We start from the raw sequence: 72,089 nt of genomic DNA, 5'->3' as shown, positions 1-72,089 counted from the left end.
ATTCTGTTTTAAACATACATATTTTTATTTTCCATGCAACTTGATGCAAGATTACATGATGTGGTGGTGGGTCTCTAAATTGGATGATTAGGCCTACGAAATTGTCATGGCTTCCCGATTGTTGTGCCATAATTCTATATCTATAATAATAATAATAATACAAGACATAAGCACATAGTATGTTTTATTCAGTTTTTATTCAACCGTCCATCATTTATTAACATCTCACTCACACACTGAAGCTGTATTTGCAATCCTTAAAACAGGAACAACAAGAATTATATAGTGGCTATAATTGGAGGATGACAAAATATATATTGTATACACAGTCTCATCATGGGGATATGTCTCTATATATTTTGCCCACAAAATATGTGCCTCGGATTCCATGTCTGACAAGTCCACCATTTCCCTCTGTGCTTTTAAGCACCTTTGGGAGCCACTAGCTGCTCGAAGTGCCACTGTTGTCGGGAGTGATGGCTGCAGGACCGTAGGAAGAGGCCTGTCTCCGTCTTGGTGCTGTTACCTCCCCTACCCTGGCCTCTCTCACCCTGTGGAGCCCCTTCCTTCTTCACAGCCTCCAGACACAACTGGGACTGTAGATGCACTAGCTGTCCACTCAGCTGGAAGGAGGGGGGGAAAAAGAACATTTAGGCAAACACCTACCATTTCTGTCAGCAAAAGTTTGAGTTACACCACACATGAATCTGCTTCGCCCAAATAATCTGCAGAATTTCACTCTAAGAATGATGCTTTGGGTTATGTACACCATAGGGAAGTGAGTCTGTCCAAGGTTATATCATAAACCTCGACCCTTGTTCCCCAGGCTGACCTTTATGACCGTCCATTGGAGTGTGCTGATGTTTGGCTGCGGGGTAGTGCACGGGGACAGGACCACCCTGTCTCCTCTGGCGTTGAAACACAGAATACCGGCAGGACCCCATCTCACCTCTCCCAAGGAGTTCAGCTCACAGTGCTGCAACACGATGAAAGAGATATATTTTTGGGGTCTCCATTCTCGGATTCTTAACGCGGACCGTGAATCTTGATTTAATATAATGTAAAATAGGTTTTTACCGCCTATTAATGTGTAGAGACATATGTTTTCCATTTTTATTCCTTTTATGCATGATTTGATTTAAAAATACATTGCGTCAAATCTTAAGCACTTTCTAACCTGTACTTTTATGTGAGTGCTATTTTGTCATCATCTTTGTCATGATCAATGGTTACCTGGTTGCCAGTGCCACTGCAGGGAGCTATGTTCATGCTTCCCCCCTGCAGACCTTGTCCTCGAGGGTAGTCTGCACAGTAGCTGGTGCCAACGTTGTAGAGCTGCAAACATGCAAGCATGTTAGACGATACAGCTACTCCTGTCTACTAGAACTATATTTGTGCAGTATTTAGCCCATGTGATTCAGTGTGATTGTGTGCAAAGACGGTTAGGAGGAAAAGTGAACATGCATGCATGCAACCTGTGTGTGTGTGTATACACGTACCTCTCCTGACAGTGCAGTTCTGTCCTGGGGTATGTAGAGTTCTGGGTAGACGGTAGTCAGGAACCAGTGGAAGGTACGACAGCCCAGCCTTCTCTTCAGTCTCACACGCTCTGTAATATTGGGGCTCTCGGACTGCTCAGGGACATAAAGAATTCACTGTAGATCTCCCTATATGTATACACATGTATGCGTGGTGCGTGTACGCGCACAAAGAGACACACACAAACACACACCTGCCTAATGAAGTGAGCCAGCGTGTCTCTCCTATAGTAGATCTTGCTGTAGGCGTCCATCCAGGTGTCTGCGATGCGGATCCTGTTCTTTTGAAGCAGCTCCTGGTCGGGCAGGGGGATAGGCAGGTGATGGTGGTGCAGGTGGGCCACCCGTGAGCAGGGTACCACCTCCATAGAGCCCCCACACAACCACACCTAGGATTATATCAAAGGCCAAGACAAGATTATGTGTGCTTATTATACTGTACTACACAGATAAATGAACACTGAGGATTTTACTAAGAATCGTGTTCCTCTCCCTTACTGTAAAGCACTTTAAAACAATACTTTGAAAGCACTTTGAGTATATTTGTATTAAATGGTAAATGGTGCATTTATATAGAGCCTTTATCCAAAGCTCTTTACAATGTGCATTACATTCACACACTGACGTGACAGCGGAGGAAACCATGCAAAGCACCAACCTGCTCATCAGGAGCAGTTAGAGGTTAAAATGTCTTGCTCAAGGACACTTTGACACTACTGTAAACCTGTCTGCCTGTCTGTCTGTCTGTGTCCCTTTTATGCCCATGTATGGAGATCCCTTATGTCCCTTATGACGTCATAGTACTGACATCATAGGCTGGCCTCCAAGTACTATGATAACAGGTACTGCTGTAAGTACCCTAACAATGGGTACTCTGAGAGCAGGCACAACGGGTATTGCATAACTGGGTAGGGCATGCAATCTCAACTTGCATCATCCCCTACAGTACATAATGTAATGTTGTGTTACTTTATGTGATCCAAATAATAATCATTATTATTATTATATCCTAGGGTGGCCGGCCAATGTGACCAGCGATATGTTTATTTAACGGTCTATTAAGATTTGAATTGATCAATGACGGCATATACTGACAGAGATATACATAAGTCACAAAATGGGAAAAGACAATTGCAGTGTGAAAAAAAGAGTGTTATTTTAGCAGTAAAATGAATACATGGCAGATTTCCTTTACCCTGATTGACAGTTCAATCTGCTCCGCCCCCCGTAGCAGCATGCCCGGGTCATAGGCTCCCACACTTTGGAAGAAATGCCTGTCAATGACCAGGACTCCACCTCCTAAGGCCGGACTCCTATCAGAATGAGATTGAAATTCAGAATCAGTGTTTGTCAAGAACAAAACGTGTGAAGGAATTTGTCACAGAGGCCTACCAGGAATAGCATAGGGACTCAAATACCTTCCTCAAGTAAAAGAGGAAATAATGATTATGAATATTATTCATATTAAAAACAATGGATAGACAGATAGGCAGACAGACAGATCTATATAAATTCCCACAAATAACTGTTTTATCAAAGAAATCCTCACGTACAGTACAAATACTTCAAATATTATACTCAAGTACAATAACATGTTCTTTATTACTTCCCACCTCCGGGAACAATTTACAAGGTATCACATTGCATATACTGAACTGTAACATAATTGGTACAAGGAAAACAGGTGAACTCAGATCAGTTTTAAATAGCTTTCTCTCACCGGATGGGTTTGATAACCGAGTCTTGGTCTGTGTTTTGAGGCTGAGGGAGTGATTCCCAGCGGAAGTCCAGTCTCCAGTCAAACACTCCTCTGACTGGCCACTGGGTTAGATTGTACTGGAAGGTCTGCCAGTCTATCACATCAATAACAGGGGAAACCACACGGGTCCTAGACAGAGTCACGACAGAGAAGCATTCACTGGCACATTTTAGGCAAAGGGGGAAAGGGAGTATTTACCGGTCCCCGGGGGAAGGGGAAATTACTTTTCCTGCACTCAGCCAGCATACAGTATGGCCTCTCAGGTGACTCAGATGATGTTTGGGTTTAAGTGTCTTGCTCAGTGACACTTCGTCATGTAGACCGAGGGTTGAACTGGTGACCTTCTGATTCCCAGGCGGCCTCTCTCAACCATCCACTGCCGACCAATTTAATTTGTTATCCAGCTCATTATGGCTTTCTCCATGCTTCCTGAATTTTCTACCATCAAAGCTGATTGATATCTGTGTTTCGGTGACTCAGAAAGAGATTATGCTGGATGCATGCATCACTCTCTCCGGGTTCGGGTTTAGACAGCTTGTGTTTTATACAGCAGCCAAGTTCAACATAAACACACTTTCCTTTGTTGTGGTCTGTTTTAATTTACAGACAGATGCGATTTATTTATGCTTGTCTTTTCCTTTCTTTTCACAAGAATGACTGTGTGGTATGATGGCAAGAAAGAAAGGAAGGAATGAAGAGGTTAAACGAGAAAAGAAAAAGAGACAAAGGGTCAAAAATGTGTCTGTTGAGTGGTTGCAGACTTCAAGCCTAATTACCTAATTAGAGCCACTCCACAGGCAGTCTGAGAGCCAAATCAGGTGAGCTGAGGCATAAGTTCACGCACTCATCTCCCACCTCACTAATGATTCTGAATACACATACATTCTGAACCCCAGTCTCCCCTCTCGCTGTCTACTGTTACAGTAAGTGTACAAGAATTTGATGAGGATGTCTGTTAAGTTCATGTTTGTAAAGTTAAAGCGATATATTCTATCATCTTGTTGAGAGAGTTGGATGAGGTAGAAACCAGGTAGAACCCAACCCCTCAATGGCTCATAGTTAGACTAACACAGGATTATCTTCAGAAAAAAAGAAAGGGTCTGGGTGCTCCGAAGTTCCAAAAAGTATAGCGAAGGTGCTCTTTGGTACGGGAAAAAAACACGGAACTCTTCTGGTGAATAAAGTTAAAAAGCCTTTATTGATGTGGCTATTTCATAATGGATTTGTTAAAAACTGGGATAACCCACGCATAGTTATGAAAATACCACACATAGTTATGAATACCCTGTAGAAGGCTGTGGGGGCAGCTACATATTCATAACTATTCATAACTAAACGTGGGTTATCCCAGGTTTTTAACAAATTCCATTATGAAATAGCCACATCAATAAAGGCTTTTTAACTTTTTTCACCATCCTGTAAAACAGGATTATTACTGGGCTGTGGCTCAATATACATACATACATGTGCTTTACGTGTTTGCTGGTTTTGGCATCTGTTTTGTCAATATTCAGGACTGCTCAGACACCTTTTAACAGCTATGTAACATCACAAAGAACGCACAGTGATCGGCTACTGCATATTGTACCTGTCCTGTGCCACTCTCTCCAGCAGGGGCTCCAGCCAGCCTCTGTGGCACTCACAGTGTGAGTCCATGAATACCAGCACCTCACCCGCAGCCCTGGCAGCACCCAGCGAACGACACCCACCAATGCCCAAGCGCCTGGTGCTGCGAATCAAGCGCACCCCGTCCAGATGAGCTACATATTCACTCAGTACACTCTTCAGGTGACCTGGGCAGCACGGGGACAGAGACAGACAGAGCAAAGGACAGGTGTTCAGCTAAGAAATCTAGTGCAGTGGATCTCAACCTGTGAGGAGTCCCCAAATGATTTTGGCGGGTCCCCAGGTGATTTTCTTAATGTGCAACATTGTTTTCTTACTCAACAATAAACAAACTTAACATACAGTAGGCTATAAGTGTATACGGGTATCTGCACATTGATTTTGCACTTTTAATACTTCTAAAATGAAAATAAATAAATAAAACCATTACTGTGTCAAAGGTAAGAGTCAAATACAATTTCAACTCCTACAATTCTTGTCAGGGTGGGGGTCCCCAGTTCAAAATAAATATGACTATTTTGGGGGGTTGCGGCCTGAAAATGTTGAGAACCACTGGTCTAGTGGCAATAGATGGATAATAGATCTATGGATGACCCATCCATGGATGATGGATGGGTCAAGCGGATGGATGGATGATGGATGACAGACAGACAGACAGACAGACAGACAGACAGACACATTGGTAGACAAACTCACTTGAAAACAAATTGAACAAAAACATAACTCACCATGCTGGCTGAGGTCGTCCACTAGCAGGACCTCATGCAGGTACCGCTTGGGCACGGTATCCAGCACGCTGTGCACGGTGCGCAGCAGCGTGGACCAAGCCTCGTTGTGGAAACAGATGATGATGCTGGCAGAGGGGAGCGCCTCGCTGTATTGCTCTCCCAAACACCTGTAAGTGTAGTTGAACATTTGAAAGAATAAGCTGCAAAGTGTACAAAGGGAGTTAACCTGTGTTTACAATGGTAACAGGATAGGAAGGCACTATGGACATCTGGGCACCTCATGACTATTTTGTCCAAAATGTTAAAACATAACCTATTTGAAAAATGGTTTTAAGTAAAGTAAAGTATACATGATTAGAACATGCTTCATTTCGACAATTAAGGTCTAATATTTCTACAATTGCTACAAAACCCATATAGGGTATCCAGTCATTTTGGGGCATAAACAAGAAGTTGAAGGATAACATTAAGTCTGATAATGATGTAGCCTACAGTCCATGTTCACATCATGTATACCTTACATTACTTAAGACCACTTTTTTTCAAATATTAAATTCTTTAACATTTTGGACAAAATAGCCAATTTTACATCGAGGTGCCCAGATGTCCCTAGTGCCCACCTATCCTTTACAATTAAATGCAATGTTGGGTGTGCAACTTCAGTGTTTATTGCGCCGTCCTTCGTCGTGCGCCCTTGGCCATTCATTGCACCGGTCACTTACGCAGGATTTCGCGCTTCAGGTAGTCTGCGGTGCAACGAGATCCGCTCGCTAATCACCTCATTGAACCCGTATTTCTGAACCGCAGCCAGCTCCATGTCCTTCTCCAACCCTTCCAGCTTTAGCCGAACCGCCTTCCCCACCATAGCACCGTGCGTCAACGGTGTTGGAGCGGTCGTGTCCTTATTTGGCCCCGGCATAAGCATCTTGTAACTCCCCTTCCTCTGCGCTGGGACCGGCGGGTTTTTGCTGCCCTGCTGTGCCGACGGCACGAATAAAAGTTGGTCCTCTTGGAGAGAAGTGAGGGGCGAGAGACCCATGCGAGCCTTCGATGCCGGATCCCGAGAGTCCACGATGACCTCGAGGTCCGGTGGTTCAGGTATTCCTTGGTGTGGGCGGCGGGGAGGGTTCGGGGCTCTCTGGTGATGATGATGATGGTTCTGGTGGTCCCGGTAGACGAGGTCGGAGGAGAGTCCGAGGGCAGCCACGGCGATAGCGAGTAACAGCAGCCAGAGGCAGCAGCACATCATCCGTCGCCGGGGAGCTCGTACTCTGCTTCCCCACAGCCTCATACTGGGAGGAATGGAGTGAGGAGAGGGGAGGATTCTCAGAGCACTCAGGAGAAGTTAGTGGGGCACCATACTCTGGTCCACATGCTGAGATGATGATGACCTGTCCCTTTCTTTGACATTGACTGCATTGTGAAGAGATTATCCTAAAACTGTGGATTTAGCCTCACAACCCAAGCGTCCATTAACCGTTTGAAGGAATACCAAAACGCTCGCCCCAAAACAGTCGCCCCGGGGCAAATCCGGCGACCTCGGAACGGCGCCAGACTCGCCACCTGATATTCCTAAACGTCACCTCAGTAAACTGTGCCTAAACCTACCTTATTCCTAAACGTAACCTCAGTCAACTTTGCCTAAACCTACCTTATTCCTATAAACGTAAACTCAGTAAACTATGCCTAAACCGACCTTATTCCTAAACGTAACCCCAGTAAAACTATGCCTAAACCGACCTTATTCCTAAACTTAAACTCAGTAAAACTATGCCTAACCGAACCCTAAACTTATTTCTAACCTTATCCTCAGTAAAACAAAGAACCGTTGGGGGCGAGCGTGTTTTGGGGCGAGTCTTCTGGTTACCGTTTGAGGAGCAACCGTAATGCGTCGAACTAGTGAGAAGTGATAGAAGCTGTAGTTTGGACTGAAGACACCCTCATCTTTGGTGTTAATGACAGAGGTGCACCAGGTCTCTCATCCGGAGCGCCTCGCGGTCCTAAAGCCCCAGTTTGAACCGATAAATAACGGACTTTATTACTTTACTTTAGATGCAGCACCTGATGCAGCAACAAGTTCCTGACTTCATTCTGCTAAATTCCTGTTCTTAAAAAAGTAGCCTTCCCTTGAGTAGACTGACTCAGATTGATATCTGACCGAGCATCATTTAAGCTACATTTTATTTCTTAAGGGAAAAAAGTCTCAGCGGGCCAATAGAACGCAGAACGGCCTGTTTAGTTTATTTGTATGAGTTGATCTCTGCTGGCGCGTCATCTCCAAGATGCTCTCAGCGGCCAGCTGGCGGCGGGCCTCAACGGTCCCATGACCGTCTGTTTGTGCCGCTGAAAGCCTCGGTGTTACACATATATGTATAACTTATTAAATTCCGTGACTCCAGAGGTCGCTGGTTCGAACAAAAACGAGAATCGTTTTCACCACTTATAATAACCTGATATGCTGCATAGATTGCTACAATAATAATTAACAAATCATCCAATACCAGGAACGTTTTCTTTGCAGGTGACATGTAGCTAATTAACAGACTGGCCTCATGCTTGATTTAGTGAAACTGGCCAGCCAATGGGCATCGATCCTGGCTCTCAGCAATGACTTTAATTTGGCAGAATGTCAAACAGCGACACGCGGAGTCACAGAATTAGATAGTTCGTACATTTAGGTGTAACATCAGCGGCCGCAGCAGCCACGACCTCCCCTGTTTTCATACCGAGAGTTGGCAGCCTCCGCTGTTGTTTTCCTCTGAATGGAGACAGGCAGGGAACTGGACTCCAAGCAGCAGAGCTCAAGTCTGTCCGGGTCGTTTGGACAAGAAAAAAAAGCTAGGTTAGCATAGCGCTATTTCCATCGAGTTTGGGGGAAATTAAGTGCCAATATGGGTCAGCGGGATCTGTTGTAATGACTTGGGGTCAGTGTTGACTTAAGCTGTGAAAGGCCATTGCTGGCTACCACCACCGCCTGCTACTTTTGGCAGCACTGCCTGGCTTCGAAGCCAATTTGGCTGCATTCATTGAGAGACCAATTCCCTCTGTGTTTGTGGTGTCTGTGATTACCTTGAATGAGGAGGTGGGGTTAGGCCGGGGCTCCCCTGTGTGTGTGTGTGTGTGTGTGTGTGTGTGTGTGTGTGTGTGTGTGTGTGTGTGTGTGTGTGTGTGTGTGCGCGCGCGCGTGCGTCTTTGCACGAGATGACAGGGCAGATCAAACAGTGGCTTTTGATGGCAATGGCACTGATTACAGTATACAGGGGGCGGAGACACCTGGAGAGAGATAGAGAGAGAAGTTGAAAGACTAGAGAAGAGCATAAGACAGGAAGGGTGTGTGTGAGAGAGAAATAGTAATAGATATGGGAAAGATGTCTTTCATTGACACAAATGAATTATGCATTATACAGTATTTGTACATATCTGTCAGAAGGAGGGGGCAGAGACATACAGAATAATACAATCAATAATCAATGCAATCATACAATTTCAATATATTAGAAAACTAAAATAGCGCCCCGGGCAGCTGCCGTAGCAGTCTGGGCACCTAGGCTGGTAATCTGTGTATCGCAGGTTCGAGTCCCGATCCCGATGACCTTTTCTACGTGTCACCCCCCCCCCCCCCCCATCTCTCTCCTCATGTCAGTCTACTGTATAGTATATACCTATCAATAAAGGCAGAAAAGACCCCAAAAATATATTTAAAAAAAAAAGAAAACTAAAATAGCAAAAAAACAACAACAACAACGTGTGTACTCTAAATGGAACCTGTTACAACTCAGAGAAAAGTCATAAAGAAGATTAGTAAGAAGTGGAAAAAGGATGGCATGGATGGCGTGAACAAAAACAAAACAACAACAGAGCGGCACGAGGGAACACACACGCACCCCCATCCCTCCAACTACCACAAACACATACTCTAAAACAATACACATATACACTTAAGAGAAACACACAGACCTTGTGGGAATGTTTACAGGGCACAGGTTTTGAGGACGAGAAGTTGGCCAACATGTATTTCCAGTACTGCACAGTGAGCACTCCCATATGCCCTGTCCTCTGGCCAAAACACATTGAATTGAAATTTCCACTGCCAGCACATTTCCAGACTACCACACACACACACACACACACACACTCACAGTCCGGGGTCCAGGCCAACACACATATACTGTACGCACACACTCACACAATTACAGCAGGTCCATGGTGCAGTCCCACGCATCCTCAGGAATGTGCCTGCATTCCTCACTCTTCTAGAGGCCAACACTGGAAATAAGTAAGCAGAACAAGTAATTGCATGCATGCATCCTGCACTCACATACATATACATATACATTTAAATAATAACATACACAATAGGCACGCACACACAAACACAAATATGCACACATGTAGAGGCAGATGCACTTACACACAGCTACCTACTGTATACAGGCAGGTACACATGCGTACATATATGCATACAATATGAAAGCACACAGAACACAGCTGTACATTCTAAAGCACTTTCTCACACACGCACACACACACACACACACACACACGCTTGTGTCTGAGTTCATATTTCTGTTTTACAGCCAGGGATGTCCAGCGCTCTGTCTGGGATGGAGCATGGGAGAGAGACAGAGAGCGGAGGGAGAGAGAGAGGAGGGAGGGACAGAGGGGGAAGACAGACGGACGGACGGACGGACGGACGGACATCAGACAAACAGAGGAGGCAGATAACTGCCTTATTTCTGACAACTGTGTAAACATTCCCCAGTAAATTTAATTTCTCTTTTTACTACTATACTTCTGTCTGTGAGTACCTGTATGACTATACAAATATATATATTTTTTCTCTTCTTTTTATTTTTTTTATATACAGAGACAATGCAGGGTAAAAAAAAAAGAAAAAAGAGGGATACAATTGTTCATGCATATATGCACCTGTACTTTGTAACCTTAAATTGAATTCCCTAATAAAAATAAAGAGTAGGAGGAAGATACGGATGCAAGGAGAAGAAGAGGGAGAGAAGAAGGCAGAAAAGATAGACATGGGGGGGTAAGATAAAGTGGTCAGAAGAGAGATGGAGAGCAATCACAGGACAGAGTCGAAAAGGATATAAGGAGGTCGTCCATCCTGGAATCATCAGATGGTTCCTAGTTCGATCCCTGGCTCCTCTAGTGTCCTTGAGTAAGACATCATGGTTTCCTTGGTGTGCCCTGGTTTAGGACAAGAAAAAATTGCAGGTTGAAAAAGCCCTCAGCTCCAAGCTTGGTCAAATTTGCACCTGGCTCGCTGATAACAAGCTATCATTACACCTAGGTAAAACTGAATCCATTCTTTTTGGGTCCAAAATTAACCTCAGTAAGGCCACAGACTTTACGATCAGAGTAGAGCACTCATCCAATGTAATTTTGACTATGCATGCACCTTGTGGTACTCTAACACCTCAAAGGCACTAAAATCAAAACTACAGACCTCTCAACACAAACTAGTCAGACTACTACTTGACCTCACACCTAGGACTCACCTAACCCCTGGTCATTATGCTAGGGTGGGATGGCTCAGGGTAGTGGAGTACAGCAACTTGCAATGGGCCTGGTTTTCAAGATACTGAACCCTAGGCTGCAATGCCAGCCTGACAGGGTGTCGCGGGTTTGAATCCCGATCCCGACGACCTTTGCTGCATGTCACTCCCCGTCTCTCTCCCTATTTCCTGTCAGTATAAACAAAGGCATAAAAGCCCCAAGAATATCCGCAAAAAAAAAGAAAAAAGAGTGAGTAAGGCCCACTGGCACAACACCAGAGAGAGCTCCACTGATCTCATTCCCCCCAGATTCGGCACAAACATGGGGATGAATTCATTCTACTATATTATGCCACCAAAATGAGGAATGCCCTACCCAACAGCCATCAAAAAGTGTGACTCCCCTCCTTCAAAACCGCCATAAAAGAGCACCTGTCTGCAATTTACAACTGTACCTATAGACAAGTCTTATAGTTTGCCAAAATAAATTACCCCCCCCACTGTTTTTTTTGTTGTAAAAAACGTTTTGTGTGTGTGTGTGTGTGTGTGTGTGTGTGTGTGTGTGTGTGTGTGTGTGTGTGTGTGTGTGTGTGTGTGTGTGTGTGTGTGTGTGTGTGTGTGTGTGTGTGTGTGTGTGTGTGTGTGTGTGTGTGGTTGGGTTAGTTATGTTAATACACATTGTAAAGTACTTTGGAGAAAGGTGCTATATAAATACACCATTTACCGCTTTAGGAGAGTGGGGGAGAGGGAGAACTGAACTGGAGACAGTAAGATAATGAGGAAGATGGAGGAGAAGGAGTGGGGGCACACACAGAGAGGGCAAGACAAAAGGGGGCGAGAGGAGGAGGAGAACAGAAGCAAAGCTCATGGGAGTGAGAACAGAAAGAGAGAGACAAAGTGAAAAAGAGAGAAACTGCAGAATGGTGCTGCTCTCTACTGGACACAGTTTAGTAGTGTTTACATTTGCTCTGTTTCACTAATAAAAGACACGTTATCTATACTTTACTGCAGTGTTTCTCAAACTGTCACATTTCAAGGACCCCCCTTAACTCTGACAGTCTACAAATGGAACCATTTGGTTCCATTTGTAGACTGTCAGAGTTACAGACTTGTAAGGGTCCGTTTAGACCCCCCATCAAGGAACCCTGAGAGTCCCTGGACCCCACTTTGAGGACCACTGCTTTACTGTATTACACATGTGTCACTGGGAGATCCTAACGGATATCATGTGATACAACCAGTCAGTCAGTCAGTCAGTCAGTCAGTCAGTTGCATGCTGCATGCATGCCTTGACTTGCGTTGCTCGTTAGGTTAATTGACTTCAGGCTTTATCAAATCAACACACATCATGAGATTCTTTCATAATATGAGACAAATACGAGAAAACGCTATGTAACTCCACGTGAACTCTCACAACAATTAGCCTCAAACATGCCATAAATAAACAAATACATGATAAATAAATGATAAATACATTATAAATAAACATTTTGACGAAATCACTTACCGTTAATATTATATCAAGTAGGCTACATTTAAACTTTTAATTCCAATGATTTTGGAAAGACTTAAATCAATCGTGACCGCGTTTTTTTTAAGGAGCCGTGATTTTTAAAGGTGATTAGGCTAAAGATGTATACCTATTCTTATTCAGTACAAGGGTTAGTAGCTTGTACTAGGCTATAGTCTGCAAATTTCAAAGTTTGTTTAGATCGTTTATACATTTGTTTTTGTAATTGTGTTCCAGTCTCAATCTTGTTATCAGTCAGTTCATTGATTATGTCCCACTTATGGAATTGAGAAGCAAAGGGCTACATTTAATTGACATCATTGTGTGGATATTGGTATTTTAGGGGCAGTGGTCTAAAATAACCTTGACGTCCTCACATTGTGAGGTGGTTGAATGGACTTCAAGGAAGGTTCTTTTAGACCAGAAGTAATTTCCACTGGTTTCTTAAAACAATAGTTCAAACTTGACATCCAAAGAGATTATTATTTAATTTTGAACAAGATAATCTGCAGTTTTCATTGTTTATATTTCAAAATAGGCTTCCCGTGACAGCAGGCGCGCTGCAAATGTCCAAACTCATAGGCTATATCACATTTTTGTACAAAAGTCAGGCTTACTTCTGCTTTGCATTTGCAACATGTCAGCATGGTATCCTGTTTCAACAGCTGCTCCTTGCAGTGTTTTTTAATGTCCCTTCATTCCAGAACGGATTGTAAAACTAAAGCAATAATTAATTAGCAGGATTTTTCTTGTTCACAAGCATAACATAATAATTCACAATTAGATTTGATGGCATGTATAAAACCCACAAACTGTCAAACGGTCAAACTGCGATTAGGCTAGATTTATTGCAAGCTTAAAGTATTAAATCGTTTCGGCTAAATAACCGTATCATGATTTCATAGAGAAGAACGAACCTTATTCTGTGTTAATTAAAATCAAGGTTTTAATTCGAGTATAGGCTATTTCTGAGTGAATGACACTAATTCCCTTTGAATTGGAACAATTAAATTAAACCACTATGTTTATTGAAAAGAGAATGGTCAAAAATGAATCGCATTATTGAACGTTTCTGCAGAGAAATATTGGTTCAAGTACCTTCCGAGTCCCTGCCCCTTTTGCTACTAGAGGTTGGTTGATTGCATTGATATATTCAAATGCAATATATATAAGGCCTAGGCTATATCCTATAAGGACATGCCTTATTTCCACCGAAAAATACTTAACCCCAAACCCAGACATTTCTTGTTCAAGGCGTTTGAGACAAAAAGGGCTAAAAGCAGTGGTGTAAAGTAACTAAGTACATCTACTCAAGTACTGTAAAGTAAAATGTTGAGGTATTTTTAGCCTACTTTAGTGGAGTATTTTCAATTTTCAGTAGGCCTACTTTTACTTCTACTCCACTAGCAAATATTGTACTTTTATACACTACAATTATTTGACAACTTAAGTTACTATAGTTACTTTGTAGATTTTGATTATTATTACAAAACATACATTACCCACTTCAGCCCTATATATATGTATAGGGACATTTGAAAATAGATATCTACAAGCTCACAATGCCTCATGATGAAATGGGACATTCTGCACAATGAGTATACTTTCTACTTTTGGTAGGCCTACTTTAAGTACATTTTGATACCAATACTTTTGTACCTTTACTCAAGTAAATTTTGAATTCCGGACTTTTACTTGTAGTATTTCTAAATTGCAGTAACATGTGAGTACTTTTTCCACCACTGATTGCCCAGGCAATTAGGCTATAAGTCACATGACTTATTTCCACCAGACATTTCTTGTTCAAGGCGTTTGAGACAAAAATGTCTAAAAAGCTGCGACATTGGACAGGACAGTGAATTCCACTGTCCATGTGGATACCTTTAGTAGAGGCTAATGAGGGATGAGTTGCATCTAGTTAGAAACATCACATGCTCATGCGCGCCGCGGCCACGCGATTAGATTATGGATGTGAGGGGAGTTCTTGGTGAGGTGGTCCACGGACCACGGGGATAGATTCATTGCACAAGTGTGTCCGGTGGGGACAGCGTGAAGAGAAACTTCTTTTCAATCTTTAAAAGGAAAGAAATATATATAAAATTCGCATCCTGAACGACTGAAATGGGATGTTTACAGTATGTTGTTGTGCTGGCATGCACATATTTCGTTTATCAAGCAGATGGTGTGAAAAGTAAGTAGCCTTATTATTTTTTTCTAAATGATTGATTATGATATCGGCATTTTACACTTCGGCCTACTAGCCCTACTAGCTGAATGAAGAAATGTATTTCTATGCAGGCCTATAGATGCTGAGTAACAAGTCATTGTTTAAATTCTAAAATGAAATGAAATATTGTATTATATTATATTTTGGTCATATGTTTGGATATGGAAACACGGAGCTCATAAAATTAAGTTGCATTATTTTTTCATCTCACTTTTAATGCTCCTAATATTGGCCTGCCTTATAATAGCAGTTTATGCATGCGCGTGTCCGCGCGCCTGTTGCACCAGTCAGAGTCCCATGAGCTTCATTAGGGCGCGTGCACTGGGTGACGGAAGGATCTGTTGGTTTAACGTCGAAAACAAGACGCGCTTCATCTGAAAATAGCTTTTCAAACAATAACTTCAATTCATTTCTGATAGCAATTTTGTATCGAATGAGGCAAATGTTATTTTGGTGAGGTTTTGTTTGTCTAGTGTTTTTATAGACCTATAATCATGTTCTAAAAGTGTGTCGTTGTTTCCTTTCTTTCTGGACTTTAATCTCAATAGAATGAATCCTGTATTAAAATACATATTTTCTGATTGTGCTAATTACTATTAATAATTAAAGTCTGAAATTCAACATATTTTCCCCCTTTCCCCCCTTAATTTTGCTGTATGGGGACTAGCTGTGGAAGGGTCCATGCATCAGTTGCATGGTGATTCCCTTGAGCATCACTTGCCAAGTCTATCTATTCTGTTGCTCCACTTTCTAACCCAATGCCTCTGTTTTCTTTTTCTCTCGCTGCAGCATACAGGGATATGTTCCCTCACAAGCACCCCTTGCCCGGGAAGTTTCCATATCCCATCCCACCGCTCCCACCATTCCCAGGGTGGGACCCTGACAAGATCCCAATGCCATTCGGGAAGTCTCCATATCCCATCCCACCACTCCCACCGATACCAGGGTGGGACCCTGAACACCCTGACAAGTGGGACCCAAAAAAAACCGACAAGATCTCAATGGCGGTCGAGAAGTCTCCATATCCCATCCCCCCACTCCCACCGATACCAGGGTGGGACCCTGAACACCCTGACAAGTGGGACCCTAAAAAAACAGACAAGATGTCAGTGGCGGTCGGGAAGTCTCCATATCCCATCCCACCGATTCCAGGGTGGGACCCTGAACACCCTGACAAGTGGGACCCTAAAAAACCTGACAAGATGTCAGTGGCGGTCGGGAAGTCTCCATATCCCATCCCACCGATTCCAGGGTGGGACCCTGAACACCCTGACAAGTGGGACCCTAAAAAACCAGACAAGATCTCAATGCCGGTCGGGAAGTCTCCATATCCCATCCCACCACTCCCACCGTTCCCAGGGTGGGACCCTGAACACCCTGACAAATGGGACCCAAAGCCTAAACACCCTGACAAGCTCAAGAAGTTTCCCTTTCCCATCCCATTCATCCCACCGTTCCCAGGGTGGTTCCCTGACACTAATCCCTGGGATGACACCCTTTACCCACCATTTCCATTCGTCCCAAAGCCAAAAGACCTGAGAGACCACAGAAAAGGTAGTATGGCTTACCTCTACTTCTTCCTGGTTCACTTGTTCTCCTCCTCCTCTCCTCTGTCTGACCTCCCTTTCTTTTAATGAATAGGATTTGTATTCATATTTCTACTAATTTACAATGTAATACATTTTTTTAAATAAAAGTTGTACCCATGTTTTTCTCTCAGGTAAACCTAAAATTCGTCTCACAAGTGACAGCCCAGCGATCAACGGCTCAAAAATCTCCTTCACCGCCAAGCTTGAGTATCCTCCATGTACGAAGGAGGACGCCAACGGTGATCTGGTGTGGGATGATCACTGTCCTGACGGTACGGAGCTGGAGGCCTCAGGTGCTTCCCAAAGGCTGTGGCGCATGTGCCACGCCATGCAGCACCACGCCACACCACAACGCGCCATGCAGCATCACGCCACACCACACCACAACTCGCCATGCAGCATCACGCAACACCACAACGCACCATGCAGCACCACGCCACACCACAACGCGCCATGCAGCATCACGCAACACCACAACTCGCCATGCAGCATCACGCAACACCACAACGCACCATGCAGCACCACGCCACACCACAACGCGCCATGCAGCATCACGCCACACCACACCACAACACGCCATGCAGCATCACGCAACACCACAACGCACCATGCAGCACCACGCCACCCCACACCACACTGCACCACATCACGCCACGCTGCCCCACAATGCACCACACTACATCATGCAATGCAGCTCCTCACAACACAACACCTCACAAGTTACATAACATACAAAGCCATGCCACACCATGCCATGCCACGCAACACCTTACAATGCCACACCACACCATGCCATGCAACGCAACACCTCACTATGCCCCACCACATCACACCCGCCAGTGGCTCAGGAGGTAGAGCCACTATTTGCACCACACCTCGCAGCGCAACACAACGCCTTCACTAAGAGTGTAAAAATGGATTTGTGTGTGTGTGTGTGTTGGGATTTACTCTGTAAGCACTTGACCTTGAAGCACACCACAACATTCCAGAGTGCACCGTGAGCTTATCTTTTGATCTTGATTATACCGTGTAGACAAATAACTATACAATCCCCACCTTTCCTGTCTTTTAAGGAAGAAGGTACATTAAAGCAGGGGCTTGTTCTGTATTAGCAGGTCTATTCTGTAGGTCTGTCTGTCTGTATCAGACATTGTTAAGGGCCCCAGAATTACTATAGCACCGCTCTTGTCTCCTAAAACGAAAAAAGGTTTTATATGCATTCTGTTACTCTTTTATCTTGTTTATCTTTTTGGGTACCATCTTGTTACTTTACCACTCCACTCTGACCAGCCAATGGACAGGTGCACTCTGGGTATGTGTTCAACACGACCAGTAACTGGCTGGATGACTATGGCTTTGGCGAATGTAAAGACCTGAAGAGATGCAACGTGTTCCCCGACGGGAAGCCCTTCCCTCAGAGCAATGACTGGCGACGCAAGGGTTACGTCTATGTATGGCACACCATGGGTAAGAGAGAACACGCACACACTAATTAAAAAATAATAATAATAATCGCGATAATCACAATATGCAGATCTGCACGCCAACATGTCATGCACAGTCATTTAGCCCTTCACTGGCATACACAACAGGTCCATTTGGTTTATTCTTTGCGCTCCCAGAGTTAAATTAACACTTAATGGAAAATGGATGGATGGAAACTTAAATAATCATACACTATCCCCTCGCTCCCTTTCTCCATGGCTAACCCTATAAACCTTGAAATTGTAACCATGCTGTTGCCTGAGCTATCAGTAACTGTTTTATGATATGAGTTGCCACACCATATAACTGAATGTATTCTTTTTAAAAAGTGGTTTTAACTGTCTTCTTATACACTGTCATGTAAATATTCTTTTTAATGTTGCTATGTAATGTAATTATTTTGTGTGTGGACCCCAGGAAGAGTACAGTAGCTGCTGCTGCTGTTGCTGTAGTAACTAAAGGGGATCCACATAAAGACTAAAGCCTGTCTCCTTCTCTCAGGTCAGTACTATGAGACTTGTGACGGCTCGTCCTCCAGCATCACCCTCCCAACCGGTGTCATGCCCCTGGGGTCAGAGGTCATGGAGGTCATGGTCTACAGGAAAAAAGAGCGCAGAAAGTACACCCCCCTCTCCACCGACAGCCACGTCTTCTTTGTCACAGGTGGAGAAGGCCCTGCACCGCCCACACACAGATCACACTGTTAGAATAGGCCTTACAGTAATATCCTGGCTGCACATGACACACCTGTTCCAAATGATTGAGTGAGCCACGCAAAGCAGTGATTCTCAACCTGTGGGCCGGGGCCCACTGGTGGGCCGTGAGAGTATTGCAAGTGGATACCCCCCCCCCCCACCAACGAATTGGCAAAACACTAAGATTTGAATGATAATAGAACATTAATATAAAAAATATATATGTTTAATACCGGTAAATAGGAACTTAATGTTAGTTCCACTGATCCAAGCCGGAACACACATGAAAATGCATGCGGCCCACCCATCTGACCACGGCTGCCGTGTTCAGTGGTCAGATGGGTGGGCCGCAAACACTTTGGGGATTTTCAAATGGGCCCTGATCCAGAAAAGGTTGAGAACCACTGAGGTAGAGCAGGGGTTCCCAAATGTATATAGAAATGTTGTGTTTTCCCGGGAACCCAAGTGCAGAAAAAAGTTATTAGGAATTAAGCACTTAAGCCCTATTTAAAAAATTGTGATAATAGCCAATCTACCAGCTCGCATCGCATCATGAGGCATTGTGAGCTCGTAGATCTGCTATTGTTGCAATTTTTTACATCTTTTGAACATTTCGGAAATATTTATTTAATTATTGCGGAAAGCTAAGAAACAAATAAAACAGGGAAAAATAAAACAGGATAGTTTGGGTCACAATCCTGTGTTTGGGAAACACAAATACACATGAACAAAAATAGACAGTAAGTCAATAAATTACTCATACTCCCACCCTGTGCTCTCCGACCACCCGCCAGACAAGATCCCGCTTTCAGTCAACGTCTCCCAGAAGGCGGCGGCGAACTTTTCGGATAAAGTGTACCTGCGCGGCGAAGAGGTGGTCTTCAACGTGCAGGTGCACGACCCCAGCGAATACCTGAAGACGGCAGCCTGTGTCAACTACATCTGGGACTTCCGGGACGGCAATCAGCTGGTGACGCACAGCAAGGTGGCGACGCACGGCTACAGCACGCTGGGCACCGTTGAAGTCAAGCTGACCGTGGAGGCGGCGTTTAAAATCGAGTGCCCGCCCCCCTCCGCCACTCCCACACCCCGCCCCGCCACACCCCCGCCTCCGACAGGTACAGTGGTGGACAAAGTACTCAAACCCCAGTAGTATCTAAGTATAGATACTGCTGGTGGTCAAATATTACCCAATTAACAAGTGGAAGTCTCGCTGTCAAATCTGTGCTTGAGTTAAAGTACTGGAGTACTTGCTTTAAAAAATACTGAAGAATCTAAATGTGCATGCTTTTTTAAATGCTTAAGTAGCCTATTCAAAAGTACAAAGCACATTTTCTAGTGTACAGGATTCAAGTGAATGTTCCTTGTAACTGTTCACCACTGAACAGGTTTAAACACACACACACACACACACACACACACACACACACACACACACACACACACACACACACACACACACACACACACACACACACACACACACACACACACACACACACTCTCTTGTGGTATAATATTGTCTTACTTTCAAGTGTTTCAATTGATCTTTCTCTCCAGCTGCCCCCACACCTCCCCCCGGTACCCACGCTATCACTAGTAAAATGGAAACCACTCAGGGTGAGGAAGATTACATCTTTGTGTGTGTGTGTGTGTGTGTGTGTGTGTGTGTGTGTGTGTGTGTGTGTGTGTGTGTGTGTGTGTGTGTGTGTGTGTGATTTTGTTCAAGTGTTAAATAGCTCTATATTCTGATAGTAATCATTGAGTGTTTGTTCAGTAACAGCGGTTGCCAGTCTCCCCATCTCTTCAGCTCTTTAGTGAACAGAAAATACAGGTTGGGAAGAGTCAGGATTCCAATTTCATCCAATCAGAGAGAGACCTCATATACTGTAGGTTACTGGATAAAAACGGGGAAAATGGGAAGAGATTAAATTAGCAGATACAATTGGAATTAGGCCAATATAAAAATGTAAGCTAATAAATGAGTTACCCACCTGAAAATATATTTTCTATTTATTAAAGAGTTGGAGAGATGGGGAGACCCCTGTTACTGAACAAACACTCTATAGCAGTGATTACTATCAGAAGATAGCTTTTATAGAGCTTTTTAACAAAAACTATTTGCTTTAACCAAACAATATCACTTACACTACCTTTAAGCACCAATACCTTGGCTATTAACCACGTAAACCCCATATGGTTGAGCGGAGTCCCTCAGGGCTCTATGCTTGTGTATTTTCTGTTTTCTGTTATTGTGGGGAAAGCTTTCGCTGAAAATAGCCAATCGACAAGCTCACAGTCACAACCATAGACTGTAAAAAAGAATGGACAAAGCCACTCCCCTGCTTTCTACAGAACGAAAATGAAGCCGATAGTTCAGGAACATGCATTCCTCCATCGTTAATATATACAGTTGGCCACGCCGGAACTCAAACGCTATTGGTTGAGACCAGACACGTGACCAGCGAACCGGAAAACACCCCCAAAAATGCTATTGGTTGGGTAGCTTGTCAATCAAGAGCGGGGGCGGGGAATGAATGCTATTGGTTGTGTAGGTTGTCAATCAAATCATCCCGCCCCTCCTGGAGCATAGCCTACTTTATCGTCAATTTTAGAATAAATGGGACCATAATTTAGCAAAACGCATATCATGATGATTGAAAGGAGACTTTAAACTAGCGACTGGAAGCATATAGAATTTATGACAATTTTTATTACGGTAAGAAAATCTAGTCTAAAGTTTGTCAAAAACCCATTCACTTGCGCTAAAATAAATTCTTTCTGACACTTCAGGTCGGCGCAGCGCAAAACAGCGCCACTCTGGCCCTTCATAAGCTTCCGTGTTGGCCTCATCGTAAATATCCAAGCCTTGCCCCTTGGTCACAACGCGTCGCAGCGCGAGGCGTTGTGAGCTTGTCGATCTGCCATTTTCTGCGAAAGCTTTCCCCACAATACGGATGCTGGGGTTTGAGTGGTTAAACACACACTCAGCTTCTGAGCCCATAAACCTGTGACTCCTCCCTCCTGCCAGCCCCGCCTACCACCACCAAGCCCCGGCCCCGCCCCTCCACCGTTCCTGCGACAACAGGATTCCCCACCACCGAGCCCCTCCCCGACACGGTGGCCGACGTGACCCCGGGGTTCCGCCCGACCCCCCCGGCTGCCCTGCTCCGAAGCCGCCGCCTGGCTGACGGCGGCAACGAGTGTTTCCGCTACCTCTATGGTTACTTTTCGGGCAACATCACCATTATTGGTAGGTTGTGTGGCTGAGGGTGGCTCAGAATGCAGGAAACGCAGTAACCTTGTTTTCAGGAAATGACAGAGGGGAAAAAACTGTTCCAATGGATCCAGTGTACAGTAGTTATTATTTAGTCACAGGAGCTTGTTAATACTTTTCATTGGGTAATGTTTATAAAACCCACACAGACTTAACCACTTTCACTTTCAAAACATGTCAAAAGCAGCAAAAATAGCACATACTGTACACGTTGTGAGCCTGTACTGTAGATTGGCTATTGTTGCTACTTTTGCACGACACTGTCATACAATGAAGTAGGGCATTAATGTAATATGGAGATACAATCAAGGTTTTTGCCCAACAGTGACGATATACAGATCTTACTTGTAGAGCCTACAGGTGTAGCCTTTCCAATGGCAGATGAAATGCTACAAGATCTTTTGTAATGTAATACAGTTATTAAAAAGACAATATTGTTCTTTAACTGTGCCCTCCACAGAGCCCAAGCATTCTTCCACATTCTTCAGCCACCCAACCAATAGGATATTGGACGTTTCTGCTGCCAAAGTCACCAATACTGACATCAGCTTCCTGGTCAAATGCCTGGGCAGGTGAGCAAGGCTGAGCTTGGATCAGTAAACTGTGTCTTTACCTACCTACCTACCTAGTACCTACCTGTCTCGTGTGTTTATAAATGCTTTTACTCAGGAAAGTTAAGCCAGTGGCCAGTAGAACATTTTCATATCAAGGACCTTCAAATTGATACTGTATGTATTTGGTACCCCCATCTGAAAATAGTTTCTGCTAAGGACCACCATAAAAGATTTGTGTTGTTACAATTTTTCAAGATTTTTCTAAATGTTTCGAAAAGAGCAGATCTTCAAAATAGCTTGTAGATCAGCTATTTACCAATATACAGTAAGTAAGCCTTGCCAAGCCATGTGGCGCATAGGGCAGGAGCCTATCTCCTGTTTCTGTAGTGTGGAAGCTTGATGTACATTCCAGGACATATAATGCTAGTACTGTATGTCACAGGGACTTCTCAATCCAACCGTTGAGTGCCAAGCAGGGAGGCATGGGGTCTCATTTTTATAGTCTCTCATATAATAGGTTTGACTCCTCTATTCTCTATCCATCGTTTATCTGTCTCCCCACCCCTGCCTCCAGAAACCCCACCTCCGTCTGCACCATCGTGTCGGACGCCGCTTGCAGGACGGTTCGCAGTGTGGTGTGCAATGACGTGCCGCCGTCGGCCAGCTGCGAGGTGCGTCTGCAAAGGACGTTCCAGGAGCCGGGAACCTACTGCGTCAACATCACCCTGGTGGACCCTGGCAGCATGGCTTTGGCCACCACCACTGTCACCATCAGCAAGACACAGGACACGCCTGGTCTGTCACATACACTCATACACTCACACACACACACACACACACACACACACACACACACACACACACACACACACACACACACACACACACACACACACACACACACACACACACACACACGCGCGCACGCACACATAGTTCTTCTCCTGGTGTTTTCTTAATGACAGGACAAGATATTATTATTAATTCTGTAATTTCAACTTAATTTCAATGTGAAGAAATACAAAACTGTACCAATGCTATAATTTGATATTTGCAGCTGCTTGTCCGCACCATTGTCTCCCACACATACAGTGATGCTTACTATATGATCAATATACATTTCATTTTATATTTAACAGTATGAGATCAAAAGGGAGAGATACCCGCACACTGCCACTTGCACATTCATGAGAATATGTATTGATGCAACAACAGCATTTCGGTCGTCTAGACCTTCCTCAGGTTTCTTTTTATGTTTAACTGTAGAAAGGCCTCAAGAGCGTTGCAAATATATGCATTATTGAATTGTAGACATTTACAATAACAAAAAACACTATGTATAACAAGAAACTTCCTTGAGTCATTATTGTGATGTCCATGATGCTACCTGTACAGTCTTCTTTTCAGAACCTTTCTAATTTGAAGTCATTTCCATTTCCAAAAGCAAGAGGATACTGATGTCTAGATATTCTGTAGTATGTAAATATCTGAAGAGCCCTACCTTTAATTAATGTGTGTTCTCAGAGAGTATGTCGCCCTTTGTGGCATCTTATTTTGATCTATTATCTGTCTGAAACGGATGTAATTCTTCCTGTATAATCTATTTCCTCCCATAAAACCAAGAAATATAAAAATAGATACACGAGACAAGAACAAACATCAGAAACTTTTGCGTGTACTGCTATGTTTATCCTCTTTAGAAGTGTGCATGCAATAAATGACATAAGGACGGTAAGGTCAGGCATAATGTACATGTGCATTCATATGATGAAATACACTATAGTACAAGTATTCTGTGTTAGGTCATTCAAAAAGATAAGTAATTTTATAGACAAATCAACTGACAAATCTTATTCCAAGTTTCCAACTGTCTGCTGAGTAGAAAATCACTATCCCTCTGATTAGGAAGAAGAAATGTCTATAGCAGATGTTTGAAGATTTTCATTAGAGGATATAGCATCTTCCTTTTTCTGCCTCTTTTTTGGAGGTAGAAGCCGTTGTTTCCTTCTTTCACTTCCGACCTCTATTCGTCAGCTCCCTCTCCACACTTTGATTTCCTGGGAGGTTTTCTGCACAGGCTTGGTGGAAACTGTGAACAGGAGAACCAGACTGGGACAAGACCATTGTCTGTCTGCCGCCAGCCATTGTCCTCCAGTGTGGGATCATCTATAATCTTGCTTCAGACATTTTTCCAGATGTATGCTAATAATAAGTTAGACCTCTTCAAATGATCCTGCGAGCTGTTTGTCAGAAAGAAGACCCAAACATTATATGTTGACCCTCTGTTGATGGAGCGATAGAGCAATCCGTGGAGGACAGTGAGGCTGGCCCACTGTGAGTAGTACTCCTTTATCCAAAGGTGCCAATGAAGATCACTCAGGGTGCTGTCCAGCTTCGATCCAACTCTGGGTTCGATCATTCCTCTAGGCGCTGACAGCACCGACACTAGAACTTCTCACCGGGTCGTCAGGACAGCCAATTGGCATTGCCATGGAGACGGCCTGATCGATGGTGCCCCTTGAAATCAAACCCGTGCAGTGTTAAAAGCCACTGGGTCAGCTGTTATTTAGACTTTTTGAAAGTCCACATTGGTACCAGCCGGTAGGGGAATGTTGGACTTTCCGGTATCACTTGTAACTGGTAGAGAGAGACTGGAGACACCCATTTGCTATTCTCTCCTTTTATCCTCTCCATCTGGCATTGTCTTCGAAGACAGGCCGGCCAAATTTTAGTTCCAGAGTATTTAGACACTATTTTAACCTGGACATGGTAGACGCCCATAGGCCCTTCTGAGGTAACTTAACACCTCCCCTAGGAGGCTGCCAGTGGCATCAAGCATCAGGGACTGTCTGGGACCCCTAGCGTTACTAGTGGTCTTAGGTCAGGACGGTGGTGGCCGTAGAACTCGGGGGTCCACAGTGCGATTCCTAATGCTGAATTGTCGCTGCGGATTGTGATCATATGCATGATATAAAAAATTCCCAAGCAGAAATGGCTTCTACACAAAAACTTTACAAATTAAAAAAGGTTGGCAGTGACGATTGTCAAATTGTTCCGTTAGCCCTGTCTATTACTTTCTTAACTTGCTCATCTACTCTGTGACCTCATGACACAAGTCAGCTCTTGAAAGTATAAATTTACATTCAACGTGCAGGTGATATCTATACTTCTGTACATTCATACCATGACCTACAAACCTAGAGTTTTGTACTACAAATTGAAACTCTTATCAATACAAGTTTTGGTAACAGTCAATAACCCTACATAGAGGACACATTGATTGATGCTTTCCCTGTTTCTCTGTCTCTCAGCAGCTTCCAAGTCTTCTGTTCGTACTCCTGAGGTGGTTCTCACCTCCACCGTTATCCTGGCAGCAGTCTTTGCCTTCATTGCCTTCCTGGTCTACAAGTGAGTAGTCTTCATTTTCATGTGGAACTCACATCTACAGCAGTGGTTCTCAAACCTTTCAATTTCAAGGACCCCACAACTCTGTATACAATTGGAACCAAATGGACCCGTAAAGGTCGATTTGTATACTCTCAGAGTTAGACTTTTAAGGAGGGTCCATTTAGACCCCTGTCAAGGAACCGAGGGTTCCTGGACCCAACTTTGAGAAAAACTGACAGTATTCTAAGGGAGTGGCACGCACACATATGGCAGTAGGCTACATGTCGCAGACAAACACAAGCTGCATTTCTTCACTTATCTAACTTTTTGTCTCCTAACTTTCATCTTCTAACCTATGTTCCTTAACTGTAGAAAGGCTTCAAGAGCATTGCAAATATATGCGTTATTGAATTGTAGACATTTCCACCTCTGTCCTCAACCCCTCTCCACTCACACCTGGCCTGCTCTCTACCCATCCCCTGACTCCTCTCTTTCCACAGGCGCTACAAAGTCTATCGCCCCGTGCGCAGATCATTGGTGGAGGACGCTGCCATCCATGTTGGGGGCGGAGGACGCATTGGACGGCTGAGAGACACGCTCTTCCCGACCAGCGAGGAGAGTCGTCACCTCCTGACTCGCTCGCGCCCTCTGTAGGCTCAGTGACAGCTACAGCTTTACTCCCTTGGCATGGTAGAAACATAATATTTAGGGCCATGCGAGAAATAAGTGACAACTATGAAAATAATCAAAAGTTTGAGTTACAAAATGGCACGAGCCACATTTTAATGTCTGTCGAGAAATATTAAATACTACTAATTACTTTACTGGCGATTAATGTTGTTGGTTTGGCGCAGTGTATGATACAGCAAATGATTTATGCATGGGTAGTGTGTAATTAGCAAGTGGATTGGTGAAAGAAGCTGCAAGTCTCCTCTTGCCTTTGGGTGAAGCGGTTGCATGGGAATGAAATGAGTCCAGTCTGTAACCGATACCCTCCTAGGAGTAGGACTGTGGCTTGCAGCCATAACCCCTACTTTGTAAACTTATTTAGGATCAAATATTTTGCTCTTCAGTATAAAATAGGAATGATAGGAATTAAATGTTTAAAAAATATTAATATTCTTTTGAATGTGTTCATGTGCTAACGGAAAATGAAATGAATCTGAATGGGTTAAATATGCTAGGCTCAGAGCATGGTGCGACCAGATTGATCTGAAAGAACATCTGAAGCTACTGGACATTTGACATGGAAGGATTCTAATAAAAGTTGTGAACCAACTGCTCTGTCTGACAAAGGCATACAGCATGCAATTCCCGACCCTGGATCTCGGTATGGAAAAAGCTGTACCATGTGGTGGAAGCAGTACTCCGATTTTGTTTTAACTTAAGGGATATTTCACTTTAAAAATGTTTTTAGGTCATTTTATCGTCTAGTCAGGCTTTTGTGAGCCTCCCCGACAAGTTTTTACGTTGCTTGATTCAGTATTTAGATATTTGATATTCATTTTAAAATGTAATAAAATGTTATAAAATTAACGAAAAAACACGGCTCCCTCACGTATGAGGAGGGCAGGATGAGTCACCAGCACAAAGGACGGGTGTTTTTGATGAATCTAACATGTTAAAAATGAGAATGAGTTTGAAGTTACAATGGGTTTGTATAGGAAGGGGGCGTGTCTGATAAAATGAATATCAAAACTCTAAATACTGAATCAAGCAACTTAAAAACTGTCTGGGGGTCTCACAAAACCCCAAAATTGTTTTGAAAGTGAAATATCCATTTAAGCACAAGTGTCTTTACACAATGTAGAAATACTGTTAGAAGTAAAAACATTGAGTAAAACACAAACGTATTGGCATGAAATTATACTTTTTGGAAACACTGGTATGATTGTCTCCTGTAATAGCTGATGTTTTTATGGTATATGGGTGTTCTTTCTGTATGTATAGTGTTATGTTATGAGTCTACACAAATAAAGTTGATTGATAGCTACTTACAGTAACCAACATAAGTAGTCATTAGGTGGGTCTGATTCCAATTAATATAGGCAATTCCAATTAACTATATTTATTCACAAAACAAAATTTCTCATGTTGTGAGCTGGTAGATTGGCTATTTTCTGCAAATTCTGCAAATGTTCGCCTGCAACGATATATTTTGCATTAATCATCCAAGTCTGCAATGTAACTAAAGCTGTCAAATAACTGTAGTAGAGTCAAAGTAGCTTACAATATTTGCCCAAGATGTAGAGTAGAAGTATCCAACAATTGAAATGGCCAAAGTAAAAGTACCATGACATTGTACCCAAATACAGTTAGTAAGTAGTAAGTGCAATACTTAAGTAAATGTACCAGTTCCCACCACCGACTCGGTTCCCACCTACATGGAGTAACCAAAAATGTTATAGCCACGTTCGCATGAGATTTTTGGACTGTCCAGACTATATCAAATTCAGTATAGTAGGAACTAGCATTTTGAATTTGAGGTTATTGAATGGGCTGGGACTGGCCTTTTGATCAGTTATGGGATGCACTATGCAGAGTTGCTGATTATATTTTAGGCAGAGAATACTAAGTAATCAATAACCAATATAGTTACATTGGATGAGAGATCACCATGACGTTAACCACTGATGCCTTCACCTCCAAATAGAACACACAAGGACCCAAAAATCACATTCGAGTGAAAATGACATTAAAAACAAAAATATGCAAAAATCCCAGGACACATGGGAGTCCATTTCATTTTTTTTCTTTCATTTATTCAGAGGCATTTGACAAGTGGAGCTGTGTGAAAGGGGTGAAGGGGCACAAGCATGGTCACAGAGGAGGGGGGATATCATGCTGAAATCTGACCACTTTTCAAAAAAAGAAAAAAAGAAAAAAAACTCTGAGACCCAGTCCCTCGAATCTGTTCCATACCAACTGATGTTCCACGATACACAGCCAAGAAATGCTAACAGAACAAATGGCTACCAAATCAGCAGATGAATGTAGCATCTGTGAGAAGACATTAAAAAGGTTAAGGAAAAATAAATGAGTTGACTTTGTGTCCTATAGTCGTACATGCCAGAAACAAGGTAGGCCCTTTTTTTTTTACTGTATTTTTTTTTATCCTTCCATCTATTGAATGCAAAATCAAACAGGTGATTTGACCTTTTCACAAAAAAAAAACCCAAGCAAGAAAAAAGCCACACCACCAAAAAATTAAAAGCAGAAAGAAAATAAAAGCATCATGTTTGAGGATTTTAATCAATTAAGCTACAAGAGTATATATACGCTGGCAAAGGAAATATTTCTGATCACTTTTGATTAATCTTTCATTTCTAAAGAGTACATGATTTTTAGTTAAGTTTTCTTTCATATCTGGGGAAGCAAGGACAGGTGGGGGGAAGGGGGGGGGGGCTAAAAATCTAAATCGATAGAATGCCTCTAATTCAAATACGTGTCTAAAGAGGTAGATCAAAAAACACTGAGGAGGGAGAGAAGGGGGGCAGTTGGGGAAGGGTGGCGGGGATTATTTTAAGTATCACTTGTGCCCCTCAGGTTAAGCGCGGTGTTGGATTGCGCGAGCACGCACGCGCCCGTGCGGAGAGCAGTGTTCCAGAGGGACTGAGGTATCGCTGCGCGCTGGCGCTAGGTGGAGGGCGGGGTGGGAAGGGGGGGAGGGCAGGGCGGGGTGAGGCGTGCACCATGTCACACATACACCGCCCTTCTCCACCCTCTCCCTCCACCTCAGCTGAGGTAGACTGCGTTCCATTGTGGAAGCATGGATACACTAGCACTTTTACCACAATCAGCATATTTACATTCGGCATCAAAGAACCAAAAAAAAAAAAAAAGAAAGAAATAAACTCTACTCAGTATATTTAGGCTAAGATTTGTTGGATATTACGCTCTCTCCAATCAAGATTAATTCTGAAAATTTGTGCCGTTTTTGCCCCCCGCCCCCCCCAATGAAAAACATCACTTCAATCAACCTATAGCAGCTGCTGCTGCAGGTTACACAAACTGTGTCCTTTCTGTTTCAGATCCTAAAGTGAAAAAAATAACAAAAAAACAAAACAAAGCATCTATCAGTGTGACTCCCCTAACCTCACCATGCACTTAAAACACTTTGGTATAGGTTTGGGTTGTGTACTTACTTTGTTATGATGCAACTAGTCCAACAGGCATGATATCTTGCTCAGATGCTCAATTGGTTATCATCCAAATAATGTCTCATTGACTTTACATTGTAGGGTTAGGGTCAAAGTCACTCTTTTAGCACATAAACGAAAACAAACAGTAGATCCTGCCAATATATAACATCACAAAACAGTACTTTTTCACCCCAACTTCCTGCTGATTTTGCCATTTTATAATAGTAAGAAGGCCCAGACTCAAGCCGCATATCCAGATCTTTAAATAGTAAAATCAACGGGAAGTTGACCATTTCTATTTGAAAAAGATGCCATACCAGGGTTTGTGATGTTATATAGTGGCAGAATCAGCATTATTGTTTGTGTTCATTTATGTGCTAAAAGGGTGACTTATATCAAGCTCTAATCAATGGAGCAACGGTACATCATGAAAAACTATCTACACAATCCAAACCTCTACCAAAATGCCGTTGCACTTTAACAACACTAACATTGACTCAATGGCCTGGCTATGAGGGCCACAACAAACTGATGAAGCTCGCTCCATAAAAAAAACAAAAACAACCACCGGGTACGGGGCCTCGCCAAAAGACTGCAATGTAAAGGAGGCTGTTCGGAAAGCCTATAAAGCAGCTGGCCAGAGAACTTAGCGGGTAACTACCACCATTTCTAATGGCAGCTACACTGAAGCCCACAAGCCCTTCTAGGAAGGCAACAAAGGGACAAAGTACAAATAAACGTGACAAATCAAAGTGTACCGTCAACAAGTATGTAAATCCCAAAACTAAATGGCATTGCTGCAATTATGTACGGTTGGCATTATTCGGCATGTCCAATAAGTGTAGCTTTATACTTTTTTTTTTTAAAGAAGATGATGGTGGACCCTCAGGCAAAAAAACTGAGGTGATTTTCTCGATATTCCTGTCAGCCGCCAGCCGATAGGGCGCCAACTCTCGCTCCGGGGCTGCTATGTACAGACATTATGTACAGGATCATCATAGTCATACATACACATGTACAACGCCGCCTAAAGCACCAGAGTTGAAGGCAAGGTCAGATGGCAGCTGACCAAATTTTAAATTTTCTTAAAAAAATAAAAATGTTCAAGAACTATCAGCTTTATAAAGTATACAAAATACCACAAAAGCAAAATAAAAAAAGAAAAGGAACATTTTTTTTCATATATATATAATCATTTTTCTTTTCTCTTCTGAGGTACTAGGATCCTGAGGTAGTTCAGTAAAATGCATATTAAATTGGTTTTCCTGGGCAGCGGCTGTTCGGCACTATTCTCCAAAGTGTCGACTTGCCATTCTGCCCTCTCACCTCTCTAAATATATATTTATATACGTATATAGGTATATCTATAAAATGCATCCGAATTTATAAAATGCCACTATCGATACAGGGGCAGGACGCCCCATATATCCACCCTTTTCAGGGGGTCCTGTCCCAAAACAAGAATCATACCCCTAAACCCTGCCCACCCAGTCTAAGCCAACATCCCCACCCCACCCACCCCAAATCAACCTTTCTCTTGGTCCTTCCAGGACTCGGATCGCAATGCCTTTTTTCCTTTCCAAAGAAAACTCAGGAGAGAAAGCTTCATCAACCAATTCAACTGTTAAACACTCCATTCCAGGGGTTAAAAAGGGAGAGGAGAAAAAAAAAAAGGAAAAATAAGTGTCGACTAAAACTGACGTCAAATCGAACATCTTGTCAACGTGCAAGGTTTTATAGAACCGCACCAACCAAGTGATAGGAGAGGGAGGATCGTTATTTCCTCTTTCTAGTGTTAAAAGGGAAACCAACCAGAAAAATAAAATAAAAATTCATTATCAAGTACACACCCGTGAGGGAGGGGGGAGGGGGGTAGGCGAAGGGGTGTGTGCACGTTTCAGAGGGCAGGTGACGTCCTCAGAAGTACATTCTCACAGAGATGCAGAGAGGTGAGGTGGGTGGGGGGGGGAGAAGGGTGGCATCAGGGTCTCTCGTCTGCGCTCCACATATATCAACGAGAGAGCGGGAGGGGGGGGCAGGTTTTCAGTCATGTTCCCATGACCTTTGACCCCTGAGGGGGAGCATGATGACACTCCCCCCCCACCGACCCCCTGTGTGTTCTTCCCCCTGAGTTCGCGCTGCACCCGTCCATGTCTTCGGGCAGATTCAGTCACCGTTCCTCCCAGGACCGCTGGAGGAGGATCTACTTCCTACTGTTGGACCTAGCTGGCGGCTGAGGTCCGGAGCCGGAGCCGGAGCCGGGTCCGGAGCTGGGGCCGGAGCCGGGGCCAGGGCTGGGGCCCTGGGGCTGGGGCTTGGGCTGCTGTTGCCTCCTGACCTGGGACAAGATCTCCTGGATTTTCCTCTGGGCCAGCTGGAGACATAATTACTTTGTTTAATCATCTTAAAAGGGATAGTTCACCCCCAAAATTACTGTTTTTCTATTGATTAGTCACCCCATGGAGACTTGAATTCATGGATATGTTTTTGTTTTTGTCTCATTCCTAAGCCAATATGCCAATATTGACCAGCAGTGGTTCCGGTAGGAACCATTTGTGCCTTTGTGTCTCCTACCGGAACCGCTGCCTACCGGTCCACTGGTCATCAAATTATTGGCTTAGGAATGTGACAAAAAAATAAATATCCATGAATTCAAGTCTCCATGGGGTGACTAATCCCTTTAAACAAATAGTGCTTTCAAAATGTTACATAATAATGAAGCATATTTACATCTCTCCATCATAAAAGCATACACGGTTACATCTCTCCGTCATATACAGTATTTGAGAGCGTATGTATGCATGTATATGTTCCAGGGACATAGGCATTCCAGGGAAATTGAAAAAGGAGCGCTTGTTTTTACCACCCACCCAGGCAATTCTGTAGAACCAACACTAGAGGGCAATGCAAGCCACACGCATGCACATGTGCATGTGTGCCCTGCCTCGCGCCTCCTCCTCGCAAGCCTCGCATAAAAAACCCTGTCTCGAAAAGCCCCGCGCCTAAAAGCGAGCGCTCCTTTTTCAATTTCCCTGGAATGCCAATTTCCCTGTGACATATATACTGTATACACATATGAGTAAATATAAATAAAAAAGACATGGCAAGTTAAGGATAAAGGTTACAAGTATCACAGGTAGTCTTACTGGACCAAATTTTGCCATCAGAGATCAACGTTTTAACTCATCGACCATCTTAGAATCTAACGTGTACCACATCAAGGAGCTCAAAGTTAAAGTTAAGCTCATTGAAGGGCAAATATCCGGAGCTGGCTTCCACTTACAAAAAAAAAGAAAGAAGAAAAGGTACCAAGTTCTTTGTTTTATTGTACACCCGTGGCAAGAGATCAGCTTAAAAGCTTTTGGGGGAAACCAGAGCCGGGGAGTGGGGGCACGCGCTTACTTAAACAGCTCTGTTAGCTTGTGGGCAGACAAGACACTAACCTGGCTTGCATAGAAGTGTCCGCTAATTTTCACAACCACTTGATCGTTTTCATCAGGCGTCTGCTCTCTGGGAACCACCACCTCTGCGCTGGTTAGGTTTTGAAGCTCGTTCACCTGAAACCCAACAAGGGAGATGGTGGGATGAATAAAGGAATGAAAACATCGAATTCTACAGAAATGCAGTTTCTATAAAGAATTTTAGCATCACCAACATTGTCCCATTTGACCTTTTTGATGACAAGAGGAAAAGGGCAACACAAGTCACAATTCAACAAAATACTAATTTGAACCCAGAATATTGCAATGATGTGGTTGGTGTTGATATATGATCGTCACACCAAATTGGTTGTGAGGAAATGTTAAATATTCTGAGGGTACCCACCGTTTTGCCACCCTTTCCAATGACACGTCCAGCAGCAAAGGAGGGCACCTTAATGTGAGCCTCCAGTTTCACCTCCTCTTTGGGCCCGAAGAAGTTCTCCTCTTTCAGCTTCCCGAAAATACGACCCTGAGCCTGAAGCAGAGCAAAGAAAGAGGTTGATGATTTGCCATTAATTACAGTAAATACAGACTTTAGGACCAATTTGATGACCCAAGATGCTTGGACAGAACACATACACGTTTGATGATCATAGTTTAGTTTATTTTTCCTACTTTTATTTTGTAGGCCCATTTAAAAAAAATTGCAATTGCTTTCAATATTTTATGTTTCACTGTCTTTGTTCTCCCTTTTGTCATGGTTGTATATTAATATATTTTTCAAGCTTATAAGGCCCCCAATACAATGGATGCATCACCTCAGTGTGGCAGCCACTCGTTGAAAAGAAATGCCAGATTTACACTTAGTTGCGCACTGGTGTCGCTCGCTGAAAATAACCAATTTGTGCTATTTTCAGCACGCAACACCACCGTCACAGAACAGTATAAAAAAACAAGCCAACGCTGCCAATGTGAACAGCAGGCATGTCTGCTGTTCACACTTGCACCATTTATTATTTAGAAAGGGATCTATGATATCAAATCAAATATAAAAAGGTCCCGCATGTTTGTCCTGATGAAGGTCTAATGACCAGGATGTCGATTTAGTAAAGAGCATCCTTTTTGCAAGTTCCAGACAGTGTGCAGGACCCTTTTCTTTGATATCATAGATCACTTTGAGTATTTGGACCTTCCTGGTTGTCATATGCACCTGTCACTAACCTTTGAAGTGTGCACCGGCCTTCTTAAAAAAAAACATTAAAATTGTTCATTTGACTAGTGGTAGCAATTGTAAAAAATAAAATAGACATTTGAGTGGGCCATGGAAAACCATCACAGACTTGATGGCCATGAAATCTCAAAATTCTGACAGGGACCTTGGGCAACTAGTTATTTACATGATCAGCACACTATAGGCAACAACTCGGACTGAATCTGATGTGCGCTTTGTCAGCTACGGTTACATGAACTTTTATTCTTAATTTAATCCAACTGATTGTATTTAGATGAAATCACAGCCAGATCCAACCTTGTCAGTCTATTAAATTGTAAATCCAAGCATAGTGATATTACAGTTGAGAATCGACAATGTGCAATAGGAAATTCTACATCAAATTCCTAGGGTCTAGCCTACATATTCCATCATTCCGAAATGCGCAGAGCCTACAAATTGTTTTTTACAATTCATCAATGGGCCCAACATTGTACAGATCAATAATTTTGACTACTTAAAGCAGCCCCTTAACTCATTAGGATGAAATAAAGCTCAGCCAGCACATAATGCCGTAATTACACTGTAAAACATTTGAGCAAAGAAGCAATGGAACATTTTTGTTATGCGTCTGACATATTCTGTTGATACAGGGATTGAAATGTATATAATGCTGATACAATGGCCAAAGTTATGCATGGCCAGCTGGCCAAGACGCACCATAGAAACTTGACCACTAACTACGCGATCCACCAGTTAAAATATTGCCCCCAAAAATCCAGTAACATAATTTCACAATAATTAAATGTCTAGTTGCTACAGTAGATACAGTAGATATTGTTTACACATATTAGGCTAGTGTGTTTATTGTAGAGATTCTCCACTCTACAAGGGTCAAGTAACAATACTACACAGGGATTGAACCAATGACAGTGTGTGTGAAGAGGCAGAAAACGGCAAATGAACCACATGTCAGTTAGCTGGGGTACATGTGAATTGTGATAGATGCAGGCTTCCAGAAATATATTACAATTATATTCCAAACTGTGGTCACAGTAATTGCTGGTTTCGGCCTTTTTTTAACACATTGAGTGCCAATCGTGTAGACCTACGCGAACCTATTTAAAGCCGCCACGTGCCAATTGCGTAGACCTACGCGAAGTGGTCTTTTTTTTTTTTTTGAAAAAAAGTTCAAATTGCATTGTAGGCCTCGTTCGACACGACACATTTCATTGTAGCACCACCGGAAACGGAATTATCCGGGATCCGGTTTTGCGTGTTTTGCAATGATTTTTCAAATTATTTTGAATTCATGTGAATGTACAGTAGGTTTGCCTGATGAAGACCTAAAAGGTTGAAACGTTGCGCGAGTAACAAAGTCTGTTTTTGGAGCTTCAAACAGTGTGCGGATGTTTTATCTTCTCCTTGATTCTTGCCTTGATGTCCAGCACCTGGCCTAAATACAGGCATAAGATGTGCAGACAATCACCTCTGTGAAATGTTCAGCAAGTAACATGCCCACAGTTAAGCATGCAGGCATGTTAATGTGTTTGTTGTTAAGAAAGTTTAATGTGTCATTTAGCATCATATCGTTCATGGCCTGCATTGAAAATGTATATCCCGTTTTCTATTACAATGTCCAACAAACAGTACATGATGCCCGGCATTCTGGCCGGCAGGTAAACATCCTAGTGCGACCTCTGGTTCCAAATAAGAGCTCAGGTGTTTTTTTTTATTACTAGATCAAATTGGTTTATTTTCTTCAATACGAGGGTCAATTGACTGTTATTTGCAGATTCAAATGCCAAAACTCCAGATTGCCATCTGGCAGAAAATGCACCACGCCGACATGAGTGGTGTGGCCAGTCTGACCACTTGATGCTGAAAGGAAAAGCAAGACGTTCCCCAACGCACACGCACCGCAGCTGCAGGGTTTTTTGACCCGTACAACAAGCAATTCACACCAGCAGCGTCACAATGCTGGCACCTGCTTCAATGCTTCTGTAGAGACTAGTGTCTTGACGCTTTTCCAGTGTCCGGAAGCTTGACAGCAAAAAGTATTAACTTTGACGCTAGTGCACTAGTATCCAACCCCCCGACTCACCAGGGAGAAAATGTTTTCTGCCCGTCAGCCATCTTTTCTCGCACTGCATTGAAACCAGGAAATACTACCATGATTTCTCTTTTTAGTTGTTCATCTGTGTATATAAAATATTTTTCTCTGTGAATCTCACCAACGTTGTCCTCAATTTGTTTATGCGTATTTAAGATAATAAAGATCACTACAAGTCATTTTGCATTTTAGCTCCGGGTGCTGTGAGCGAGTCAGGCCAGCTGCTCTGCCCTGGCAGGCAGCTCTCGTCGGGCATGCAACACTTCACTTTACACAACTTGCAACTAGTACAAATGAACTGCTGTACTGACGATTGGACGTAGTGAATATCAAAGTTTTAAACAACTAGCAATACCACATATAGGCCCTAATGCATCCCTCTCCCCGTTTTCGGTTTCTTTCTACTATGTAGTATCAATAAAGGCAGAAAAGCCCCAAAAATATATAAATCAATAAAAAAGAAATCAGCAGAGGTCATCCAGAACATTTAGAACATAACGTTCTCTATGCAACATATGACACAATCAGAGCGAGACAACAGATACCAACAGAAAAGGAAGAATGGATCTGAAACTGATTTAACCAATATATAAATGGACAAACAGATTAGGCTAAACTAGAAAAGTGTGCTCCTCGGAGCACAGGTCTCCACCAGGCCAGGTTGCCTACCCAGGGCCCGCAAACTTTGGTCATGGCCACAACATTTGTGGGTGTTGTAGCACCACCATGAGGAGATTTGAAAAATTTGGGATGGAGGTTCTTCCTTAGCTTCTTCCCAGTAATCGGGTATTGCATTCATGATGTGGCATTTTGTGCAAAACAGCCACCTCCACAAACTTGGGGAGCCAATCAGGAGGGAACATGAAAAATCCAACAGATCCGTCTTGATCACATACATGACTATAGAGATAATGTGTAGCGATTTGCGTTATGTTTGAACAAAATCTGTAATATCAAAGAATCGGCCTCCTGGTGGCGTTATAACAAGCCGTGAGAATTGTGGGGCAGAGGTTCTGCTCTGGCCTCCAGGGAGTATGTGCACAGTTTTACGCCAGTCTGTCCAACGGTGCCGGAGATTAGCTGTTCACCGACGGACACACACAGAGCCGAAAACATAAGTCTCTGCCACGCCGTCAGCCTGGCGGAGACAATTATGCCTCGGCCACTGCTATCAATTCTAAATCCATAAGGTCATATGAGCCAGACTGATACACTATGAACAAGCGTAGTTGAGTCATCATACCTTAAACTGAGCCTCTGGTGGTCCAGCGATGATGACCATCCTCTGTTTGGCGTCCATTCCCTCCGCTGGCGCGATCTGGAGGAGGACAGACAGCAAAACAACAGCAAAGAAACAGGTCAGCCCACACCTCTCATTTACACCAGTCGAGGACAGCAAATCTTTGATGGACAGCTGGTCAAGTTGTGAACCTCAATGTTGTCATTCACCTTGATGGAGGCCCCGGCAAAGCGCGACAGCTGCTTGATGTGTTGACCCTGTTTGCCAATGATGGCTCCAACGGCCAGTGCTGGGATGAAAAGGTGAACCGTCTCCGACTCAGGCTGCCCCTGCTGGGTACAACCACACATACACACACACGGTCATGGTCAGATCGTAAAAGATCAGGCAGCCATTGGTGTGACCAACTGACCATGTAGAAGATCATTCAGTGCAGAGTTGCAGACCCACTGCTCAAATGCAGAAAGCAAAGAAAGTGACCCTACAAGTAAAACTACCCAATTCATTCAATGCGTTGTGAGCTAGTGTGATTTTTGTAGCTTGTAGATCAGCAATTTTTGTGTGACTTCGTTATACAACTACACAAAATACACGCTTCGGTAAATCACAAATGTAATAAAAAAATCTATAGTTGCAGGCCTAGATTCAGCAACATTTGACCTCATGGCATGCGCCCTAGATATCTATGGTCTGCCAAACAGGAACATTGATATAAGTTTTAGTGATTATCAGCTGGACCCGGCATATCCTAAAAATGACTTGTTCTACTTTAAGTTCATACGATTAATCATGTGATTGCCACTAGCTCCACAAGTCTTTCATAGTTTCCACCAGTATACAAACTTGTATGAAGGAAATGTATATCTGGCTCCCCCAATATAAAACGCAGATGCTAATACACCGCAACTAGTCAATCAGAAATCTCCTAGTACAAAGCAGTTTTTTTTGTTATATTTCAATGAAATTAAGAGCAGTGCTCCGACTTTTGATAACAGCCGTTTATGTAATTGCACTGCAACTGTAAATTATTTAAACATTTAGCAAAAAGAGCAAATTGGTACCTACTGTAAATTGGTATATAGTCTAGCAACAGCAGTAGCTAACATCAGAACTTCCCACATGCATTAGTTTTATGCACCCAGCTTAAAATAAAAAAATAATCTGTGTGGTGTACACATGGAGGCACTGTTCTGAGGAGTGTAAATCTCAACGATTTGATTACTAGGGAAATTGCATGACGACATCTCAAATTTCACGATTCAATTTGATTATTTTACACTGAATTCACAAAAGTCTCTATGAACACATTTACTCCGCATTAGGGGAATACAAAAAACAAGCTATACAGCAAGCCTCAAGTTTATCTATTTATTTTCATGAAGCGCCATCTCTCATTGAACTTTATTTTGGTGGGAAAAAAAAAATCGATAATAATCTATTTTAACGTACCAAATCGATGCAGTTGAATCGCTACATCACGATGCATTTTTACACCCCTAACTGCTCTGAATCCCCATGCCTTTTCCATCTCATTTCACAGCACCTTCCGCAAACCTGATTAGAGTAGATGATTATATTAAGAGATGCCATTGCCTAGCCGCAGACTGCCACAGCAAATCGCTTATATCAGAGGGAGGGTGTATGATAAACTATACAGATCTGGAAGAGGAGGTGGTAGCATCGTCCTAGAGGAACAAGTAGCGTTGTTGGTTTTGGAAGAGGCCCAATGTTCTGGTCGATATGTCAGCAGAGGGCGGACTAATAACTTGCTTTGGCAGGCTCCGAATGAGGATGGAGATTTCAATAATGAGGATGATGTTTTACTGGCTTGTTTTGAAAACACTGCTCTTTCGAAATGACCCTGAAGCCACGTGCACATTTTAACAGAAATTCTGATTCCTTCTTAAGCATTTTAACAGCTTTATGTTCTGTTCTGACCAAAAAACAGTAGGTTATATGCTGTTTGCCCTCCAGGACTAAAAGTAAGACTAAGGATGCTAAACGTTCGGTCATAAAAAGATGTGTTAGGCCCTTCTTACAAAAGGCCAAAGATTACTGGACAGTGGTGTGCTTAGATGTGGCAAGCCCTGCCCTCTAATCCCGTAGCGAGCAGCCTCAAGCCGTGCAAAGCACTGAGGGGAACGGGTGACTTACAGCGAGGGGCTGGCTGCTCGCAGACAACACAGAGGCCCAAAATGGCCCTTCGCAGCCAAAGGGACCGCTCTACAGGGAAAAAGAATGACATGAAACTGAGTTGACGTGGACCCCAAGATGGCTGCTATTATGGATGAATGAATGTTAGACACACTTGACTGGTAAAGCCCCAGATTGGCACCAGCACCAACAACTGCTGTGAGGAGGAATGGACCTTCCTTCCTTCCACTCACACCTGTAAACTCACCATTACATTTGTGACAAAAAAATCACTGTTTTCTACTGCACTTGAACGCCTCATTCTCCTTTGTGCAAGCACATTCTCTTCATGTGCTTGCACAACGGAAACTTTACACACCATATACAGTATATGTAAAATTCAGTTTATGAAAAAAATCTGTTTATGAAATGCAGGACAAGATGTGCGTTAAAACATTTTAACCAGGCAAGTCATTAAGAACCAATTAGTAGCCTGGCAAAAGGCAAGGACTTTTGAGGGATAGGGTGAGGCCACTCATGTTCTTTTGTTGACAAAATCTTTGAATCGACAATCAGCCTTTCTTCAATTAACAAATATACACCAACAATAACATTGTTTATGGGAAACAGAGGGATACTGAACATGGGAGACGAGGCATTCTAGTGGAGAGGAAAGCGCCACTTGTTGCTGACAAGCAACAGGTTTGCAGCTACAGTATGACCACCATATCGTTGCCGTCGGGTGGAAACGTCATATGTCCAAAACGTACTTGGCAGGATTCAAATTAAAAAATAGCGAATGTGCAAGCTCATAATTTACTAAAACAGTGACGAAATAGGGCATTCATTAAACAAAATTAGAATTTGGAGAGAAGAGGTTTTTGCCCGACACCGATGAGTGACATGACGACCAGGGGTGCTGATCAACAGCACAGACCAGGACACTCACCCCAAATGATGAGTATCCACCAGGGGCTCCGGGAGGTGGGGCGCTGACCATAGAGGGACCCATACCTGGAGCTCCACCAGGGAACAGGCCCAGAGCATTTAGGTTTAGACCTGGGATCAGGTTGGACTGAAGCTGCAGAGAGAGGACATTTCAAATACATCAAGAACAACATACTTTAATCTAGTGCACCGTTTGTCAACAAGTGGTAAATGGTTTAATTACAGGTGGTCCATGGAAAAATGTATTAAAATGTAAAAAAATATATAATGTACCTTTTTAAATGTATTTAAATAGTCTTTATAGGCTTTATATACACACTAACCGCTGATGCGCGATACAAACTATAAATCCGTCTTTAAGCGCATTAATACCAAATTTGAATAAAGATTACTATTATGCCTTCTTATTAGGGCTGGGACTCGATTAAAACAATCTAATTAATTATAGGCTTTGTAATTAATTAATCGCAATTAATCAAATTTTAATCGCATATCAATATTTGACCTGAGAACAGTGAAAAGCAATTTTTTCAAACGGATTTTGGCATATGTCTTTAAGTACATGTACTCAAGAACTGTGTTAAGTACAATTTTGAGGTATTTGCACTTGACTCTTGAGTATTTCCAATTTCTAATACTTTTACTTCTACTCCAGTAACTCCACTATTTCTCAGAGGCAAATATTGTACTTTTTACTCCACTACAATTATTTGAAAACTTTAGTTACTAGTTACTTTGTAGATTTCGATTATTATTATAAAACATTACAGTAACCATGTGAAAATAGCAGATCTACAAGCACAAGGCATCGTGAGCTTGTAGATCTGCCATTTTCCACCACTGGAGGCTGGTAGAGTGTGTTGTTGTTACTGTAGTTTTATAGTAGTTTAATTATTAATAAAAATCGCGCGCATGTGATCCGCACCGCATTGTGGAACCCCCCCCCCCCCTAAACGGGACAAACGCTCACGTAGGGGGGCCATCACAGATACTGATTTGCCCAGCCAACATTATCAAGCAGGCATCATGTTTTCATGCACTGTGCTGGCTGCAGTTGACTTTGTTGTTGTCTGTCATGTCTGAGAAGTGAGAACCACCGTCTGTTGGTGCGCTGCTATGATCGGTCCGTCTGAAACTCGTCCAGTGAGAAACGTTCCGCGGTGCAAAAATAGGTGCGATTAAAATGTGTTCGTTTTCTTTTAACGATAATTTTTCTGTAATTAATTGATCAAAATTAACGCGATATAATATGGTGGCGAGTTGGGGTGGTCATTGAGGATTGTTCGAAATAGTCCAGATATAAAAGGTTGCGAACCACTGGTCTAGTGGATATGATCAACTTTTATAGTAATCAGGTGTGTACTGCCCAAATTCTTCAGGGCATATACTGTCCTCTTCACCCGGAGCCCCAATTTCAACATTGCTCCTACAGTAGCTACGCAGAAGAAAACTGAAGAGCTGGGGTTGGGGGGGAATGACTTCTACCAGACTACTGGTGATGTGTGGGTCGACCCGTAACCCGCAGGTTCGATTAAGTTTCCATTGAAAATATCACAACACAATAGGTTTTATATAGTGTCCAGTGTTGAGGCTTCACCTAGGAGTCCCCCCCCCACCCCCCAAATAGTACCCGTAGCTTTTGTTTACACCGCCGGCGTCAAAACTCATTTTTTTTCCAGGTCAGAAATACGAGGCTACCACTGAAGATATGGCCGACTTAATCAGAGCAAAGCTAAAAACGGGCGATGCTAAGGTTGCACACAAAGTGGGCCAAAAAAGTAAGGTGTGAGAGAGAGAAACTAAAGAGAGAGAGTTCATTTTCAGAGATGGTAGACACGGTACCTACACAGTCATAATTTTGTTAAAGTTCACCGTTAGGATGAAGTTCGGATAAAATTTGTTTTCATGGTTTGAAACACCCGAATGGACATAAAAAAGGAGGCTGTGATAATGGGACACACAGACAACGCAACACGCTGGTTCACCAAGTGGGATTGAATCAGACTGCAGGTCGCGCCGACCGCAATGGTCCAGGAGCCTGCGATGCATTAGGAATACTTCAGGTTTATGTGTGTGCGTGTGTGAGAGAGACAGAATTATGTCTTTAATGAAGGGTTACTCATTTTGCTGCTACTGAAAATAACAATTGGTGGTTTGCAGGTCGGTGGCTGATTAATGCATTATTACTGTGGGTTGGGCAGCGCGGATTGGCTCATGTAACAGGTTGGGTGGGTGCGGGATTAAAAATCTCTGATCCACGCATCACTAACCTATGCATTCCCCATATGAAATCACATTAACTACAAAGTAAGACTATGATCACTGCTAGATATTGACACCTTTAGACCCAAAACAAACCTGTTCATGTGCAACAAAATTGGACATTTCAACACATTTACTTTATCATTAATACATCGGTATTTTAAATAGATTTAAGAATTGTTAATTCCCAATGTTTAGAATCAATTTCTGTTACATTTCAAGTAGCAAAAAATAAATTGTGATTGTAATTTGTAAGACATCAGATGTACATTCTTAAAGGGGAATTTTGGACCACGGTTTTCTTACCTTTTCTATGATATCCTAGGATGAATGGTACAGTAGAAAAATGTCATAACTCCATCCCGGGTCCACCACAGCTAAAAACGTGCACCAATAGGCCTTGCGCTAGATCGCATATTTTGATAGCTTTTTTTTGGAAGTCTCGCTAAGCGAGATTTCAATCTCGTCTAGCGAGACTTCCGGTGGAAGCTGTGGCGGACTCGGGATGGAGTTATGAATTTTCTTTACTGTACCATTCATCCTAGGATATCATATCATCATAGAAAAGGTAAGAAGACCGGTCCAAAAAGTAGTAAGGTGACCTAAAATCGTCCATTTTATATCCAATACAGTGTATCAGCAAAATCAATTTAAACAAATGAATACTGATTTTGCCTCAACTGTGGAGAGGCTCGTAGCCTCATTATTGTCATTATTGTAATGTGCCTCAAAGTAATGAGAAGGGCTCTGCACACTGGGGGACAGAGAATAAGGACATTGGAGTTAAAGAACTTGCCGTTTCAGAAGGGGCTAAAATTAATGGAAATGCTCAGGTAGTAATTACCGTTACTGAAGAGCCCTTCCCCCAAACCCCTGGCAACACTAGTGCTGTCCAGAAAGGCCCGAAGTCCACGTTTTGTTGCTCTTACAGCATGTTTCTGGACAATCTAATCTAAATTTGGATTTTTTTTTTGCCATGGGATCTTAGCACATATCAATCACTTAAAGGTAGGGTAGGTGATTTGCTTTGGTTAAAATAAGTGTTAAATAGCTCTATATTCTGATAGTACTCATTGCTATAGAGTGTTTGTTCAGTAACAGGAGTCTCCATGTCTCTCCACCTCTTTATTAAACAGAAAATGCATTTTCCTTTCAGTTTCAGTTTAATTTCCAATTTTATCCAACCAGGACAGAGAACTCAATCAGGATATAGATTAAACAAGTGAAATTGGAAGTGATGACACTAAGAAATGAGCTGGCAAAATTGGAACTGGAACACTATACAAATTAAGCTTAAAAATGGGTACTTTCTCCTGATTGGCTGAGATTTTGACACCTACCGGAAAATGTATTTTCTGTTTATTAAAGAGCTGGAGAGACAGGGAGACATCTGTTACTGAAAAAACACTCTATAACAATTTTTTTCATGAATGTTTTCACTTGAGGATTTTTTTTTTCAATTTAATATTGTGCAATTTATAAGTTTTAGAACTACAAATACAGAAACAATTGTTTTAGTTTTACACGTGAACAAAATGATTTTTTTTTCAACCCACAGAGAAATGACTTTCCAAGCAAAAAACTATTCCAACTTTTGTCACCCTGCAGATAAACTTCGTCCTCCTGTCGAGTGAACTTACGTTCATGGCAGCAACGTCGTTCTCGTACGACTCCCTGATCTTCTTCATCACCTCTTCTTCAGCCCGGGCACACGCCTCGATGGAGCCCTTCACTGTGATGGTTCGCTCGGGGTTGTACAGGGTCAGGTCCTGGAGACTGGACACAAGACAAAATTAGAGCTATGGGATGGAGAATGATATATTGTGAGTGGTTCATGATTAAATGCTTGGTACTTCAACAGTATATACACACCCTTGGTACTTCAACAGTATATACACACCCAAGTGCTGGGAATGGTAAAGTCCCAGTCTTCAGGTGATGGATCAATTGAAGCATTTATACGCAATAATAATAATAGAAATGTATTTAGCACGTATGACACATTACATGGTTTCACCTACTAATGTGGGTTAACGTGGTTATTTATTCAGTAGAATGCAATGCAATATCGACTAGCCTGCAGCCATCTCAGCATTAGGTGAATGGAAAACATTTTATCAGCGTTTCCGCCCCGGTTATCGTCAGTGTTAAGTGAAAACAAGGTGAAAAATCTGAAGATTTTGTTTTCAAGGAAGAAAAAAAATTCACACATGCACACATTTATATAAAATATAGAATATGGTCTATATGGACAAAGACGTAAAAAAATCAGCAGTTGGAGACTTGGAGTAAAGTCATAACTCGGTGGGTATAAGTATAAACTGTTTAATACTTTTCCAGGACATCTGCTATAGCCTTAATGAGTATTGCCTTAAGTGTTAAGATCATATCAGTGTGCAGGGTGTGCAGGTGAATGCATCCACTATGGGCATTACAGACAATGAGGTCAAACTAAGTTTGTGTACGTGTCTGTGTGTGTATTGGTTAATAATATTACTGGTGTACCAAAAGTACAAACATTCCAAGAAGCCATAGTGGTTCTCCAAGAGGTTTGTGTGTCCAAGATCATCTTACGGTGAGATGGTGATCTTCGTCTCTGTGTCCTGCTCAATCTTCTTGAGGTTGCGGCCTTCCTTCCCAATCAATCTCCCCACAAAGTTGTTATGTGCCAGGATCTTCAATGGGATCTCCTCCGTACTGCAGAAGCCAAACATGCAAATAACATTCCTAGTTAATGATGAATCTCACCAGTGTTCTTGCATAATTCATAACAGCCTGACAGAATAATTGGTGTCAAGTTTAGGAAAACCAAAAAATCTGATTGCTTAACTGTGCCTAAAACAGGCACACAGCTGTACGTCTGCTGCAGCTCTCAACTTCATCATTGGGAGTGTAATTGGTGGGAGATATCACTTTGATATGAGAGTAGTTTAACTAAAGCGCATTTAATTTAGGTAATTAATCCACTGGAGGGCCTTTTAATACAAGAACAAAAACAAAACTTGCTGCATCTTAGTTTAGCACTGCGGTCAAAATATACACAAGCCATCAATATTGAAAAAACTGCTTCCATGAGGGTACAGGTGTTTGAGCACTTCATGAAAATGTATGTGGGACTTTATGCACAATAGAAAACGGACCAACTTGCACAAACGGGTAATGTGCACGACACGTGTGCAAACTCACAACTTTGTATCGACTGCCTCCTTCTGCATGATGTCCATGATGGCTCTGCAGGCGTTGGAGCAGCCTTCAGGGGTTGAGTGGACTGTAATGGGCTTCTCTGCTGCACCCGCATTCTCCTTTCTGTGGATGTCGATCCTGGAGAGGAAGAAAAGGAGGTGGATCGTGTAATTGTGGTTTTCACACTTTGCGCCCAAGGGACACCAATGGGCAAGTAAAGAGCTCAAGGTACACCCGTATTCATAGAAAACATATCCTGATACAAGCTTGTTGGCTTTTTTCACCATCCTACTATAAATATGTAAAATCTGTCCATCTGTAGTTCACGTATCTCAAGAACCGTTCCTGACCAACTTCACCGGTGTCGAGTCGGATAGGAAGTTCTGGGTCCAACAGCTCCACCCATATATAAAAGGCATATAAGGAGAACTGGTTGTCCAGAACCACCGATCCGATCGCTATGCCCATATACGACAGACGGACAGAAATCTCCAGACATGGGCATAAAGGGACACAGACGGGTACGCCGACAGATACAACGGGTATTGCATAACCGGGTGGGGCATGCATTTCCAAATTGCATCGTTCCTGACTTGCATCGTTCCCGAGAAGGCCGTTGTTGGCACCGGTCTAGGATCTTCTCATTTGTTTTGTAACTTGTTCCATTTATGTTATTTGATACCATTTGTTTCCAATCGTTTATTTGATCGTTTGGTTTTTACTTTACCGTTTTAACTCCCTAGTGCAGGGCTTTTCAACTGATTGTGAACAAGGGACCACCAGGGATCAACCTGGAGACAACTGGTGTGTGTTGGGTGGAGATATGGGCTAATATTAGTTTTTTTTCCTTTTTCGAGTTGCACAGAGTCTAACTATTCTTGGCTGTGGTAGACAGGGACAGAGTCTCATTTTCTGGCTCCAACCTAGCCCTGTACTTATTGTTCAGGTATGCCAGTGTGAAAAACACTGTCACAGAGATATAGTTGCAAAAGGTAAAAAACACTTTGCTTTTACAGAAAGCTCTGGGAATTCTGCCTGACAACTCACCCAGAACGTCACAAGAGGCTGTGTTTCATAAATGTGCCTCTTGAGAGTCTGTGGACATGTCAATGAGCTTATCCTCTTCTGTAGTAGTTCAGCTTCAAGTACTTTTGGAATTGAACAAGCCTCTTCAAACAAGCTCTGATAATGACTTTAATTCCACTGTCATCATATCACACAAATACCAACAGTTGTGGTCTACGTTTCTCCAAAATGGGAAAAGTGGGGAAGATTTCATATATATATATATATATATATATATATATATATATATATATATATATATATATATATATATATATATATATATATATATATATATATATATATATATATATCCCATTCTTGAGAATTGGGCCAAATCATGTCCTACCAAAACATTTTAAATTATAATTTATTAACACTAATTTAAAAAATAAGTTTGGTGAAAATATATTCTTAAAGGATTTATATATATGAATTACATAAGATTTATACAATGTTTTGGTCTAGTTTCCATATTCTTTTACATCTAAACTTGCACTCAGAAAACAGCCTCGTCTCAGACAAGGATTCACAACTTCAAACATTTTTTTTAAATGTTTTGTTGAAAGCATTAAAAAACTAACCATGTGTATTGACAACATACATGCAAAAATGTGCTATTAATATCATCTCTTTTTTGTGTTTTTTGGTAAAAGTTTTTGCCTTTTAAATGTGTGTCCAAGATCGTTGTCAACTCAGTCAGTTTTCTACAAAAACATAATTTAATCAGGCATAAACAGGTTTAGCTATATCCTAAGGTTCCCTGTCTCACTTCGACGACTGCGCTGTGGAATATAAAAAAAACATAACATTTTGTCAACTCCGTCAGAATCCGTCAGATGTCAACTGCATCTTATGGAGTTGACCCCCCCCCCCCCCCCCCAAAAAAAAGGAAAACTGGTAGGTTGGCCCATTACAACACTTTGATCTTTAAAAATATATTTTCCCAGCATAATTGCATATTAAAAAAAATAAGGTTGTCTCCCCATTCTCAAGAATGTGTGTGTGTGTGTGTGTGTGTGTGTGTGTGTGTGTGTGTGTGTGTGTGTGTGTGTGTGTGTGTGTGTGTGTGTGTGTGTGTGTGTGTGTGTGTGTATGTATATATACACACACACACACACACTCTGCCATCCACTTGACTTTGAACGATTTTAAAAACTATTTCCATTTTATCTGGCGCTCGGGTGGGCAGTGGTCCGGCTTGTCGAGCGTCTGATGAAAACAATTGGCCCGTGTTCTAGGGAGGGAAGCCGGGCTTGGAGGGTGATAATGGTCATTGCACGCACTCCTACGGACTGGGGCGGCACCTGTCAGCGGGGACTGTTGGGCGGGAGGAGTACAACGAAGGCTTACGTCCTCCTGGTGGGGGCTCCTCACTGTCAGGTGAGTCAGTAGGATATGACAGCAGTGACACACAGAAATGTGTGTGGGGAGGAATCAATCGACATAACTAAATTGGGGAGAAAATGGGTAAAAAGGAATTGGCTACTCTAAATAAAAAAACACTTTTATAGTTAGTAAGTAGTATTGAGTGTGAACGGCCCTTTAGAGTTACCCTATTATATTTATTCTGTTTTCTAGAACACTTTGTAACCCTGCTTTGAGTGCTTTAGAAATCAACTTCATCATCAATAATGTGTGGTTGTCACAAAATCCCAAGGCACCCCTGGACTCGTCTCACGGCACACCAGTGTGTCTCGCCACACCAGAGTTATGCCAATACCACTGTGGGTAGTCAACATTGTTCAGGTTTACATTGCCAAGTAGCAACTACAGACACCTGTGATTAAAACGTACTTTGAGTGGGTCTGTTTGGTGATGTTACGGATAGTGGCGCCCTCCTTGCCGATGATCGCCCCAACAAACTGTGTCGGGACCAACATTCGCAGGGGCACATCTGACTGAAGTTTGGGTCTGGCACCCATACCCGGGGAGCCGGCGCGCGGGGGTCCACGGGGAGGGAATCCTCTCCTACCCCCCATTGAAGGGGCATCTGTTGCTGCCGTCTCATCTGGGATGTAGGACACTTTAAGGGCATAGTTCTCCATCATGAATCCATTCAGCTTCTCCATGGCTCTGTTGATCAGAAGAAAGTTGTTAAGAGACAGGCAGGGTGAAGCTTTCTGCCCTGTCCTAGCAAATATTGGTATAATGTTCAGCCTCACAGGTAACAGACGAGTAAAACCACTATCTGACCAGCTTGACTTTCATAGATGGAAAGCAATCAGTGCAAACAGCATATGACAAGAGTCAGCTTAAAAGCACACAATCAGCAAAAGTTTAAGGTTAATTATTGGGCTCTCATCTCTTTGCAGTCTCTGAAAAAAACACTAAAATCCAACCAGTCAAGCGAAGGGTGAAGAAATGAAAAGCCTTGAGGGATAAAGAATACGCAAGCTACGAGTAACAGACCCAGAACACTTTGAGAGACAAGAGATTCTGAATACAAGCCAACCCCTCGTATAGCTGAGTGTAGTACTCATAAATTATCACTGCTTCCTTTTAAAGGGCTGGAGGGACAATAGACTCGTCTCTCTCAGACTCAAGTACAGACCATTTTCAAGCCTGCCTTCTCACACCAGGGTCAAGGTTAATAACTACACAGAATAAGGCATCAGCTCTTCCATGACAGCATGTACGGAACACACCGCTGCAGTGTATATCATGTACACCAGGGGGCACCAAATGGGCAATTTTTTTCACTGCTTGTTGCATGCATGTCATATCAAATAAGAGATTCATGGCGGAAGCAGGAATCAGGTGCATTACATGAGAAACTACATAAAAGCACAAGCTAGTTCCAAGACTATTGGGGATATTAACCCATTTAGACCTGGAACGCATCAGTGTTATTTTAGATTTCTTTGGCTATTCAAAAAATAGCAGATATACAAGCTCATAGCGATGCACCGAGTGCCGCGCTATGAGCTTGTAGATCTGCCTTTTATTTATTTTTTACTTGATAATTTGTGCAAATCTTTAAATATATATAAAACAAATATTTATATATACTTTTTTTTTTTTTTTTTAAATGCCCACACGTATAAATGGGTTAAGAGACAATGAAAAAAGTCACAAGCGGCAAAATGCACCATGGCAACAAAGTTGGATGTTAGGAGTTGGGCAGAGGCAGTGTGTGCATGTGTTTGCGCGTGTGAAAGCGTGACTCACAGTCTGGCCTGATCCTTGGCTGCGTATCGAACGTTGACCACTGCAGTCTCTGTGTCTGTGTTCACTGCGTGAGAGAGCAGGGAGTAGTCAATACAAGCACACCAATGACATACCAGTTGGAAAACACACTCATGGGCTTTAGCTTGTTGTGCAGGACCTGAAGTTCCCATAGGAAATGGAGGATCTCCATTGATAACAGTTTTAATTCCCTCATTCAATTTATCTTCATTTGCTCCACCCGACTGGTAAACTAGACTACAGTATTATTTAAACTACAGGAGATTTACCAGGTGGACACAAAATTCACACATGCACAAACCTACAGTACACACACAACAAATCTGATGGTGGAGAAGATGTGTGGAGAAGGTGTGTATTAACCCATTAAAAGCGGGAAAGAATCTGTGTCATTTTAGATAGCTTTGGCTATTCAAAAATAGCAGATATACAAGCTCACAGCGTGTCACAAGCTTGTACATCTGCTATTTTAGACATTTTTTTAAAGTGACTAAATCAAAAACTACTGATTTAGAAGGCATTAGTAGAATCGGCCTCAGGTCTTCATGGGTTAAGAACATAACAATGTGACAGAAAGAAAAGCTCACCCTGTTCACAGTTGTCCACTGCACCATATTGGGCTAACATCCCATCCAACACCTGAGGGGAACAAAGACATTATTAGACATTCAGGCATTTAGCCCATCCAGAGCAAGTTGACAAAGTTCAACTACAGACCAAGCCTCAATCATAGATCACCTACATTACAAGAAATACAAGGTCAAATCCAAAAGCCAAATAAAAATGCTCCAGGAAACGAGGTTAGGTTGGACCTGGCTGCTCTCATCTGTAATCATTAGCACTGTCACAACAGCGAAAGCTTATCTACAGGAGGACCAGCCCAACTCACTGGCAGGAAGCAGATCCAGACACTCTGAATCCCTCAATTCAAATGTCAAAAATCACAGGTGTAAACTGCTGCCTTCAGGAAACCCCTTGTAACCACTTAACCCTACCTATGTACACTTCATTGACCAGAGTCCCCCATGGGTCTATACTAGGCCCCAAAAAAGAATATCTTCGCCGTAAACGGTCCATCTACAAGCTCACAAAGGATTGTGAGCTTGTAGATGTAGAATTCTCGCAGAATGTTTACCAACAGAATAGGGACGCTAGTGTTTGTGTGCCTATTCATTTTGGATTTTATTTTACATTAACACACTACATTGACACATTAGGTTTTCTGGGGTGGTGAATCACCACTAAATAACGCACATAAAACTTAAATTATTATTTCCAGAACATAAAAAATGTGACTAGTTATTCAACCGACAAGTGAAATGGTAGTGATGAGACGGCATTTACGTTTCTTTTTTTTTATATAAGCTGCTAAAATCTAAATATTTAAAGCATGCTCTCCTAACCCGTTTATTGGCTCTGGCACCTCGACCGTCAGGCTCTAGATTGTCTTGTTTAATCAAATAAATCACATTTGTTACCTGCCCAAACATGGCAGTGACAGGATTCAAATTCACATATGTGATCAAGTGAGGGCAAAACGGGGAGTAAGGTTCCAAGCAGAGCCTACATGCCAAAGACCTGCAACCATGCTCAGTCAAAATGGACAACCACACCCCCGGCAGCTCAACCCCCCTTCCTAGCCAACCAGGCTGCTTCACCACCCCCACCCCACCCCTACTCGACCATCCCACCAACCACACTACCTCCCGCCTCCCTGCCATCTCCAATTCCCATCATTGGCTGCTCCTGCACAGATATGAGAGTTCCCTGAAGTCAAGAGCTGCTGGTTGCTGGCTGGCTGAGCCGCCTGTCCGTCCAGGGGGCCTGGCCAATGGAAATCCAGGCCATTCAGGAAAGGGTGGGGTGCATTCCAGCAGGAAGTGGTGGCTGGGGGAGGGGCGCTCGTTCATGCTACACATTCTGTGAGTCGGCAGCACATGGAGGCGAAAGGGGAAGGAGTCCAGGGCCACCCACCCACCCACCCCACTATGGCTCGTGAACACACCACTACTCGCTGCACCGCCAGCGCTCCGTGGTTATACATATGAGACACATTATCTACCTGATAAGCTACATACAAGGCCAAAGATCTCATTCTATTCTCGCCATTCTTCTAACCCTTCCCCCTCCCAAGAAAAAAAAAAAGAAAAAACCTTCCATGTCACCTTTGAGAGAGCTTAAGGCTCGCTTGCCACATACTAGCAACATGGGTGGATCTGGAACTGCAGTTTAGCAACATGCGTAGGCAAAACGAGCCCACCATTACAAAATGCTGGGCCCGTCTGTAGCCATTTGATCAAGGGTGGCGAGTGTTACTGAAATCTAATGCTATGCATACATCCAATGTCTCACAATATGAAACTTCCAGGGGCAGAAAAAAAAAGAAAAACATTTGTCAAGTGTTATTTATGCTCCATGTTTGTAGGCACAGCATAGTATTAGCCACACATAAAACCCATGGCAAGCCAGAACAATACCACAGCTTTTTTTTGTATTGTGTGAGGAGGGAAAAATAATAACTTGCATTGTATCTTATGTAAAAGTAAAGCAATAGAAATGTAAATTCCAAATTCAGACAAAATGTTAAATATTTTTTAATTTGACTTCATGGCTTTTGGGAGAAAATAATATTTGTAAACCCGTCTAAAGGCCAGCACCATTGTCCCTAGGCAATAAAGATAGACGGTTTCTAATAAAGAAAAATATATTTTAACTATCTGCTGACCTGTGCAGGGAACAAACATGATAAATACAATGTATGAACACACACACACGCTTACGGTTACTTAATAGGGCAATGACACACAAGACAGGAAATTCCACCCCCAATAGAGTACACCTGTACCACAGATAACAGTGAAATTTATTTTAGCTGATGACTGTTGTTGAACCATTAAATAATATAAAGATTAAGACAGTGTTTGAAATAGACACGTGTCTTCAATCTGCTATAGTAACTCAAATGCAGTCACCTGTTCTTAATAGCTCCCAGGTAAATGACTCCTTGACCGAACTGTGCTAAGATGATACATAATCAAATGTACACCAGCAATGCATGTGAATATCAAGAGCGTAAATGAGTAATTTAGCACTGCAAATTACAAAATGACTAATTCACTGTAGCTCAATGCTCACATGGGAGACATTTTTCAGCTAGTGTTTAGAATTTTCACAACCTATGCAACTAGTCACAACCCATGTGCAACTAGTCAGTGACCATACAGATGTATTTATTTATTATGTTAATACTATGCAAGTTTTCCTCAGAAAGTACCTGCGTGAAAGACTATCCCAAACCATGAGTAGTATTTTAAGAACGGTGATTATACATTTTTACACCTTTCAGTACATCAGATATACTCTGATGAGAGGACATGTTCCATGACACACTCTGGACAGTACAGATAGAAAAGCATAAGGGATGTGCAGGTAATTAGCAAATAGAACATAAAATGTAAATTTGGGGTATTTTAACTAATTTAATAACACTAAAGACATCATTAATGCCCAGTAAGCTCGGGAAAGGCTACAAGGTGTGCGAGTGTGTGTGTGTGTGTGTGTGTGTGTGTGTGTGTGTGTGTGTGTGTGTGTGTGTACACACGCGTGCAAAGGGGTTGGGAGGTCTTGTTAATGCCTGTGAGGATGCCCTCTACATGTAGGGGATCAACTCGAGTCGTTACAAATGCTTTCCATGCCATTGTCCCTCTGTCCAACTACATTCACTGCTACGGTCTAAAACAGTATAAAAATCTAACAATTAATTGAAGGCTGACCTCTACGCCATCACATCAAGAAAGACCGGCCTGCACCCACTGCTCTGTTCAATAGGTTGAGGGTGCTGCTCAGTTCAAACCCCAGGGCAGCTGTGGCGGCTCTAGACATAAGTCTAAATGAGAGCCCAGTTGGGGCCGGCTGGCGGTGCGTGCCCCGCCCTGGCAGCAGTTAGCAGCCTGTTAGCACTCACCTCCCACTGCATGTGAGGCGGGATGTTCCTGATCTGCAGTTTACAGCTCCTGGAGAGAGAGGGGACAGACAGAGTGACAGACAGAGAGCGCAAAAGAGGAGAAGGGGAAGTCGGGGGTAAGGGTGGAAGTAGGGTACAGGAAAAAAATGGAGGGAGAGTGGGGGATAGAAGGGGGGGGGGGGGGGGGGGGGATAAAAGCAGTTAGTCATAGGATAATCGGTATCACTGAGGGTGGGGGGTGTATTGCGATAAATGACAAACTAAAGGCAACGAACACGAAGACATCAGTGGGTCTCTGTTCTCCCTTCCAGCTGGGTGGGAGAGAGATAAACAGGTGGAGAAGCTGTGGATGAATCCCTTTCCACCCTTTTCAATCCATTCCCCATACCCAGCAGGTGGAACATGGGCGACAGACACATGGGGGGGGGGGCAATGGAGGTTGCTTCAAGTCACTGCTGGACAGCTTAAAACAAGATGGGCCTGGTCAACATGGAAAATCAATCTCAATGCACTCCGCTACCAGCCGTCTCGCTCACACCACAGCACTGGGAGACGAGGTGACGATAGAGACGGGGGTGGGGGGGTTGAGGACAAGGACATGGAAGACGAGAAGGAAGGAGACGCGAGAGGAGAGAGAGCAACAGTGGCATCCAAGAGAAAATTGTGTGTGTGTGAGTGTGTGTTTTTGTGGGTGGGGGAGTGAAAGGATAGAGGGCTAAAACTCACACCACCCTTAATGTGATTCATTTTTCTTCTCAAGACATGTACAAGACATGTACGGGTGAGATGTTGCTAATTGGCCGAGTTCATTCTTCTCATGCCGTATTCAACAGACATCGTACACGATGGTCGTGCACGACGCTCGTGCACAGAAGCATACACTTTTGGGAAATGTAAAAAAAAAAAGGAGCAGAGGAGAGGGATTATAAGTGACACCAAATTAAATCATGAGGGAGACGGACGGGAGGCGATGGTGGTATCTCCTGACCATGTCCCTGGCTGTTTGGGGGGGCAACAAATACTACAGGGGCATATATGTGCACATGCATGTGCACACACATACCAGAGGCAAATGGAAGGCGGCCATTTAAAGAGTCACTAGAAGCAATGATGGCTACATCCAGCACGAAAAACTTCAAATTCATCCATTTCTTTTTTGGCATAGAGATTCCCAATTTAGATATGGTTGCACACCACTGGAATACAAGACAATTTTTTTTACAAAGAGTGAATGTACGAGGGGATACGTTTGGAGGTCATGCAGACAATATGACTTGTTGATTGGAATGAGTCACATAGGCAGTTTCACAAGTGTTCTTTTGAACGTGGATGATGTTATGTAAAATGTGAGGAAAAGTGTGCGGCCACTCCAAAGTCCAGCGCCTGCTGACACACCAACCTAAAAGGAACACAATGTACATACAGCTGAGAACTGAAGCAGGATTTCTGACCCTTACTCACACATAAACGCACAAAAAAAAAAAAAAAAAACATTGTACAGGGGAAAACCCTGACCCTAACCTAGTTCCATACAGGCCTTATAAACAGACATCCATACAGCCTACAGGTGTAGGCTGTATGGATGTCTGCACAGACACAATAAAATCATCGTGTTAATTTAACACAATGTAGAAATTGTTAAATCGTCAGATTTTGTTGTGAGCCCAGCATACGTCAAACTAATGAGCTCATGGAGGCTTATCACACACACACTTATCTATAGAGTAAGCTTTCCAAGCTTTTATTCCCGAATTATTTTCCTCAAGCGTGATCAGTTCAATTCAACATACAGTATATTTAAATTCAGGTGATCAGCTTGTACAAACTGTTGAATACTTAACACAATCTGTGACAATTTAGGTAGATTACTGGTTCTCAAAGTAGGGTCCAGGGACCCCCAGGGGTCTTTGAGGGGGTTCCCAGCTAAATGTGTTAAAATAGCACCAAATAAGTTTAACCACTTTAAACCTATATACACACACACATAGTCTATTTGAGCTCTCAAAGCTTTGAGATCAGCTTGATTGTAAGATCTTTCAAAAACATCTTAACGTTTAAAAAGAATCTTGGGAATATTTTTGAAACATTTTAACACAAATCTTGTATGGGGGTCCCTGGCACAAAATATTTTCAGATGGGGGTCCGCAGCCACATACATGCCACTGAGGTAGATAAAAGCAATGGAAGGCAACACATAACATCCATCAGCTGGTCCCATTCCCTAAACATCATAAATTCACCTTTAGCCTCAAAACACATACTAAGAAGTTTACGTGAGCTGGGAGAAAAGCATATAACACAGGTTTTACAACGGGTCATGCAATAGCCACCCCCCCACACACACACAGGCCCAAAAAGAACTTCCACATGAAGGGGCATGCACATGTGTGCGAAGGAGAATGCTTACTTAGCAGCATAGGCCATTAATTCAAAAAAAGAAAAATGTTCCTCTGCATGTCAAGCTAGCCGTGCTGCATGTGTACATACAACAGATTTTATTTAATTTCAAACATTAGGAAACCACTTAATTCCAAATGAGTGAATCGTAAAGAAAATTCCCAAATGAGCTTCCAAGAGGAATTCCAGCCCTTTCCGGCCCACTGTGCCATTCCTAGCTGATCCAGCCCCCTTCCACCCACCCCCCCACCCCCTTCTGTATGCTCTGCATTGCGGTGGGAACGCCGTGCGAAATGTGCAAATGCACCGAGCACTTCCAGTCGGATTAACCTATAGCTCCACACATGGAGGAAGTCAGCCCGGGAATGGGGGGAGGTGGGGGTGGGGGTGCATTCCCCAGTTCCAGCCTTTGATTTGGGAAGGGGGGTGGGGTGGGGTGGAGAGGACTAACCCTGTTCCAGGGAAGGGTAACAAGGGCCCTCTCTGCCCTGTGGGGGTGGGGCCCCGTTGCCATGGACACAGGACAAGTCCACTGACAGAAACATGTAGGGGGGGTGTGTGTGTGTGTGTGTGTGTGTGTGGGGGGGGGGGGTAAAAAAAAAATGGGGAAGAAGGGAAGGGTAGAGGAGGGGGGCCAGGAGTGACTAGCATTGGCTCATCGTGTGACCAGGAGATGGCCGGCTTCCTTATTTACTTTTAAATTCAACCAGCATTCTACACATTCAGCCCCCTCCCCCATCGCCGCCCCCTCACCCAACACAGCTGAGATCTATGGGCCTGCACCAGGGAACTTTGTGTGTGTATGTATGTATAATACCCCCCCAACACACATGTACGCAAGCATGTATATGCATCTACATGAAACCACAAGAGGAATCTCATGTCGAGCAGCACGAGACTGCGCCACATCCGTATTCATCTCCATTTCTCAGCTATCCAACCATACTGTAGCTCCATCCATCAATACTAACCAGTAGATACAAACACTCACAAAATCTGTGCTCAACACCCATTTGACTATTCAGCATGCAGAGGTTCTGAATAACTCACCGCCACACAGCCCTAGTTTCCGCTGCCTTCTCGCAGGCCCTTCAATGCCCATTCTGCACCCATTAAGCTACATTCAACCATTCTGTTCACCTAAATTTGTTGGAGAAATTTGACAAGCCGTCTGCCATTTTTAATTAAGCTCATTAAATTCACAAGTGACTCAATTTCTGCAAAGCATTTACATTTATCTAAAAATAAAACACCCCCCCCCACAAAATTCACTAGATGACTCAATGTCACTTTGTGATCATTTTGTGGGGATCATTGAGGAAACTCAGCCTGCAGATTGACTGAAACAAGGGTCCACTTTCACAATTCTGACACCCCAAGCCTGTTTTGCAGGTGGGGCCCCATTGTGACCCTGTGACCTAGTATTTTTCTAATATGAGCCAGGAACTACATATTGTACAACAAACCCTGGTACCACCTATGCAATTGTTAATTTCTACTATTATTTATAGCACACCACTTATTTAAAATGGACTCTTCTGGGCCGATTATGTTGGTTAAACTCAATGAAACAATATACACACATTGTTTTTAGACATACACACAAGTTCTGTTTTGTCACATGTACACCAACAAACCATTATCATAGTCCCTCTATAGCATCTGTCAAGCGCATATAAAAATTCCCATCCGTTACTCTCGGGGCAGTTCTTTCAAAACCATACCGTTTTCTGACTTTCTACACTAGTGACAGGAAATGTGTGTGCGTGTTATGTAGGGGAGAGGGGCCTAGCTAGCTTTATGGAAATGTCAAACCAGGCAGGGCAGACATAATCTGACCATGGAAGGCAGGTCAAAGTGTATAAGACAACACAAAATAAAACATACTGATACAACAGTGTGGCTTTATAAATGTGGGATGAATTTACATATTTATGAGCAAATGAACAAACCAACCATTTACAGAGCAAATAATTACAGGCCAAGACAAACCTATAGCTACAGTTTTATGCAGCATGATTAGGATAACAGGCTAACGTGCAATCCACTACACTTTTACCAAAACTAGGTGGAGTGTGGTAAGATAATGCATAATTTTAATGTAAATAGATACACCTGTAGATTGTGATCAAACCCAGGTGCTCAGTTTTCAACTTGCCATGTTTTTCCCCCTAAAGTTTGGGGGAGGGACAATACTGCCTCATCTTAAAAATAAGTTTATACTATCTCTGCTTATGCCAAATTCTAAAGCATGTCGACATGAATTATCAACAATGTATGACAGTAAAATGGCTGAAAATAACAATCATACAAATTTGTATTGATTTTCATACATGTTTGCTAATTTAGAAGCCATTTTTAACCACCCTTAAGAAATATAGCCTAGACTCTTGGCCACATGGCAAAGTCAAGAGAAATGCAAACCAAAAAGAAAAGTGGCTATATGCTATATCCACTTTCTCAGCATTAAATGCCATGTCTCCACACACCCCGAGCCTTCTTCTTTACAGTATCTCCAAGTGTGTACAATGTACATACATGCTACCCTATGGCCCTGTCATTTACTGTATGGTCCCTGTAAATGGCACTTACGGTGCCTCGCTGCTGCAGGACTTCCCCTTCCTGAAGGGTTCAAAGGTTAAGCTATGGTGATTGGCCAAGCCCACAGCTGATACTCAGCAGGCTGGAATGCAAAATGGGGCCTCAGTGTACACGCACCCCCGACTAGTGAGCTGTGTGTGTGTGTGTGTGTGTGTGTGTGTGTGTGTGTGTGTGTGTGTGTGTGTGTGTGTGTGTGTGGCCAGTATACTGCTCACGTTAAATAGTTGTGTCTTTTTCTCTGTTGTAAAGCAAGGGCACACAATTTTAAAATGTTATATATGTATTTTTTTTTATATAGCTGAAACTTGAGTGGCCATTCCATTGGCCAATAATATTGTATAACACCAAGATAGGGCTACGTCATTTTCCTCGCCAGAGCCAGATCAGATTTTAAACCCAAAATTCACCTTCCATCTGGAATGTATCTATGCAAAACCTCTTCACTACTCCACTATAGCAATTTTGGCCCATCAATCATAAAGTTCACTTCCCACACTAATGCACACAGGTTATTCAGAAATTGTATTTTTCATTTCACATCAATGTGTGAACTGAAACCATTTTGTCAACCAACTAATTAAAACACATTAATACACAAAATGCTCTCCATTCAATGTAGTTTTAATTATCTTATGTTCCACTTACATTGACTACAAACAGGTAGCCCAATCAGAACACAAGATAATTAAATTAATACTGAGAAACTTAACCAAGCTATACCCAACGCCTGTTTAAAATCCTTTGAATGATTACCAAGAAAACTGACAGCAATTAAAAACAAGGAATGGTTCAATTCTGACTAATGTGCAAACCCATCCAGAATTATGCACACAATGACAAATAAGCCAAATGTGTAACTGAAATTTGGTCAAAATATCATGGAAATTGTTTATTGCATAATAAGCAATTTCAGTGACTATAGGGGTCCATTCTACAAATCTGTTAATTTGTCCATTTGTAACCCTGGGAGTATACAAAACACAAATGTTAACCAAAAGGACCCATAAGGGGCCCTTTGGGTACATTTGTACACTTCCAGAGTTAAATTAACCCTTAGGATTTTACTGAATGGGGTTTCCGTGACTAGGGCCCAAAAGCTGCCATTCCATTAGCGTTTGGGAGTCCATGTCGTGTTGTGTAGAGGGGTGGGCGGAAGCTCAGGGCAGGCAGGGAGACTGACGGGCAGATCCTTCTCAAATGGACGACTTCACTTCACACAGGCCTACGCCTCACTCAGCCCTACTGCACATTTCAGCAGATCTCTGGCTTTTTTTTTTTAAATCGCCATTGACCATGTAAAGGATAGCCTAGTAGCCTACTTTATGATCATACCGTGCATTGACGTTAATACACTATTGCCAAATGGCGGGGCAGAAATAAGCTAGTCAAAAACAAAATACACAATGGTTTTTCAGGACACACGCAGTCATGGCGAGGGGAGAGGAGGAGTGCATCACACAACCTTTGATTTGACCCCAAATTAAAGCATTCATGAAAATGGGCTTTCATTTAGGCAAAAATAGAAATGGGTCTACATCGACACAGAACAACAAAATTGCCACAGCTAGTCCGCGTTTACCAAATGCAAGAATTGCCACTTGAGAAACACAATACTTGTAGAAAATGGCTGAAGGAAAAAAAAATGTCGCCACCAGGAACCTGGAAGCCCCCCCATGAGTGTAAACCCTGGGCCTACCTCTGACGTTTAGGGACAGAGTGCTCCACTTCCAGAAGTTTTCCATTAAGTTCCACTTTACCTAGAAAAAGGAAATAAAACAATTTTATTTTTTAAAAAGGTTTTGACTGCTACGAGACACGTTTGCTGGCCAATGGCCTAGCCTTACTATTTTTTTTAATGGCATTGCACAAAAAATCTGAGCCACATACACACATGCAAGAGTCCTCAAATAGTGGGTGTATTACTAACACAAATGTAGTATAAAACGGCATAAATAAGCAGACATGAGGCCCATTCTGTATAAAAAACTGTATAGGAGGTTAACTTAATTGTTACGTGGACTATGTTAAGAGATGTGATTGGTTTATCCACGTTGATTGTGGTATATCTAACAAACAAAACATACTTAAAGACAAAAGGTCTTGTAGCTTGTAGTTTCGTTGGCCTACATTTTAACCAGCACAATTAAACCACCTGGTGTGTGAGCATGGGCGGACAGACAGGCTACACTATGTGCTACAATGTAACAAGTTAGGCCACTTGAGGGGCCCTACACTTTGAAACACGGACAAGCGGTAAGTTCAAAGGGAGTGCTTTTAAAGTGAGCTGTGGCTTATATTTTTACGAATATCACGCACTCCCACGGTGTCCACGGCCAACATGCTTTTTGCGCCTTACTACTCTGAATGGCGTGAGCCACAATAAGAAGCCTTGGCATTCAGATCCCCCGTGATTGTGTGTGTGTGTGTGTGTGTGTGTGTGTGTGTGTGTGTGTGTGTGTGTGCTCGTACATCCTGATCAACTGTAGATTATTACACCGGGGGCCACATCATTTCAATCTAAAATGTATTTTTATCTGCGTCCACGGTGTCAAAGGCCAAGTAGAGGTTGTGGGAGAGAAAGATCGGTTTGGTAACACCCCCCACCCTACAAGACTACATGCATCCCTCTCACACAGGGGCCTGAAGTAAAGCGATCTCCACCACAATTTGCAGCAGTGCGTGCGTCGTTCGAATACTTCGTTAAAAAAGAAAAGAAAAAAGCAATCTCACCTGAAAGAATATCAATGGCCTTCATTGCATTCTTGTCGTCGGGGCAATCCACGAACGCATAGCCAGTTTTGACGAGAAACGGACCGGTGTGCGGAATCTTCCACTGCTCAAAGAGAGTTTCCAAGTCCTCCGTGGTTGTCTCGTCGCCCAGGTTGCCAATGTATAGCTTATTCATGTTCACAGCGCCGAAAAGGGACACCCTTTAAAGCCGGGGGACAGATCGTTATTTACTCTCTAGAATGTTGCAGTGTTTGTTTGGAGTAGCAGCTCGGATCGCCTCCCACCACTAGTACGGTAGTAGTTGTGTGTCCGCGGCGTGCTTCCAGGTCGGTAAAAGCCACAGAGAGAGAGATTTGACTGGCAACCTCGCTGCGCTCGCACTCCCTTCTTTGCCCCCCTCTTTCTATCGCGTAAAAATTGAAAATTCTCAATATCTCCCAACGATGGCGCGTTGTGTGGAAAAGGAGGAAAAAAAACTACTTTTTCTGTATTCCTCCAAACGAAACCCCCCTGGCAAATAGACAAGAGAATGTCACACACACGGTAAGGCTCTCGCCCGCCTCTGTAGTACAAAACCAAGAAGAAGGTGGTGGAGAGACTGAGAGAGAGGGGGGAAGAGAAAAAAAAAATCCTCGGCTATTCCGGCTTTTTTTTGAATGAGCCACGTGTTCAAACTACAAATCAACCCCACACGTGAGGAGCCCAATTGCTCAATTAAGTGTTTGTGGGGGGATTGGGGGAAAATTGCACGGGGAATCTGGGGTGGGGACAGCAGAGAGAGGGAGTGGAGAAAAGGAGGGGAAGAGTAGTGGATTGGTGTTCGGGAAAAAAAAACCTGGCGAAGCTGTGTGTGTGTGTGCGTAAAGGGATTCCGTGAGAACCCAGTGTATCTCCTACTAGAATCACATTCGTGGTGCCTTTCTCTCTGCTGAATCCTCCAATCTCATTGGTCGGTGGGGGAAATAGTAAAACGGCGGTGCGCGCACTAGTGTTGCCATGTCGGCTTATTATAAGCGACTTTGGGCTTGTTTTTCTGTAAAGTTGCTTGTAAAAAAAATGGTGGTTGCGTTTTCTTTTTGGCTTGTTTTTAAAGTGTATTTGCTTATTTAGGCTTCCTTCCAAAAAAAACTATTTGTTATTTAAACCAGTGGTTCTTCTCAAATATTTTCATGAAAATGTTTTGTGCCACAGGAAAGCATTTGTATTGTTAGAATGTTTCAAAAAAATATTCCAAATATTCCACATTTTGTTGCAAGAGTTTTTGGAAATAGCAAATGTGCAAGCTTGTAGATCGGCCATTTTCAAGTAGCCGATGCATATAGGTATAAAGTGCTCATAGTTGCTTCTTTTGGGCTTGTTTTCCTAGACCTAGTTGCTTATTTCTCTCACAAAATATGGCAACACTGGTGCGCGCACGCACACCCCATAGCAGGGGACTATGATATTGCGGGGGCTTGTGTGATGTGTGCGCACGCCAAGCGCGTCCATGTGGTGGTATAAGAGCGCTTTACAGATGGCACAGTAGAAGGGAAGGGGGTGGGGCCATTCATAAATGATATCGCACTATATTGTTAAATTGTATGCTTGCACAACATGAACACGCTCGGTTTTGGTGGAGAATGTACGATAATAAGGGAGGGCCCTGCGTCGCTTCTTGGGCCCCGCGGTCAATATGGGAATGACACGTAGCCTAGTACTACCTACTACTATTCAAATGATGGCATCCATCTTCTTCAACAAGGGTTGGAGTGCTAGCTTCCCTTCCCTCCTATGATCCACAATACAAAGTCCAGCCGCACGTCCCACACACAAAATGACATGGGGGGTGGGGGTGTTCACGGAGTGAGAAGGCTGCTGCCACCCCACCTATTTCTTCACACAACTTTCGTGGAGTTTAAACAAACTGAAATAGCAGCATTGCCCACGCCGACTGAATGCATATGGCGAATCTGCTCTGCTTGCTATACCTCAGGCATGGGTCTGTGCATGCACTCCAAGAGGGAGGGGTCTGCCTGCCTGCCACGCTGCTGTGTGTGTGTGTGTGTGTGTGTGTGTGTGTGTGTGTGTGTGTGTGTGTGTGTGTGTGTGTGTGTGTGTGTGTGTGCCCCCCTAGCATCATAATGTAATGCACAGCCCAGTTGACTCAAATGTAGAATCCATGTTTAGAAAAAAGATTGCATAACTGCCATTAAGACAATGTGAAAATGACAAGTCAAAGACCTGAAGGTTAGTCACAGGTCACCCCTACAGAGGATGGGGTTTATCATGTTTCAAAGACATACCGGTTACCTATTGTTTACGCTTTTGAACAGTCACAGCCTGATACAGTTTCATTGGAGGAGTTTTCAAAGTTTTTTCCTAAACCAACCCATAAAAAAGAAACAATTACACATGGGCCCAGGGTTACACCACAACTCCACCTATAAGATGTAGGCCTATTGACATGAGTTGCATCAAAATACCTAAATAGGAAAAGTGTTGTTTACGGTGAAACAATGATCACAGTAGTTCCTCATTGTACTTAATATTTTGTAGCCTAAGGCACAAATGGGCCTTATAGTGCAACTGAAATGTTTTTGTTTTGTTTTGGTGGGGAAGATGTGTTGACCTGTGTCTTAATCCATTACTTGTTTTTTGGATGTATAGTAGTTGGTGGTATATGTTGGCTATTTTTTAATAAACAATTAATGTAGGCTATATTACATTACATTACAGTCATTTAGCAGACGCTTTTATCCAAAGCGACTTACAATAAGTGTATTCAACATAGGTAGGTAGGCTATACACCTCCAATCTATGAACCTATGAATCTATGAACATGGTGCATGCAAAGTTGACATAGGCCTATCTATATGTATGTGCCACAGTAAAACTATAAGATGCGTTAATTCAAGATATATTTAGGCTTAAGTGACTCAAATGTGAAAAGTGCATAATTCATAATAATAAATAGCTATAAAATACCTAAGGTCTGAAGCTTTTTTTTGATTGATTGAATACTTTATTAACAGTTTGCAATTTGTACAGAGGTGCGGTTTACAATGAATGTTAATAGGATAACACAAAAAGCCCTAGGGGCTTGTTTCCATTGTGGTCCTGGACCACATTTCTTTACCAAGAAATGTAGGCTATTTGTTAAGATGAACGCATTCAGATAAATCTTGATGTTAGTTGTGTCTCTATTGCGATTCCCAAAGTTAAATGAACAATAGTTTGTTACTTGCTCATGTAAAGCAGACAACAGAAGAGAAGTTTGATTTGTGCAATGTGCATGGGCCCTTTTGCCAGTGTCACACAGACTAGGACCAGAGCAGTAGCTATAGCAGTGTTGCCAGATTTAGTGACAGAAATAAGCGACCAGGTATAGGAAAACAAGCCCAAAAGAAGCAACTATAGGCCACATGAGCACTTTAATTAAAACTATATGCATTGGCTATTTGAGAATAGCCGACGTATTGTGAGCTTGTAGATCTGCTATTTTCAAAAACTATTGCTATATGTTTTGAAACATTCTAACAACACAAATGCTCCCTGTGGCACAAAACATTTTCAAAATATTTGAGAAGAACCACTGGTTTAAATAATAATGAAACATTTGGAAGCAAGCCTAAATGAGCAAGTACACTTTTGAAACAAGCCCAAAAAAACGCAACCCGCAACTACCAATTTTTTCAAGCACTTTACAGAAAAAGAAGCCCAAAAGTCGCTTATAATAAGCCGACATGGCAACATTGCACTGTAGGTTACTCCCTTTACTGCCGAACAGACGCAGAGCGGCATTTCATTGGCTGGAACAGCTTAACCAATCAGAGGGCTTCGGATTTGCTCCGTACTACTTGTGCTGGCTCGGCCTCAACGAGCTCATTCATTGGCTCTCCTTGTTCTCCTGTTCTATATGAATCAGCCCGCGAATTATGCGTCTTTCGCCATGTTTTCTCAATTAGGTCCAACCAAAGATGTGAAATATGAACCGCTGACTCAATCCACGGTACATTGTAGCTGTTCTTAATGAGTGGATAGAGATCATATTTGTGTTAGCAGTAAGAGGGTAACTAAAATAGATTAATGTAAAAAGTGACTAGGCTATTTCATAAATCAATTTTTACTACATTAACAAATTGTGTTTTTTTCCTCAGTGTTTTTTAATTCGTTTTAACTTTTTCATACATAACAGTATCTTGTTTATCTTTTGCTCAGCTGCAGATGTGTAACTTTCTTTACATGTGGACCCCTGGAATGTTGAATTATGTTAAACTTAAACGTGTTTCCATGGTATGGCTAAACTCATACAATTTATTACAACTAATTTCATCCGACGTTATTAACCTCCGGAGTGACGTAAATAACGAAATGCAAGCCTAAATGTTTTTGCCCTGAAAGGTGCCTTCTGTCCTGGATTATACGATTTAAATGTGAAGAGATACAAGCAGTGGTGGAGAAAGTACTCACATGTTTTACTCAAGTAAAAGTATCAATACTGCAATGTAGAAATACTCTGATACAAGTAAAAGTCCGGAATTCAAAATTCACTTGAGTACAAGTACAAAAGTATTGGTATCAAAATGTACTTAAACTAAAGTACCAAAAGTAGAAAGTAGCTACTCCTTATGCAGAACCTCCAATTTCACAAGTTTTCAAATGTATACAAATCTTTTGAAAATAGAAAATCTACAAGATCTACAAAATTATACTTGAGTAAATGTACTTAGTTACTTTCCACCACTGGCTACAACTACAAGTGATCAGAATGTGTGTGACAGGGGCCTTGTGTTGCCTGTGTGTGCACATAGCCTTCTCTGTGGCTCAGTGTGCAGCAGCAGCAGGAGGAGTGAATGTATCGCTGAGGAATGTACAGAAAAGTAATCTCCCCGCCCCCCAGCTCCAGACCCAGGACTCCTCTAGTATAGCCAAGTTCCATAGGGTCAAAACTGACATAAAGTTTGGGACAAGCCTACAGCTTTGGCGTGTGTGTGTGTGTGTGTGTGTGTGTGTGGGACGTTCAGGCGGTTCTGCGGCTTCCATGAAAGGGAATGGGGGGAAACGGGAAAAAAAAGTCGGTGTGTTTTTAGTTTTTACTTAACCTAAACTGAAGATATTTATAGGAAAAACAATGTTTACGATGAATGTAGTTTAGCCTATACCACAGCCTTGGATCAAGAAGACTATCATAGATGTATTTTATCGAGTCTGACTTTTACTTTCGTATCTATATCTTAGATATAAAAATGTCAAAATCGATAAAATACATCTATGCTAGTCTTGATCCGAGGCTACCTATACCCCAACGTTGTGTTATGTTGCTTAACTCCAGGCTGTAGAATAGAGACAACTTCGCCAAACCATGGGTGTTCCCCCCCCCCCCCACCCTTTAAGCAACACCCCAGGCTACTTTGATTCAAGGGGACTCTAAAAGTTTGGGTGAGATCGATTCCTTCATTTATTTCGTAGGATCAGGCGAATGGGATCGCAGTGTCTTTCACCGTTTAAGTTGTATCCGGATCTATTGACTCACTGCCTTGGTCAGAACGTATGGAACATTGTCGTGATGAACGCCATGTTGAATAGAAATGTTCAGACCAACACAAAACTTTAGTGGGAACGTTGCCATTATGTCGGTGTAATTATTAAGACGCTGTTATTAAGGCTTTATATCTACAGTAACTGATTGTACACAACCTGCCTTATTGGTGATAAAATCATTTGATAAACATTATTCTCCAGATTCCCTTTATGCAGGACAGGCACCCCACATCTCATTATAAAATGGCGGGTTTGTGCCCTCTGAAAACATATGCCAAGGAACAGGCAATTTATTGTTTTTGTAGTATAAAGGCTAAATAAAGGTTAAATGGTCACTGGGACATTATTAAAAGGGTAATGGCATTGTTGCTGTTTATTGTAAAATAAAGTATACTTGATTTCTGTATGGTTGATTAGATTTCTTGGGCTCTGTTTTGTTATGAATTGCTGATTTAGTCAGAACCAAGCAAATATTTAAATATAAATATGAACAGAAATGAACTGTATCTTATTTTGTAAAGAAAATATATAGTAGGGCCTATGCCTATAAATAGATCTTGCTTGTCTCTCAGTATCCATTTACAGTAGGCCTGACCACATGTAATTCTTAAAATGTCATTAAATACTATTGTTTGTTTGCAAACTCCACCTGTCTACCAACTACTAGGCTATGTTTCATAAGACAGTGTTTACCTTTTCTGGATTTTGAACATTTGTGTAAAATGAAGCAATTTTATTAATTATTAACATTATTGGATTAATTTGGTATTGTGTATTTTAGTGAAATGAGTTAGATTAACGTCTATTCAAAACTTGCATAAACATGGATCTTTTCACTGTGGTCACATAGGCCTATATTTGCTTGTTTTTTTGTCAAGTTGTTGCCTAAATGTAATGGTCTCTTAGCATGTAAGCTTGCCTTTATAGCCTATTGGACAACGTTTTGTTCTCTTGTCGGCTGCTGTTTGTTAACTTCATGTAATACCCTGATTGATTGGTTACACTGTGTCCGAGTTCAGGCTGGTTTTTGACAGTTCAAAAGTATTGTAATTATTTTTAAAGTATTGCTTTGCCAGGTGCATTGTTTTATAGAAAAGGGGCAAAACATAATTTGTTGTGCTCCCAAGTTTTAATGCTTTTAATTCACATGTAGCCTACGTTTGTTTCAGAAAAATAAACTGCATGATTACTGAATATGGCATGGAGCAGGCTGAATATTTAATTACAGGTGTAAAAGTTTCAACAAGTTGTTAGTGACATTGTCCAGGTAATATATTTAGTAAATACCCCCAAATAGCTAACATTGATTTGAACTAAGACGAAAGTGGTGATTTAACCTCTGTCCCCTTCATATGGCAATTTAATTTTATTATACAATTCAAAAAGTAAGAGGCATTTAAGAGGTTTCCGAAATCTGCACTGTTGAAGTGTTGTCCCATGCAGAGCAATGACCTGTCAGTGGATTTCTATTTACTGAGATGCAAATATCCTCATCTTCATAGTAGAATTGTGCATTCTGATACATATTATGTGTGAATGCTCTGTCTTAATGTCTTAATACTTAATGTTTTGTGTAAAGCACTTTTAAGTGCCTTGTTGAAATGTGCTATACAAATAAACTTGTGCATTGAAAGGAAAAAAATCACTTGTTCACTCATTAAATAATCATTTCATCATTATGAACATCTCACACTTGAAAAGGTTCTGTGTGTGTGGTCAAACTATTCCAAATACTTCAAGATATAAAAGGAGGATAATCATATGAACCCCAAAATATATCCATTTCAGCCAACATCATGTGGTTTGTAGCTGATAAAGAGGTTTCTTGAGATATGATCAGTATCGGAACATCATGCAAACATCTAACTGATTAGTTAATTAGCACATTCCACAATCTTGGCCAGGCTTTCAGTCTTCGGATTCCATCAAGTATCGACTCAGACTTAAGAGCATGTTGTCACTTGTTAACTTTCACACACTGTCCTGTGGTTTAATACTCCTCACAGAGTTCACAGCCAAATCCTGAGTGTTAATCTAACTCTGGAAGATACAAGTCAATTTTTATACTTTCAGAGTTACATTAACACTCAACAACATTTCTGTGTAGGGTATGTGGTGAAATCCATTTGGATTGGATTTAACTTGGCCCTATAACCTTTTACAAAAATCACTGTCATAGAAAAGTTAAAAACATTTATAAACAATAAATATGCAACCACAGAGGTGGTCTGGTGATTTTCTTCCTATTAGCCAATTTCCCATACCATTATGATGTTGTCTTTGCCACGTCTGTGGACATGTGACATTTTTCTCTGTTCCAAACAATGTTTGAAAGCCAAAATCCAAGTTGTATACACAAGATTCTTCTAATAATCCTATCTACAGATGACCCCTTCCACCAGTCCTGTTAAGGCGGGCTCAAAAATATTTGCAGTCATGGCTGTTTCTAGCTATAACATTAACATATCAATGTCAGTGTATTTGGGTGTACATCTATGCACCTGTTCTCTACCATGACGATTACAGATCATGGATCAGAGCAGTGGATCGCAAACATTTTCATGTCAAGGACCCCAAAACTCATATGTATTTGGCGTGGACCCCGACCTGAAAATATTTAGTGCCAGGGAGCCCCATAAGTAAAAAATGTTTTTCAAAAATGTTTAGAAAATAGCAGATTTATAAGCATCGTGACATGAGCTTGTAGATTATCTATTTTCAAATAGCTGAAGATAAAATGGATTTTTAGTGTTCAATTTTGCTGGGGACACCCTGGAACTCCCTCAAGGACCCCTGGGGGTCCCCAGACCGCACTCTGAGAACCACTTGATCAGAGGATGGCTAATGAAAAATGCTTTGCCATTCCCATTCCTTATATAACTTCTTGTTGCCTATTTTCTTTGATAGATGCTAGTATACTCTGCATACATTATGTTGGTTATACTTGTTCTCATATGTTTTTATATACTGTCTGCTAGTCCACACATTCTAATAATGTTATTTAGATAGCATGTTGTTTAGACAGATGCTAGGTTTGATGTTTGGTATAGTTACTTTGTAGCGCTTCATTGTTTTCTTTTACCTATATTTACAGTACTTGACCATTTACCCTGTTGTTTGTTTGACTTTCGTTCATGCAAAAAGTTTACAAAGCACGCATCTCCAAAGATAAAATCTCAGGTGCTGGACAAAACAACTTAGAAAAATAGAGTCCACACACTGGATCATGCTCCCATATAGTGAATCTATTCAGTTACCAACAAGGTAACTCATTACATTCACTATGGGAGTATGATCCAGTGTGCTGACTCTATTTGTCTATTTTCATGTCATTTACGCACTTTGTAAGTCGCTCTTGATAATATGCTACATGATAAATGCCTAAATTGTAATTGCAGGCCACTTATTCCTCACTCTCAGAATTAAGCATAAAACATAATGGTAACATAATGTTGACTGAGGTTCACCAGTTGTAAATGTGTGCAACATACACACGTATAAATCCATGTTTCAACGTTTACTACGTGGCTGCAGAATCTCTATTGAGCAAGAACTCATACTTTGACCTTTGAATCATGCCAACTTGCAGCTGCTTACCTTGGAACCTATAGAATTATCTCAGTCAGTGTGAATGAATGCATAACTCTGAGGGGCCCCTGGATATGTCAGCAGTGATTATTAACCTCATCGTGGTGAAGCGCCTTACTATTAGGGCTAAGGTCAACAGATGAAAAGCTCCCTGATAGCTTCAGCATAGTTTCTTACTTTTATTAGCCACTCAGACCTAGGATTTGTTTGCTCGTTCAGTGGCAGTCAGTTCTATGATTTGAATAGAAATCACAGCAATAGATCAGAACCAAGTTGACTTAACCACATTAACTCTATCATTAACTCTATCACTCTATCAACTCTATTCTGCGGCGAACATTGAACTAAAATAGCAAGTCATTGAAACACGTTGTGAGCATGTAGATTGTCTATTTTCGACAAAGTGACTTGGTGTAGAGAGAGAAGAGGAGGGGCCCTGGTATAGACCTCGGGGGACTCCGGTCAAGGAAGTATATAGGGTTTAAAATGGTTAA

At 42.3% G+C, this 72,089-nt stretch overlaps 3 protein-coding genes across 6 annotated transcripts; 1 reads left to right on the top strand and 2 right to left on the bottom strand.

Moving 5' to 3' along the window:
• Positions 1-320: 320 nt before the first annotated feature.
• LOC311061579 (polypeptide N-acetylgalactosaminyltransferase 15-like) lies at positions 321-7,730 on the bottom strand. Its single transcript, XM_084080264.1, has 10 exons — positions 6,374-7,730; positions 5,652-5,818; positions 4,886-5,090; positions 3,259-3,426; positions 2,734-2,851; positions 1,733-1,927; positions 1,500-1,631; positions 1,234-1,335; positions 833-976; positions 321-623 (listed from the first exon to the last, which is right to left on the bottom strand). Exons 1-10 carry the CDS (start codon positions 6,940-6,942, stop codon positions 423-425), a joined length of 2,001 nt encoding a protein of 666 aa, XP_083936390.1. The 5' UTR covers positions 6,943-7,730; the 3' UTR covers positions 321-422.
• A 7,060-nt stretch (positions 7,731-14,790) lies between these two features.
• On the top strand, positions 14,791-26,542 carry gpnmb (glycoprotein (transmembrane) nmb; the record flags this gene model as incomplete). The annotated part of the gene is given in 14 exon segments (XM_084080376.1): positions 14,791-14,865; positions 15,691-16,052; position 16,054; positions 16,363-16,455; positions 16,622-16,783; positions 17,781-17,957; positions 18,477-18,638; positions 19,465-19,788; positions 20,231-20,290; positions 21,702-21,923; positions 22,408-22,519; positions 23,076-23,296; positions 25,813-25,909; positions 26,389-26,542. Coding segments are annotated over 14 exon segments (2,217 nt in total). The 5' UTR covers positions 14,791-14,795.
• A 5,020-nt stretch (positions 26,543-31,562) lies between these two features.
• On the bottom strand, positions 31,563-63,040 carry igf2bp3 (insulin-like growth factor 2 mRNA binding protein 3). Of its 4 annotated transcripts, none has more exons than XM_084081307.1 (16): positions 62,488-63,040; positions 61,454-61,514; positions 54,760-54,808; positions 51,383-51,434; positions 50,778-50,841; positions 49,404-49,682; positions 46,545-46,679; positions 45,933-46,055; positions 44,999-45,134; positions 41,098-41,229; positions 40,170-40,238; positions 38,225-38,347; positions 38,019-38,093; positions 33,856-33,987; positions 33,474-33,587; positions 31,563-32,404 (listed from the first exon to the last, which is right to left on the bottom strand). In XM_084081307.1, exons 1-16 carry the CDS (start codon positions 62,660-62,662, stop codon positions 32,234-32,236), a joined length of 1,890 nt encoding a protein of 629 aa, XP_083937433.1. In that variant the 5' UTR covers positions 62,663-63,040; the 3' UTR covers positions 31,563-32,233. The 4 variants fall into 4 exon arrangements, with proteins under 4 accessions (XP_083937433.1, XP_083937434.1, XP_083937435.1 ...); XM_084081308.1 differs by having other exon boundaries at positions 50,778-50,832; XM_084081309.1 differs by lacking the exon at positions 40,170-40,238.
• Positions 63,041-72,089: the final 9,049 nt, after the last annotated feature.

The sequence above is a fragment of the Gymnoscopelus microlampas genome (assembly GCF_963454915.1).
Source record: "Gymnoscopelus microlampas genome assembly, chromosome: 15".
NCBI lineage: Eukaryota > Metazoa > Chordata > Actinopteri > Myctophiformes > Myctophidae > Gymnoscopelus > Gymnoscopelus microlampas.
The sequence above is the reverse complement of the archived record's forward strand: the minus strand, read 5'-3'. Positions and strand labels throughout refer to the sequence as shown.

Coding starts and splice junctions, on each gene's coding strand:
- LOC311061579 (XM_084080264.1), bottom strand. CDS start 6,942: ATGAGGCTGTGGGGAAGCAGAGTACGAGCTCCCCGGCGACGGATGATG. Junction 977..1,233: donor GCAGTGGCACTGGCAACCAG/GTAACCATTGAT, acceptor ATCGTGTTGCAG/CACTGTGAGCTGAACTCCTT. Junction 624..832: donor TCCAATGGACGGTCATAAAG/GTCAGCCTGGGG, acceptor CCCTCCTTCCAG/CTGAGTGGACAGCTAGTGCA.
- igf2bp3 (XM_084081307.1), bottom strand. CDS start 62,662: ATGAATAAGCTATACATTGGCAACCTGGGCGACGAGACAACCACGGAG. Junction 38,348..40,169: donor CGAGCAGCCAGCCCCTCGCT/GTAAGTCACCCG, acceptor GGTTGTACCCAG/CAGGGGCAGCCTGAGTCGGA. Junction 38,094..38,224: donor TTGCCGGGGCCTCCATCAAG/GTGAATGACAAC, acceptor GTCCTCCTCCAG/ATCGCGCCAGCGGAGGGAAT.